Source organism: Mercenaria mercenaria, chromosome 13 (genome assembly GCF_021730395.1).
Source record: "Mercenaria mercenaria strain notata chromosome 13, MADL_Memer_1, whole genome shotgun sequence".
In the NCBI taxonomy this organism is placed as follows: Eukaryota; Metazoa; Mollusca; class Bivalvia; order Venerida; family Veneridae; genus Mercenaria; species Mercenaria mercenaria.
Genome location: NC_069373.1, coordinates 618,905 through 690,993, shown reverse-complemented (window position 1 = coordinate 690,993; position 72,089 = coordinate 618,905). Strand labels below are relative to the sequence as shown.

At 35.6% G+C, this 72,089-nt stretch overlaps 1 protein-coding gene across 4 annotated transcripts; it reads right to left on the bottom strand.

Annotated features, from left to right (window-relative positions):
• Positions 1–41,082: 41,082 nt before the first annotated feature.
• On the bottom strand, positions 41,083–65,161 carry LOC123565667 (uncharacterized). 4 transcript variants are annotated; one of them, XR_008366641.1, is made up of 4 exons: positions 64,859–65,161; positions 46,796–46,871; positions 46,149–46,260; positions 41,083–41,617 (listed from the first exon to the last, which is right to left on the bottom strand). XR_008366641.1 is itself a non-coding variant. In XM_053520791.1 (4 exons), exons 1-4 carry the CDS (start codon positions 61,405–61,407, stop codon positions 41,382–41,384), a joined length of 438 nt encoding a protein of 145 aa, XP_053376766.1. In that variant the 5' UTR covers positions 61,408–61,572; the 3' UTR covers positions 41,083–41,381. The 4 variants fall into 4 exon arrangements, 2 of the variants coding, with proteins under 2 accessions (XP_053376766.1, XP_053376765.1); XM_053520791.1 differs by lacking the exon at positions 64,859–65,161 and adding an exon at positions 61,394–61,572; XM_053520790.1 differs by lacking the exon at positions 64,859–65,161 and adding an exon at positions 61,131–61,292.
• Positions 65,162–72,089: the final 6,928 nt, after the last annotated feature.

Below are 72,089 nucleotides of genomic sequence, written 5' to 3'. Positions count from 1 at the left end.
CCTATTACTCATTTCCAGGGCGTATGTCATACAATGTTTACGACATCATTGTTCTTTTTACAGGTCATGTAAACGTAAGGAAATGTCATGCAAATGGACATCAAAATGTTGACACGGACCGGTAGTTGAGATTTCAACTTCAGGATATGACTTCATAAAACTGGTAGATAAATCGAATTGGAAGTATTTTGGAATGGCGAGTAAACAGTTGTGTCTCTTTGGAGAAAAGATGATAAAGTATTTACGTCTGCATTCAAACGATGCTATTTAAGGTAACTCAAAACTCAAAGAAGCTGACATTTGGCGGGTTGAAAAAGAAATTAACTTTTGCACGACGGGAAAAATGGTGTTTGCAAGCATATTTTATCGGAAGCAGCTGCAAAACCACGGTCAGGAAACTGTTTTTAAAATTATGTTGTGGTAGCCTATCTGACAGTTGTCGGTCCGCCTCGGCGGGACGATATTACGATAGAGTTTTATATGAAAATCTACGATAAAGTCCGAAAATCTCACTTGTGGAGAAAAGAGACTTGATTAATAAGTTCCCGCTAAGGAATAAATTCTGTGCGTCGAACCAGCAGCTATATGAATACACTCTCGCTAGAATAAAGTCTCTGCGTTAGACCAGCTGCAATGTTTTTACCGTCATCTGAAGATCGTATCTTTCAGGAGTATAGTCTTCGCTGGAACAGCTACTCTACCTAACTGTGACCTCCATTTCTCTGTCGGGGCTCAAACTCCGAGGCTCTTGATCCAGAGGCGAATGCCCTACGACTTAGCTATCATGACTTAACGAATCCAATTTCAGTGATGTAATTTTGTCTAATGGTAGAACGATGTTAAAAATCTTTACGACGTTGAATCGACAACGGCCGCATACCATCGAGTTAATGTACGAAACCACTAGCTCTGACGAATACACTGCATATCACTTAGAGCTGATACCAGAGGAAGGTAACCACAGAGACAGTTGACTGGGGTATTGACACACTAAATTGCTGCAAGTTCTTTTTTGATATATGAAATAGAGGGACTTCCAGTGGCTTCAGCGCACAATGAGCAAGTCAAACACCGGGGCCATTTGAAAAGTCTGTGACTTAGTTACTTTTTCTTGAGGAATGTTGTCAGTGCAGGGTTGGCAACTACCCACCCAGGGTAATTCTTACATTAAGGTTTACTTACTTTGAAACCATTGGTGAAGTGATAGGTAGCTGACAGAACAGTTTTATTAATAAAATTATCATTTATTTACCCAACAAAATATTTTTTATGTGAAAGTAGACACCCTTCAACATTTGTAGTTACAGATATATGAATTTATAAATGACATAGTATTATACTTTGTATATATAATCTAGACACTGCCAGTGATCACATATTGAATGATCTCTCTATGTCACAACTAGATTTTGCTTAGCATATGATAGTCTTACAGTCTAGTTATTCTTTATCACAAAGCATTCTGTAACTGAACACAAGTTTTGTAGCTTTCTATCCCAAGTCTGTTTCTGAGTTTTTGTCTGAATAATACCAAAATTTGAAAACACCCTTTCTGTTGACGCAGAAGATGCCAGCATATCTAGAATGCTTTTTTGCTACGGTACCCTACAGAGTGGTCTAAGGCTGATCTAATACCAACACACTGCAACAAGTCTATGAGCTTTCAGTCTCAATTTTGGTACTAACCACAGTGCCACAATCTTGACATTTTGCATTCTTTTTTTTAATCATTCTCAGTAACATTTCCACACAGGGTCCATAGGTTTCATGGTAATTGGATAGAAATTCATCAACATTGTGATCTAAATTGGAAAGTTGATTTTTTATAATTGCTCAATCATCATCATAATAATTGTCTATTCAATAGATTTTTATAGATATTATAGCGTATGGCATGCAGCTGTCAATGATATCACTATAGTATAGGGTTGTAAGTCAATTAACGAGTAAAGTGTTGAAATATGTATTGAAGTATGAACTGAAATATTACCGGTATATTGCCCAGTATATCCCACTGTTGCCCAGTAAAACCCGGGTTTTCCCAGTATTACTCACTGGGCTGGGCAATATTCGCGGATTTTTGCCAACCCTGTGATAGTGCAGTATACAAATCGAATGAATGACTTATTTTCTGTGACAAGTTCTGCTTTTTACGACGATAATGCTACCAACATGTCAGGGATCGATCTTACTCATTACTTCAACCAAAACAATGCATCAAAAGAAAAGAATGTATTTCTACAGAGCCAAACCTGCGAACTATTTGAATCCGTTATTTTCTACCATTTTTTCGCGCCATTTTCCTATTTGATATTGTCTGTATACCTATTGAGTTGCAATTCTGCACGTTGGAAACAAATCGTTTTACAATGAAGAATTTCATTTAACCCTGTTTTTTAACCGAAGAAATTCAGTTATGTAAAAGGTAAGATCGTATGCTTGATTTATTGTACGACCGATTTGCCCTTAATTTCTTTTTAAAGTGCCACTGATAAACGTTCGAAAATTTCCGATGGTATGATAATCAGTAGATTGATCCAACTGCTCAAGAAAAATGGTGTAATATCTTTGATATTGATAATGCTGAATGGAAACATATTTATAGCTGGGTTTACATGACGTGTAATGATACATATTTGCAATAGTTACAAACTAGAATTTCTCATAGAATATTAGGTACCAATGTTTTGTTATTCAAAATGAACAAGACTACCGGTATAACCGAATATTGTACATTTTGTAAGCGTGAAAAGGAAACTCTAGTTCATTTATTTTGGGAATATGGTCATGTAAAACACTTGATCACAGAAATTGAAAAACTTTCCAAGACATATGATGATAAGTTCTTTTACTAATTGTAAATCTTTTATCTTGGGTTATCCAGGAAAAATGTTTGGTAATCATAGCGTGTTTAATGTTGTGTTTAGAAATTAAAGAATTAAAAAATACATATTTTTCTGTAAAAGAAGGGATGTTATACCATCTTTACATTGACTTAAAGCAAGCTTTAAACTTGCTACCGCAATAATTAATAAGACATGTAGAGTAGATAAGCAAAAGGGATGGGCTCTTGTAGAACTTCTAAGCCATTAAAAGAAGTATACTGATGCTTTATTCGATATTTAATTTGAATTCCTGTTTAAGTACAAAATATTTAGTGTAGAGAAGAAACCTTTTATGTGAAAAAGTATACATCTTGTTGATAAGTTTGTCATCATCATGTTGTTCTCTCGTAGCAATTTTTTAAATGATATTTTAAGCTTTATTGGTATTCATATTGTAAATGTTTATATTATATGCAACATTCAGAATTAGATAGACTTAGAACTGAAATAAAAGCAGAGAGATAATGGACTGAAAATGTATAAAAATGGGTAGAATAACATTTTTTTGTTATAATCAGTAATGTAGGATCGAATAGTAATATTTATATGAAATTGTTATATTGTTATGAATGTAGCCTGGCTCCCTGGCTGCATGGTTGTTTTTAATTTTTTTATATAAATACTGCAAGCAAAATAAGAAAATCTTAAGCCTCTAAAATAGCACATTTTATCTGATGGCTGAACCATACAGCCTGATGAAAGTTGGCCAGTGTAACCCTAGATTACCCTGTAAACTGTTAAACTGAGAACCCAATCAATTGTAAGGCAATTAACTATCCTACTTAATGACAAGCTCTCCTTACCAATCTGTTAAGGGCCATTTGAGAAAACATCAAAGATGCTGTTATTTTCTGGAAAAGTATAATATTGAGCCCATTCATGATTCAAACGTTTAATAGTAAATGTAAGTGTGAAATATTGTATATGGATAGTAAGTTGTAATTAACATAAACTCGTTTTTTATGAATTTAAGGTTTATTACTTGTTAATTATGGAAACTCCACTTAAAGACATGGTAAAAAAGTACTAATATATTCTATGTGCAGAAACGAAAGGAAACAGAAAAGAAAGACAGTGCTCGTTTCATGGTCGAGAAAAAATAGATTTGTGGTACATAATTGAGCGAGTTTGAGTAATAATATTTCGGAAGATGCCCACAGCGAAATTTGCTGCAGAAATTGTGCTAATGACACGACTATGCATAACTCGCGCGTTGCGTATATTTTTAAAACATATGTAAATTTATATGGGGCATACATTGGAAAATTGAGAAAATATTTAAATAAACAAATAATTGAAATAAAAATGTCCAATGTCATTTAGTAAAAATAATTTTTGGTGGGAAGGGTCTGGCGTCGACGCTTTTTGTATAAGTATTTGACAAGATAATTATTAATATGATTATACTCTTTTATATGTAAGACCTATTAGGTTAAATCATTAAATTGTTTTAATTTACTGCTGTCATCTTATATTGTACTAGTTACTACAGAGTAAAATTAAAATGTTCTTTGATGTTTCTTTCTGACTATCCTGTGACAAAATGATATAAATAATTTCATTCAAGTCTTGTACTTGCTACTTCTTTGTTAAATGTGCTTCATCCATGAACATTGCTTTGAGGGCCCTTTTCTTTAACAGATTAATTAGCAAAGATCTGTGTTCACCAACCAATGACTTTGGACTAACAAAAATTATATCGACTTTGCATTGCTTTTATTTATATTTCACTTCATTGTTTCCTTTGCATATATCCTGTCAATACACTGCCTTTGCACCTCTTTTTTTAAATCACTGCTTGACTTTTAATAAGAGCCGCAAGAGGTGACACAACAATAATGGTACATTGCGTGCTGTCATTATGGAAATAAACAAATGCAAATGGGGCAATTTCAAAAATTAAGCTTTTTCCACTGCCAGAATAATACATCGTTTCCTTTTAAATACCCTTTTACAACACGTTCATGGTTTGGTTGTCTTATTTGTTCATATTTTCATCTTCACCCATTTCTCTATTAAAGGTGTAGTTTATTATGATCTAATTCTTGAAAATAGATCACAAACCCTCTTTTAAATATGTATCCTTTTTGTATGAAAGCACATTCCTGTTGCATGATAAGCTATTACAAGCTGAGGGCAGGCCATAAATCGGTAAATTTGCTACGGCTCATTAAATGATGGCTAGCACATGAAACCCTAAGATAACATGTCACAATGATAGCAGCTGATTATCACTAAAAGAAATTAATTGGAATTTGTCTCACAAAGGGGTAAGTTCACTAACCCTACTTTTTTGCCCTGTAATTTCTAATACATTAAATACTTAAAGAAATATCATTTACGTCTTCTTTCAAATATACCAACCTTAGAGCGTCTCAAAAACATCAATAGACCAGTTCTATCCACAGTATGTGAATATTTACATCGCTTCAATCCAACCCTAGTTTCGCCAAAAAACCTGAATTTTCGCTATTTTTCACTGTTCAGGTGAATAATTCAGTATCAGCGCATCCGTGTACCAAAAAAATATTTGTATCAGTGAAAGGTTAGTTAAATACCAACAAAATGGTGTATGTATAAGTTTGGTACACAAATGCGCTGATGCTGACATTTGATAAAATACGTTTCCAGGTGGAAGAATGTCTATACCCCACCCACCTGATTTATTATTAAGCTCATCCGTAAAACATGTTCGTTTACCGGTGAAACAATCGTCATCACACGCCTGTTAGTGTTTAAACGTAAACATCCTTTCTTTTTAAAAGTTGAACACATAAATATAATATTAAGAACTCGAATGAAAATGTTATAAGAGCCTGTCATGGACGTGGATCTTATACAGACACGATATAAATTCAAGCTTTTAAGCATGCATTTTCGTTTGTTTATAGAGCATTTTGTTTACAATTACATGAAAGTTTTAACACAGTAACGTTTCTGGTGACGCGAAAATATAACGCCAATACGTAATTTTCTATAAGCACGCGGTCATTACCGAATTAGCATCATTGAAGGCACGTGCAGTTTTCCCGCCAAAATACAAAGAAGAAACGTCTGCTTCCGGTTCTATCAAGAAGGCCCGATATTTACGCATATTCTTTTATCATTCACGTTTCCATCTTAACGTTCACATATGTAGGTGTGTTCAACCAAACATTCGGAAAATCTTCCGAACAATTAATGTACGAAAATGTATATAATATCAATCTAGCAGTTTCTACTGAAATATGGTTTCGGAAGAATCACGTCGAGTCATTAAAACATACACGTATTATGCTCCGACGCTGATAAGACTTGTCATTTCTTTGGACAAGATTTATGGAAATTTTGTCAACCGGTTTTAGAATAATGATTTCACACAGTACATGTTTTAGTAAACTTGTTTTAAAGGCACTGACCTCCAGATCGTACGACAACAAAAAAAAAAAGAAAAAAAATAGATAGAAAACTATTTCTTAAGGTTTTGAAACTTAGATACTGACAAATTATTTTATAGAAACACCTAAGAATTAGTAGATTTTGCGATTTTTTTTCATTCAAAATATCGGTATAGTGTAGGTAAACTGCCTTTATATTTATCTTACGACCGTTACGCACATATTTCTCAGTGGTGTATTGATCAGGACCGCAGGAAAACTGTTATTGCCGCCGCGGCCCGGGTTTGATTCCCAACTCGAGCATGTTTTTTTCTCTCTCTCTCTCTCTCTTGATTTGCATTTTAAGACTGATTAGAAACAAAATTCGTGTTCTAATGTTAAAAATATGAACAAACTTTAAGCGAAAATCGGGAGGTCAGTGCCTTTAAATGGCTAACGCTAAAGTAACAACTCGTGATCTTTTTGTCCACATACTGTTTAACGTATAATGGAAATAATTAAAAATGGTAATGTTTAGGAAAAGATATGACATATTTCGCAGGTCACATGTATTTTACTTCCACGTAAAATAAGTTTTAAAAAAAGTTTTTTTTTACGATGCTGGTTTTGTCATTAATATTTTAAACTGCAAGAATGCACTTTTTATGATAGGTCTGTCTTTCAATTGCATTAATCTGTGGACAAAATATGATTGGAAACTATTAGAAGATAAGTTCACCTTGCAAGTCAAATGTACATGTGGCTTTTGTCTTTTATCATGCTCAGCATAAATCATGCAAGTATTTTAAAGAAATTGATGTTCACTATTGTTATAGTTTAACTTTGCAGTGATACGCATGTGAATTAACTGAACAATTCGACAGAAAAATAGATAAACCGCGCATGAACAGTTTAAATAGTTCAATTACATATAAGGCCATATGTAACAGTAAAGAAAACATTTGCGTAATGCTGCAGTAAATATGAATGTGTGCGACATTAGTGACTTCCCATAATTATAAACGAGAATTACTGTTTGGAATATTATGATGTTGGTTTTCTTAGCGACTCGCACATTTTTTTTTGTAAATAAGGTTTCCAAATCGGCTAGTGCTTCACAAATATATTGAAATACCCGAGGCAAATATGTCCTTAATATGGATAATGACGATATGTTATTTACGTCGGCATCGGATAATGAAATCGGTACCATTGATTTATTAACATACGATTTTAAGTTGAATCTGTACGCCCCGTTTAAAATATTTGTGCGAGCATGAAAATATTCGATTGATCTTAATGCAATTCTTTTTTACTCAATTCACGCATGTTTTCGTTTTGGCCTGCCTCGGTTTCATTAAGCTTCATTCTATTTCTTTTCACGGCGTATGAGAAACATCTATAACTGGTGGCATAACAAACGTCACGTGCTTGTCAGAATACACGAGTGTGAATGAAAGGCAGGAAAAATGGAATTATCAATCGGTTTTCACGGGTTTTATTGAATTCTACACAAGTGCGAGATATCGTACATAATCGGTGACACGATTCTATTACGTCAGGAAATGTTGATGAACAAACTTTCGGCGATTAAGGTCGCTGACTGTAAATTCAACGGGAACGAGACAGAAAAATGAAATATTTAATGAACAGAAATAAAATGATAATATTTTTTACATCAGTGATGTAAAAATTGCGTTCCGTGTATTGCGATCAGTAAAGTAGCGACTTCCAGTTAAAAAAAAAGGAAAATATCCGTAAGTTATTAAGAGAGGTGATCAAACACCCACCCACCCATATTTTAAATATTTTTGCAATCAACCTACCACCTATAAAGACGATGTTTCTGAGGACCACCACCCATAATTATGATTTTCTGATTGACCCCACCACCCATAATTATAATTTTCCGATGGACCCCACCACCCGTCAGTAAAAAATCGATTGCCGACCCCTATACAGTTAATTCTGGAATCGCCCTAATTTCATTTAAAATGTAAATAAGTATAAAAATATCTTACAGTATGTAATAAAATGTACACCCCAATAACGAACACCATATAAAAAACGCACACAAATTGTTTTTCCGCCGGCAGTGACAGACGACTGCTATAGGTAAAGCCAATTAGAAATATATATTAGTTTTACACGTTGGTAGTCCATATTGCTCAGTGGTAGAGCGCTCGCTCCACGTACTGAAGGTCCTAGGATCGAGAAAAACGGGTAATTTAGCTCGAAGTGAAATATTCAATGATATTGACATTGTTGTTAACATGACAACATCAAATTATTTGACTGTCTGCTATTTTACAAATTATTCTGATAATTAGTTCATGACAAGTTATAGTCAGCTTAATTTTGTATAGAGCATCTACTGTTGTAATATTGAGAACTAAAACAATGTTTTATTTCAAATATGCATGGTTACCATAGCAACATAGCCTAAGATAGGATGGAAATCGAATCAACTTGCAATTCAACAGTGTTGTGTTGTTTGTGTTTATAACAGCAGTGTTTGTTGTTTAGTAACACATTATTAAATGCCAATTTTGCAGTAAAAACGGATTTTAAGATAGTTAGCATTGTTGCCATAGCAACCATTATGATGTCCTTCAGCTGGAAATGAGTCAGGTATTTGAACAGAATATATATTGCTCTATCACATGTGTGTAATTTATTCATTTCTAAGATTGGGCAAATTTTGACCCTTTGTGAGACACTGGTAGCCAACTTTCACCAGTCCCTATGTTCGGAGTCAGGGGCATTAAAAATGTCAATGTAGAAGCAACCTGCTGGAGTTACTTCCCTCTTAATGAATACACTTATATATATGTAAATAAGAACAAACATAGGGACGGGAGCCAGTCTATTATTAATGTATCTAAGTTAATTTATCTATTTTATCAACTCTGTTTTAAATCTTCTTTTTTTGTCAAAATGATTCATTCTGTTTAAATTTTATAGTAAGTAGTGGCACCAATGTTAGTATAGTATTGAAAAAGCCATAGAGCGTGTATCTTATATATGAATTGAATTTTTCTGAATAAAAGTATACCCCAGAAGAAAAAAAAGTATTGTCAGTTTTCAGTTAAAACATAAGTGTGTTTGTTGCTTTGTTTTGAGCTATACGCCGTTTTTCAACTTAAAGAGATATGTAATTAAGGAAAGTTAACCTAACCGGTGTTCTCCGCAAGTACGTGCCAACTTCTCCACATAAATCAGAGGTGGAGGACAATGTTTTCAGTACAATGCATTCTATCAGATCGTCAAGGAGAACACACACCTCGCCCGGCAATTCACGACCCCGCGATACCTAGATCGGCGATCTCCCTATTGAGCGGGCGGAACAAATAAATAGTTCTGAGGCCACTATCTCGAACGTACCTTAAGTCCTATGATGTTCGTAAAGGGTACGTAAGGTATTCGTAGCGGATATTTCATCTATCTCGAAAGCGTCGTAATTTACGACACTTCGTAAATGTACTCGTACGTTAAGGCTAAAAATTCAAACCCTTAGCGTTCTCGTAATGTATAAAAACTTACGCATTTCTACCTATCTGAAGGTGAATCTGTTTCTTTCTTATTGTACCACGCTGAATCTGTCGTGAAAATATTTACTGAAGTTGTCATTCCGTTCGTTTGTGTCAACGAACATGAATATATTTCATATAGATGAATAAATTTAGTGCTTTTAGTCTGTTTTTATAGATGAAACGCACATGCTTTTTTTTTAACAGAGAAGGAAATACATTAATGTTTGTCCGTTTGTTCATCCGGGCTATCGTTTTAACGGTTTGTCAGATTTGCATTGCATTTTAGTTGTTAGGACTAAGCTTTTGCTCAAACGGCCCCGTTGGAATCAACCTATAACAATCAGTTTTGGTAATTGGCACCGGCGGTCGTTTGATATGATAAGAATTTAAAATTTATTTATTTATTTTATTAATGTCTCATCACATGTACAGCATATATTAACTCACATAGTAAAACAACAGTGTACATATGCCGCTCTTTACAGAGCTATAAGAGACAGAATACATATATACATATTAACAATGTTCCAGATCTTTATATAAAACACTGACTTAAAACATCACTCTTTATAAAAAGGGGTGAATAGTTACATCAGACTAAAATAAACTAAAACCTAGTCACATTGTGTACCAGAATTTATAAATATTGTTTTAGAGTTCTTTAAAACGAGCAAGGTACGGACGGTATTTACAGATAAGAAAATTATATCTGTTTACAAAATAAAATACTTTTCCTACATTTTAAAATATAAAAGCAGGTTCCAGCAGTGTGTTTAGCTACTTCATTATTGGAGAAAAGCTATATAGACTTATTAGAATCATTCATCTGTTCAAATGTGGCAAAAATATCTTTCGCAGCATTGTATAACTTATCTCTTAACTGCTTATATAACGGACAATAAAGTATTACATGCTTTTCATCTTCCACACAGTTTTTACAATGAAAACAAGTTCTTGCATTAACATCTAGGTTCTCATATCTACCAGTCTCCAATTTCAGTGGAGCTACCCCACATCGAAACTTTGCCATGACACTTCTAAAATGAGAAGGAATAGTAGATTTCACATATTTTTCTGTACCAAAATCACTTTTAAATAATCTATATGTCCATAGTTTATTATTTCCATTACCCCTTTATGATTCTACTTTATTCAATGCATGCTTCCACCCTGAATCTCAACCTCTACCAGTTTGTTTTCTACTGCATTAACACAACTTTTAACATTTGGTGATGGCCAATCTTTGATGTGGGAAAGGTTCGATTGTTCTAACATTTTACACATACGAAATACACTATTTTTACAGTTACGGGAAGATTCATTCTCAGCCCATAAAAATAGTTTCTTATTGACACGATTATGAGTCATATTTTTAAAACGACAAAACTGACGAGTAACTGTACCCATTGTTTAACCTTTGCTGGTATCCAACCCATTTCCCCATTAATTGCAGTGTTTGGTGTATATTTGCCAACCCCAAGAAAATACCTCATTGCACGATTTTGTACAGCTTTAACACAAGAAAATTCTTTATCTCCCCAGATAGCTGCAGAGTAATTTAAGACTGGTCACACCATGGAGTCGTACAGTTTGGTGAAAGTGGAGAATTGGAAGCCACCAAAGGTTTAATTTTTAGATATTACCAGGCCTAAAGCACGGCCTGCAGATAAAGCTGCTGTCTTGGCCATTTCTGCATAATCCAAAAGCTCGCTGAGTAATACACCTAGATATGTATACTTAGAAACTACCTTTAAACTGTCTGTTCCCATTTTAAATACAAAATTTGTTACAGCTTTCTTATTTCGTCTAAAATGTACAATATTTGATTTGTCACAGTTAACCAACAAATATTATTATTATTACACCAAATATTCACCGTGTCCAACATATTTTGTAAGTCTTCTGGAGACTCGGCCAACAGAGCAACATCATCAGCATACAACAATATACTATTTTTTTCATTACCAATTACAATACCTATATGCAGGTCCTTAATGGCAGTTATCAGATCATTGATGTACAGATTAAACAAAATTGGTGACAGTGGGCATCCTTGTTTTAAACCAGTACTAACTTTGAACCAACGTGATTCAAACCCATTTACACTAACACAACATTCCACATTCCTATATAAAGATAATATTGCATTATAAAACCTGCCACCGATGCCAAATTCTATTAATTATTTTATCCAATAATGTTGTTCTGTTGAGTCATAAGCTTTACGAAAATCTACAAAGCATACAAATGTATTAAGTTTCTTTAGTTTTCTTGTTTCTATTATGCTAGTTAAGCTATGATCATGGTCAATAGTAGTCTACCCTTAATAAAACTATTTTACTCATCATGAAGAATATCATTTTCTTTACACCAATTACTTATTCTATTGCTAATTATGTACAATATAGTTTATACATAGACGAAACAAGTGTTAAACCTCTGTACTGAAGAGGATCCCGGGGATCAGCAGTCGATGATTTTGGTATGGGTGTTATTACCCCTGTAGAACAAACAAATGGCATAATGCCTGCATTAAAACAGTAGTTAAATAAGTTTGTCAGCGCTATTAAAGCAGCATCATTTTTAAAGCATCTACTAGTATGTTGTCAAAGCCTGGTGCTTTCCCAGATTTGGCATCCAATAAAACTTTATATGTTTCTGCAACAGAGATTTGATTGTCAAACTCTGGAATACCACTATTAATTTGGGTGCCATCAACTTGCTGACCCGCGGGATCCACATCAATACCAGTACCATCCACAGAACTAGCCATTTTGACACCTGTGTTCAAAAGCTTTTAAATTTCATCTACCCACCTATCCAAAACAACCATTTGGTCCCTATTAATAGAACCATCCTGCATTTTAATTTCAAAGGGTATAGACTTAACACGCTCATTTCCAATTCCTTCTTATTTTGCCTATTCCCCCCCCCCCCCCCCCCCCCAGAATTCAGTTGGATTTGATGTAACTAGATTTTCTACATCTTTCTGTGATTTTCTAACAAACCCTCTCTTAGTCTTTTGAACACATTTGTCAAAACTTCTTTTCTCTACAAATATATGTTTTAGATATTTCTTTTGTACGGATTTACATTTTAACCATGTCTTCTCTGCCTTGTTCATATCATGCCAAGGCAATGACAGTTCATCAGACCACCACGCTTTACGTTTTCGAAGCTTTTTGTTTGTTGTCCTATTTGACGAACACCTAAAACCTTTATTGTTTAACCTATTATACATTTCTGAATTGACCACATCAATAAATTTATCATATTGGGTATCTAGATTTTGCTGACATCTAACTTGACGCTCCAGGTGTAAAATGACATCATTAAGATTTTGCATAACAATATCCCCAGACATGAAATCAGAGGTACATTTTTTACGTCAAATACAGTTTTACTCCTACTCAAATTATTTCTTACATTCCTGTATCCTCTTTTTGACTTGTCAAAAGTTACCTCTAGATTTAATTTTCACCTTAAAAAGGAATGGTCTGGTTCACTGTTTGGCAAAACAAGTTTTGAAAAACAGTTGGACTCATACAACAATTCTGATGTCCTTTAAACTTCAAAATTTGAAAATATATGTAAATGCTCATATGGCACAAGACAATAATCCACTACAGATGAACCTTGTGGTCCAACAAAAGTAAAATCGTTTTTGATAGTGTTCCTACCATTTAAAATACAAAAATGTGTACTAATCAAAAAATCAGACAACATATTTCCATAATTATTATTTGAAAAATCAATGACTTCTCTATATGGAATGTTGTCAACACCAGGTATAAAATCAAAATTGTCCGAACAATGGCTGTTAAAATCTTCACGCACGTACATCAATGAAGAAAATGACTGAAATGCATGGATTTGACACATAAGATTATCAAAAAAAAAATCATTAGCGTCGACCTGTCTTGAGGAGTTTTGTGGAGGAAGATATGCAACGCACATATATATATTGACATGTTCATCAAATTTACATTTAAGTCTTAACCACAATATTCCCTCAAATTCTACATCAATTACATTATACGAATATAGATCTAACAATTCAAGTTTGATAAGAAACCCAACACCACCTGATCCAACTTTAGATCTTCTATGTCAGTTTTTTCTGTTATGTCCCACCCATGCATAATTATCTAAATTGAGAATTTGATCATTTACCAAATGTGTTTCACAAATGTCAATAATGTCACAATCAACATAATTTATACAATGCTCCCTTAGTTTGTGATTGTCTGAAGTATTATATGTGCTCCAGGTCCTTATGTTCCAAAACCCACATGTGATTTCCTATCTACAGTTCGAACCAGTATATTGCCTTCCACGATCACTCCCATCTCTATTTCTACGTATACTGTCTTGATGACCACTTTTATTGTAGCCACGATCTGAATAACGCTCATGTCTATATCTTGTGTCTGCCCTATCATCACTGCTAGACCCAGATCGATTTCTTGATTTGTTGTCACAACCATTTTCATTAATATTGTAGTTTTTACGATTGCTTTGGTATACAACCCTTGAGCCACGCAGCTCAAGTTTTTCCGTATCACCTTTCCTGACACTATCAATATAGTTTTTGAAATTGCTGCTCTGTATTCTTTCTTCCTTACTCTGGTCGGAATGAATAAACACTTTACAATATTGCTTATGCGATTTTAATTTAAATCAATTTTTGAAAATTTCTTTCTTGTCCTCAGTAGTAGCTAGATCTGCCACAATGACACGCGAAATGTTGTTATTATCATTACTGGCCTTTCCCTTCCTTTCCGCTTTTGTTACTTTTACCCCAACACGGACACTGTCCCTTAAGATATTATTAACCTTTGCAAGGGTGTTTTCATTATTAGATTATTTCACGTTTCTAAACACAATCCTTGTAGTACTAGTAGCACTTTGGCCTCCATGCCCATCCATATTCCTGAGCGTGACTTGAATGTCTTCAATTGTTTGTTTAGTCTCATTTACACTTTTACCGAGTTCCTTCTGAATATCACTAGTCTCACTGTCTACAAACTTTTTCATATTTACCATCTCTTTATTTATCCGTTTATCAATTGTGTTTGTAATTTTATGCTCAATGTTTTTTTTTTTCAATTCGGTCGATTCTTTCATTTACAGCCGTAAACATGGTTTGCATATCTGTGTTGATTTTTTGCATATTTACCGACATTCCTTTCATGTCACATGAGACATTATATATCATTCTTGCCAAGCCCGGGAGCTGAAGTTCTTTAAAATCAGGTATCTCTGGAACAGGAGCATGTGTATCTGCAACCACTAACCTTTCTTGTGCTAACGAACGTGCTTCAACATTACCTTTACCTTGTTTATCACTAGGCCTAGTGGGTTTTTTCTTTTTTACCAATGGACTACTATCCATAACAATTGTTTCATCTGGTAGTGACGAATGGCGTTTACGTTTCCCTGTGGTTGGCACAGATGAAAGTACATTTGGATTCATAACTGCTTTAATATCACATTTAAATGCCTGTTATACCCTAGTCACACATACGGTGCGGATAGTTACGTCTAGCCACGGATAGAAACAGAGTAATCCGTATCGATCCGTACCTGAGCCGTACCTTAAAGTAGTAATCTGTATCAGTCTGTACCAATCCATCTGTACTGACTTACAATAAAGCTGTACTGACTGACTTACAATAAATCTGTACTGACCTACATACCTTCTGTTGCCTTTACGTATGTTAGGGTTTCACCTGGCGGGGATTACTTTTATTTACACTGTCTTGTGACTTTGGAACATGGTGGGGGTAAGAGTGAGGTTAGGTGCACCATAAACCGGTTTAAACTTCCCAGTGGTGGTTTTACACTGACCGTTCCAAGGCGGTGCCCCACTGGGTTCCTGTATTTGTTTGTTTCGTCCTTTTGTGTTCATTTTTGTGTATGGTGTGCGAGAGTTCGTGTGTGTCTTTGGGGAGGCTGCGTTTTTTGAACGTGGCTTTCCCTGTTGGATATTCTTCCTTGCTTTTTACAATAAAGCTGCTTAAATGCAACAGTTTTTAAAATTTGGTATAGATCATTTTTCATGCATCGAGGCGTATGTGCACTTCTAGCTGATAACAATTAACTGCGGTAAACGCCGAGGATAGCGGATATGTAACGCCTCACTAATTGTTGTTGAATTATACAATAAGATCAGTAAAATGCTACTTAATATTTCTTTGTTTTGAATCATCACTGAAATGTCCATGATTAGGTGCCACATCTATACAAACAGAATCAGGAAAAAGAAGAAATACAATGTGCATAATTTTTATAGTTTTGGTAATATTCAACCAGTCTATCAGAATTCCTTTATTTAAAAGTTTAATGACTTTTAAATTATCAAACTTATGTTAAACAAAACTGTATTACTCGTGCAGTCAGTCCAATTGTTCACAACTAGTTATGTGTCTGTGGGAATTCAGGTCTTCAAATTTTTGTTGTGAAGTTTTGGGACTATCTTCATATCGAAAATGAGTTTTTTTATAACACTGGCAAAATTCTTTCATTGTTCCTAAGGAGAGGTTGTTCATTTAGACATACCAAGGGGCCATCATAGACTTATTGAATAACAGCTGTGTCTAAACTCTAATACTGAATGTCACTGTTTTGATTTTGAAATCAAAAAAAGTTTCCACTAGCCATCTCAGTAACATTGTAGTACATTGAATATACGGTTTTGAACGTCTTGCGTTCGCATTAAAACACCCACTCCGCTGTGGTATACACTGGGACTTTATGTGAAGTAGGATAATAAAATACTAATTACTTCGGACATTTAAAGGTACACTAGACCCAAATTTCATATTTCAAAACTAGAACAAATACTAAATATAAATTTAACGATTTTATGTGTATTAACAGTACTATGCATTAGATTGAAGACACACAGTATATAGTGTAAATGCACTTATTACATACTTGTTTCTATTCCCATTTATTAAAGTTACACTGGTACCGGAAACATCAATATTTTTCCATACACTGACGCCTGAATTTCATATTGGGTGCGTGACATAATTCAGTGTGTGCTGTTGCACTATTTTTTTTTTATCTAGTTCAGTATTGTAAATCCTAGTTAGGCTATTGAACTAATTCATAATATTTACATTATATTTATACGTGTACATGGGTGGTAAACGCGCAATCCCATTCCCACCGGGAATACGCTTAAAATGGGTTGCGCAACGTCCGGTGCTGGTGTTGCGCGTAAAAAAGACGAAATTGAGGTATGTGAAGTTATGATTTTGCTTAGTATGAGACAAGTATAAATTTTCTCGAAAAAAGCAAAATGCTATTCGACACAAATATGATAATACATCATATGTGTAAAATATCTGGTTTGTAATTTATGATTCGGCTCTATTATCACAAAAACTCAGGCGACACAAAGCGTGAAAAAGTATGAAATCAACAAAAATGAATGTGTCTGACCTCATATGCCTAATCTGAGGACATCTGATCTTTTTATGATAACTCAACTATTATAAAGTAACGAATATCAACATTATTTGCTTCAAATCTTGCTTACGGGGACATAATTGACAAAAAAATAATCGGAAATAGGGTTGCGTATAATGTATAAGCGCAACTCCATTCCCGGGGCGCAACCCCATTCCCGATTATTTTTTGCCAATCTTTCCCCAAAAAGCAACATTTCATTCAAGCGTATGTAATATTCATGACTGTTTTACACGTGTTTGATCATTAGAAGCATCACATTTCCAGAAAGAAGGCACAAGAGTATGTTGAGTTTTGCTCAAACCGGGGCTAGAGGGCGTGGACGGTAGCATGCATTTTAACTACCGTACATGAACAGGCTCAATCAAACCGAGCCTGCAACATTTTTATTTTTGTTGTGTTGAGCGACCTGTGGAGTTTCCACTTTTTCTATTTTAGAAAATTTGCATTTTTCATTATTCCATGCTTTTCTGACAGTTCGAGCCAGCAGAGTTTTCGTGATAACAGAGCTGATTCTTAAATTAATAAGTTGGTATTTCACAGTCATATGATCTTTATTCACTTTTGTGTCGAATAGCATTTTGCTTTTTTTTCGAAAGCTCTCGTAAATGTGTCATTATTTACAAAAACAAAAGCCCACCTACCTCGATTTTGTATATATTGATGCGCAACACCAGCACCGGAAGTGGCGCAACCCATTTTAGCGTATTCCCAGTGGGGATTGGATTGCGCGTTTACCACCCGTGGTTTAGATGCGTATGAAGTAAAAAGGTTATTATCTTTGCATCGGAAAATATGCACTCTTTCTTCAGCGAAAGAATATTGTGCTCCTAAAGTCGCGCAATATTCCCTCTGAAGAACTCGTGCATATTTCCCGATACAAAGCTAATAACCTGTAAAATTTTTAGCTGAAAGTGTCTATTCAGTTGTTTATCATTGAATTTCAAGTAACTCCCTATGGCCTTAACCTGAATTTTCATCTTCATTCTTTGTTTTGCCGATTGTTATTTTCCTAATTACAGAAAATTTTACGATAAACAAATCAAGTTTGATAATATAATCGGAAACATTCATGATTACAGCAAAAATTACTAAACAGCCGCCATAGTAAAAGCACGTGTTTTACTTGAGTAATTTAAATGTTTAATTCGATTTTTGTAAGCGTTTACATAAATCTTCTTAAACACATTATTTTTTTTTATTTCTTCAAGAACGATGCTAAATTGTTTTCCATTTTATTTATTTAAAGCTTTCAAACTTCAGTAATTTCTCAGACTCTCAATTACACTGAACAAAAATGGCTAGCCAATCACAATGTATCTTTATAAATTATATTCTTTGGCTTAGTTAGTGTTTCAGTTTTAAGAGAATCATAAAAACTGTATTTTAGACATGATATTTTCTTTAAAAATTCATTCTAATATGACTAGCAATGCATTGATCATCACAACGTTATTACGTTAACGTCATGTCAACATGATATTTATATATTAGCACCATGTATGCATCTAGAAATAGTGCTTTCAAATTTGATTCAGTATTTGACTTAATAGTATTTTTAAAACGAAATGTAACACTGCACAACTGTCTAGATTAATTTACGCATATACTAATCTGGTATATTTGCTTTACAGAATAATTTGCCATCATTTTCGCACAAATTGAACTCTTCCGCAAGATGTATTACCATTTCCAGTCCTGGTGTGTATAAACAAAGGAGCGTGATGACACGCCATGCATACACAAGGAAACAGTTCCATAATATTGATCTAAATTTTACGACAAAGACATATTAGAAAGGAAATTTTCTATAGCAAAATTATTTATACAATCTGGCAGTTATAATCATTCGAAATAATTTCACTCGAGCTGCGCCCTCGTGAAATTATTACACCTGATGTATAACCGCCCAACATGCATTAATAATGTTAAAACACTGCTTTGGCGTAAATTATTTCTTAATTACTGTATCACTAGAATTAAATATTTCTAGAAATATTTACAAATGTTGGACAGCTGGTATTGTTCAGTATAATGCTTTGATTCAGTAAATCGGTTCTCTTTCAATAGCAAAATGTTTTTTTCCAGTAAAAAAAAAACTGTTTACAATAAATACAATTTAAATCATCATGCATTGTCCTATTCTGTACTTAGATTAATGTTGAGTACAGAAAACAGTGTTTCAATTTATGTTTTGCCCAATGAAGCTTCAATACTTTAATTATTGAGAAATATACATTTAAGTTGGAAAGCTTGTTTCAAGATCAAGCCTCTCAAAACAGTATAATTAAATAACTTAACCTGACTAAATAATCTGTTATAAGAGTTAAAGTCTCAGTTACACTACACTGTATAGTGTTAACGGACATTTAACATATAACAAAATTTTCAATCCGTTTGTGTCCATTCGCATACGTTTCTTTTCCGTTCCTCATGCGGCACCTGCGCTCCTTGTTCTGCGAAATTCGTTCCATCAGGTGGAAGGTTTTGAGCATGTTCAAAATTTAGAACGTACACCACCGGACAAAGTTGTCCGTTAGATGTATGGTAGCAATGCCCTGATATGCGTTTTGTTACTCGTGCGTTCCCTATTCTGAACTTGACAAGTTCACATCCGTTCTTGTCAGGTTCGCATTCGTTCTTGTCCGGTGGACCTGATTCACGGCAGGACTTCTACCGGATGATGCAACGGATGTAACGTATGTTCAACGGACGATTACTGACAAGTTTGTCAGTTTCTCATGCGTTGCGCTTTTGTTTTACACGGTACAAGTCTGTTACTAGAACAGTGATATCCGTTAACTGAACGTTGTTCGTCCTGTATATGTGCGTAAATCTTGCACTCATTGTGCATTTTATTCGCCTCATACACCGATCGCGAGAGCATTGAGCAGCAGCGGGGGATGCCTATCGTCACCGGATAACTTTCTGTCGCAGTTTTTATATACATTTGGCGTCCGTTAATGCTATACGGTGTAGTGTGAATTACACATAAGGAGTTAATGTCAATCTTACACGTAACTCCATATTGCCATTTCTGTGCAGTGCAGGTCATGCATACTAATAACATACACTACGAATCAGACTGTCATTGTATAACATAGATTCTACTTTAATATTAGCTTTAGATTTTTCTTCAAGATATATTAATGATTTTGAGTTTTTATTTGGTTACAAATAAGAAACAGTTTCCAGAGATGTAGCTGTATTTTCAGTGTGGAATTGTCAATCATATTCTCTGTGACATGCTGGCATTAATCAACAGTCACTTTAGGTGACACTGAACCTTTTGAAGATCATTAAACTTTGATTCCAAAGATTTCATTACATGTTCTATGAAATTCCCCAGATATCACTATAATTATACACACAGTTAACCAACAATATGATAAGATACATGTATTCCTAATAATTTGCTGAAAGCCATGGTCATGCAGTCATTTCTGTTTCATCATTATAGCAGTTACTGTAATGACTGTGTTAAATGTCATTGAACACTACTGATGTAAAAGTTGTATTTTACTGTACTGTTTGTAATCTAAAAGCTCATAACAAAATATGAGAAAATTTATGAATACTTAAAAAGTACACAGATTTTCCCATACAGAAAATGTGGTTAAGATATTTCAAAAGTTTAAGTAAACTGTGAAATGGCAAAAAGATGAGCAATGAATCTAAATTCCAGGCCAAGATTAACTTATTCGTATATTCTTGTGATTCAGTCATATACTATGAAAATGCTACAGTACAACTGTGATTCACATTAAACAAGAACTGTACAACTGTACAAACAGTCATAACTTGCCGATCGGTCACACATTAAACCGGAATCCACCTAAAAACCGGAATACACTTTCAATAACTGTAATACACCTGTATCTTTTTAATTAGGGGTATTTTTGAGGGTTTTTTGATACGATTCAATCATATATATCATAAATGATTGACATATGAAGGTAAATTAAAATACTTTCACTCAAAACGATTTTATAAGAGATTGAAATTCGGCAACCGTGCTGGAAATTATCATAACCGAAATACACCCGTATGTTTTGAATAAATGGTACAATTGTAGGGTTTATTGCAGAACTCACTTGTATATAATATAAATAATTAATTTACGAAAGGAAAAAAATATGATGATTTGTCAGTTTCCACATATTAGTTGTGTGCTAAATTACACAATTATTATTAGTATTCATATATTACAATGTAGTAATGTACTTTTTGTTTTGTGTGGTAGCAGCACATAAAACACATGACATGCTGCTGGAATAAGAATAAGGTCATTGTATTTGGCAGGCTTCATGGGATCAGATTCTCCCTAAGCTGTTGAAACCGAGTATACTGCTTGGATCAGGGGGTGTTTCATTTGTACACCTGACCCAAGAGTCAAGATTTACAACACATTAGTCAGAGCTAGTGCAGTTATACATATAGAAATACTTTCTGAGTTCAAATAATTATATTTCACTAATGTATACTTTTCCCTGTCCTCATTTAGATCAAAAGTCTTGAGACAAATGTTTGAAATAAAAATAAAATCAGACAATTTCATCTGAAGAACTTTAAATGCATTCTGTCACTTAGCACTTTTTCACAGTAAACAATACTTGGTTTACAGCCACATGTTTATTGTGAAAAGTAACAAGTGAAAAAAAGAAGAATAGAAATCAACTGTTTGTCAAAAAAAAAAATCCTTTATACCAGATACTGATAATGATATCATACTTAAAAGAAACCAGCTAAATGGCACAATTATTGAAAAATATTTGTCACTTGGTACATATACTGAGTGCAAAGGCACTTAGCATTGTGTCGCATTCAAATGGTATATCATTTTCACTTAGCACTTTTTGACCATTTTGTTATAAATTCATTTAATGACTTGCTATAATCTTGATATTTTTACAGGACATGGGCAAGGTCATAAACAGTTGATATATGAAAAAAAGTGATTGTTTTTCAAAAAATGTCACTTAGAAATGTGTCGCATTCACCCCTCGATGTAGTAAAACATTCTTGTTTTACCTGTGTTCATATACACCGCATTGGAAGTAATTTCAGATTAAGAACAGTTAATTGTTACTTGACTTCAACCCTAATTTCATCTTGTGTATATTCGACTGGAACAGAAATGGTTGAAAACTGTCATACTCAGAGATCAGCTCAGCCATACGTTTCCTTTTAAGATGTAACTGTATCAAAATTCTTTTATTTTTGTTTTATTTTCTAGTCTTCATGTATGAAATTGTCAAATCATTTTGCTAATGTGGCTAATTTGTTTCTGTGACAAATTCTTTTAATACTAGTAGTGGAGCGGACAGCTCTTTTATCGTAGAGTAATGCCCCTTTTATTCGTTGAAATACGTATACAGCAAACTTGAAAAAGTCCGCTCGTTATTGTTGTTATTACAGTTTAATGTCCCTTTCTTCTCTTCCACGAGGACATTATGGTGTTGAGGTAAGAGCTTTTTATGGTAGAGATTAGACTAGCTCCTAGACTATGATATCTCTTTTTATATTTTTATGATTGAATGTAGTGAACTGAGCCAGTCTATATCCTATGTCCAATATCAGTTTCAGAATTTTAATGATTAGAATAATCCTTTAAATAATATAAACATGTTATTGTTAATAAATACGTTTGCAAGATGACCCATCAAGATTTCAAAAGTAGCAGAATGGTTTATTCTAGATGAGAATGATTCTTCAGTTATCTCCATTAAAAATCAGTTAGGTAAACAGATTTATGATCAGCAGTGTAACACTTGACCACTAGCACGATGTACCAAATTATCCACGGGTAATCTAATAGTCATAGGTGCCAATCATCTCTCTGACAGCATTTCGGATTGTACTAGACTGATAATTTCAACATCAGTCCTGTGTGAAAATCTCTAAAATAGACTGGCATCTGTCTCTATGAAATTGAATTCGTCAAAAAAGGGAAAAATATAGAAATATAGTTATTATCAGTCTAGTGGGTAGTCTAGGTAGAGATAGACCCCATATGCTACTTCGGGCAATTTTCAGGCTCGAGTGGGTACCTGGCCTGAATGTGGGCTCGAGTTGACAGAGGTGAGAGGCAAGTCACAGATTAACCATTCGACCACAGACGCCCCTGTTGTCCGCATTTTAAATCGAGTAACTTTCATCGTATCATTTTGATGTTCGAAGTTGGTCACTGGTATTTGCCTAAATATGTTCAAATATAATATATATAGAAATAAAAAAGTTCCGACAGCAACGCTTTCTCTAATCGAGAAACACCCTGTGGGAGTTAAGCCTATTTTATTGAAGTACTATTCTTTTGATGAATTTCACATAGAAAATGATTGGTTGCTATGCAGCCAGACTTGGCATCACTTTAATTGAAGAGAAAAATTCCACATGGTTACCATACAAACATTTCTTAATATTGTAATTCATTTACCTTTCAAATAAGAAAGACTTCTCATAAAATTTATCATAAATGAAAGTGTTTGTACTAAATTAAAATAAACTTTAAATGTACATGAATTGCAGAAACATGTTTTTCTATGAAACTTATATAGATGAAACTGTTTGTGCATGGAAACACCCTGATGTACTCGTTTATTCTTTGCCACAATATGAAATAACTGTTGTCAGTCGTACGCCCTTTAAAAGAATATTCAAGATTGTCTGCAAATTCTAGGGCTAACACGAATACCATATTTTTCAGACCTTCTTTCAGGATTCGCGGACTTGAATCCAGCTCCGTTTTATACCTGCCGCAGTAAGTCGCGTAAATGAAAATAGTTTATACTCTGTTTAACCAAATATGTTTTATACAGGTGCATGTTCACCAGATTCAATGATACTTTTGGAAATGGAAAAGTATTTTCTTGAACTAAAGACTTAGTAAATGCATGTTCTGGCTTCTCATTTATTGTATAAGTAGAGCATTGGAAACTATTTTTGTATTAATTGAAAACAACATACTTAAACGTGAATCCCTATGCTAAAACACCACCGACATAGGACTCGTACCTCCAACTGAGGACAACGTGCTTTGAAGAAAATACTGCCTCTGAAAATGGATTCATGCCTTCAACTGTATTGACAAAAAAAAATAGTGCAAGAACAAACACTGAATTACGTCACGCACCCGATATGAAATTCAGGCGTCAGTGTTTGGAAAAATATTGACGTTTCCGGTACCAGTGTAACTTAACGGGAAATAGAAACGTGTATGTAATAAACTATTTCATTAACCTGTCAAAGTGCGTATTGATTACACATGGTCGGTGCACAGAATATTTTAATCTCAGTTGATTTTCGGTGTACGGAAAGTAACCTGCAATTAAAATGGTTTATATTTAAGCTCTTGTATAGCTCAGTAGCTCAGTGGTCGATCACTGTCAATAGCTTGAAACCTCAAGGTCTTAAGATCGAAACGTGTAGTGTCTGTATTTTTTTTCGCTAACACTTGGTACATGTACATTTTATCCAATATTTCCTAAATTGTATTTTTACAACTGTTTTTATCACTTTTTAAATTTCTTTTCTTTTACATTATTTTTATTCACGGTTCATTTCAGTATATTACAAATTTCATAAATATCAGTTAAAACAAGCTATATTCATGATTCAGTTTCGATCGCTAAAATTTCAGTACGAAACACATTTTATGGTGAAGCCCGTGAATAATGATTTTCACGTGTACCTTTGTAATTTAAAAATACAAATCAATAAACAACTAAAATGAAAATTTAAAAAATGTTCTCACATACGGACTCAAACCAGCGATTTCCTGCATACTAGCTATGTGTTGTAACCACTGAGCCACCGATACGAACGACGGGTACAGGTTTCACTAACAATACTAACAATGTACTTAGACACTTGACCAATATATATTTCCGTAAAACATACGGATGGCACCGAAGTTGAGCCAAATTTTGTAATATCATATGCACAGAGCGTATAATGCATGCAAATTTGACAGGTTAAAAAGTAGCACAATACTTATATTATAAACCCGCCTTGTCTAACTACATTTAGTCGGAAAATTACGAAAGAATAACGGCAACCTGCTTATCCAAAATTGGGAAATACCATGTGACAGAGTGCATGAACGTATGTCCCCTTTGAAGGTCTACAGTGTCCTCCACTGAAGGTTCACACTGTCCTCAAATGCTTACAATTTAAATCAAGATGTGATATGGAAGCCTTGAATTGCTAAACGTGAAAGTGACAGCGAGGCCGAGGCAACGATGGCAGGAAGATGTTTGTTGTATACATTTTAATAAATCACAATATTTTTGTAATAATAAAACACTACACACGTATGTTTATATAACTAGAGCATTGTCACTGTAGTGACGAATACCCCCACCCTCATGCCGTTTTGACGCAAAATTTGTAGTAGTTCGGTAAAAGCAGCGCTGATAAGACAGAATGTTTCACTATATACTATATTAGTGGATGAAAAAACAAAGGGCCATAATTCTAGCAGAAATCGTCAAAGGACAAATTCCTTCCTCCATGAACATCTACGTTTTGGAGTCGTTCATCTGTGAAAGTTTGAAGGAAATCCTTCAGAAACTGTAGGAGGAGTTACGTTCATAAGAATGTTTTACTATATATTACTTAGTACATGAAAAACAATGCGCCATAATTCTGGCAGAATTCGTAGTGTAAATTCCTTCTTTTTCAGTATATATTACATTAGTGGTTAAAAAACAAACGGTCATAATACTGGCGGAAATCGTCACAGGGCAAATTCCTTCCTTCACACACATCTCGATGTCGAGATTGTTCATCTGTGGAAGTTTGAAGATAATCCTGCAAAAACTGTAGAAGTTGCTTTCACAATAATTTCTCACTATATATTACATAGTAGATGAAAAAACAAAGGGCCATAATTCTGGCAAAAATAGTCGCAGTGTAAATTCCTTCCTTCCTGCACATCTTCATGTTGAGGTTGTTCATCTGTTAAAGTTTGGAAGAAATCCAGCAATCACTGTAGCAGTTGCATTCACAAGATTGTGTCTACAGATGGACAGACAGACAAGTCTAATCCACCCTTTACAACTCGTTCGGGGGTTATAATAAAAGCTGTCCATTCACTATTGATGACCAAGAACCTTCGGTGCTGTAGTTCAAATCATCTTTACAAAGTACAGTTTCTTGTGTATTTTGTTCAAATGCACAATGTAAAGCGTTTTAAAGTATCAAAGAGGGTACACACAGATGTACAAATCGGACATTGAATAAAATTAACGAGAGCCGTCTGTTGACTATTCGAAGCATTGATAGAAGTATAGGGTCAAAATATTACCAGAGATTTTCAGACAAAAGAAAAGGGATAGATAAGACAAAAAATGTACCTGCATTTTTGGATTTAGTTAAGTCTTGCACTATATGGCAATATGTGACCATGGCATGATGGTAAGCAAGTATTCAAAGTTTCAAAGCCATAAATCAGATAGTAAATAGACAAAATATCGAATGGTATGCTAAACGTAACTAATTTCTAGGTCAAACAAGAGTTGTCCGTAAGAGAGCACGCTCTACTTTTCTCAATGCTTAACTCTGAATTAGAGCTTTGCCAGTAAAAAAAAAAATCCAAGTTAAAAAGGGGCATAACTCTGTCAAAATTCAAATCAGTTATGGGAAGTGTGTCTCCTGGTGTAGACTTTGATAGTAAATAACTATTGTGAGTTTCAAGTCAAACATTTTAAATAGTAACAGAGATATTTGTCTTTATCAAAAATATAAACAAAAAATTCTAAGTTAAAAAGGGATATAATTCTGTCAAAATTCAAAACCAGAGTTATGGGGATTGTTTCTCCTGGTGTAGAGTTTGACGGTAAACAAATATTTTAAGTTTCAAGTCAAAAGCTTTGACAGTAACAAAGATATTTGACTTTATCAAAAACTTTAACCAAAAATTCTAAGTTAAAAAGGGGCATAATTCTGTCAAAATTCAAACAGAGTTATGGGAATTGTGTCTCCTGGTGTAGATTTTGATAGTAAATAACTATTTTCATTTTCAAGTCAAAAGCTTTAATAGTATCAAAGATATTTTACTTTATCAAAAATTTTAACAAAAAATTCTAGGTTAAAAATGGGCATAATTCTGTCAAAATTCAAATCAAGAGTCATGGGGATTGTTTCTCCTGGTGCAGACTTTGATGGTAAATAATTATTTTAAGTTTCAAGTCAATAGCTTTGATAGTAACAGAGATATTTGACTATCAAAAACTTTAACAAAAAATTCTAAGTTAAAAAGGGGCATAATTATGTCAAAATTCTAATCAGAGTTATGGGGATTGTTTCTCCTGGTGTAGACTTTGATAGTAAATAACTATTTTAATTTTCAAGTCAATAGCTTTGATAGTAACAGAGATATTTGACTTTATCAAAAACTTTAACCAACGGCGACGCTGATGCAGACGCCGGGGCGGGTACAATAGCTCTACTTTTTCTCCGAACTGTCGAGCTAAAACAAGCCATATCTGAGCTAAAGTCTTTGTTCTAGGTAAGTAGACTATCAGGGTAAACAAGTGGTCAAGTTTCAAAGCCATATGACAAACAGGTTAGATAGAATACTGAATGGTACCAAAAACTTAATCAATTTCCAAGTCCAAAAAGGCCATAATTCAGCCAAAATAAATGACAGAGTTATGTACTCTTGCCTACAGATGGGACTCATGATAATAAACAAGTGTTAAAAGTTTCAAAGCCACATGTCAAACAGCTTTGACAAAACGTTGACTTGTATGAAAACTGAACCAATTTCCACGTCCAGAAAGGGCAATAATTCAGCCAAATTCCTTCACAGAGTTATGTACTCTTGCCTACAGACTGAAATCATGTTAATAAACAAGTGTTCAAAGTTTCAAAGTCAGATGTCAAATAGTTTTGACAAAACATGAACTTGTACGAAAACTGAACCAATTTCCATGTCCAAAAAGGGCCATAATTCAGCCAAAATCCATGACAGAGTTATGTAATCTTGCCTACAGATAGAAATCATGATGATAAACAATTGTATAAACTTTCAAAGCCATATGTCAAATATTTTGACAAAATATGAACTTGTACAAAAATTGTACCAATTACCAAGTCCAAAAAGGGCCATAATTCAGCCAAAATAGTTGACAGAGTTATGTATTCCTTCCTACAGATAGAAACTATTATAATAAACAAATGATAAAAGTTCCAAAGCTATATGTCAAACGCTACACAAAATGTGAACTGGTACAAAAAACTTAACTAAAGATTTCAAAGTTAAAATGGGCCATAACTCAGCCAAAATCCTTCACTGAGTTATGTACTCTTGCCTAAAACTAGACATGATGATGGTACACAAGTGTTGAAAGTTTTAAAGCTTCATCTCAAAAGACTTTGTCAAAATGTGGACTATTACAAAAAACTTAACCAAGGTGTGACGGCATGATGCCGAAGAAGACATCAACGCCGTGGTGAGTAGGATAGTTCTACTTATTCTTCAAATTTTTGTTAAGCTAAAAATAAACACAATATGAACTTAATCGTTTTATTTTTTAGAATCAAAAAAATTCACAATCTTTGACAAGAACACATATTCAGTACAATACAATACATCATAGATGGAGCTGTCCCTCCCAAATTTGAGCAAGCGGTGATGTTCGAATCAAAATGAGGCTGCGATTTTATAATTCTGTTTACCATTTGACATCATAACAATCCAGTATCGAAATCACAACATGTAAAGTCTCATACATCATGGCTTAAAAGATGTTTATGATGAATATTGCAACTGGTGGAGGTATTTGTCAAGACTCCATAGAATATTGTAAAAGCAGATAGCTTGAAACAATAAGACTCAGTAATACGGATGCAAAATCATATTGAGAGGGCATCTCATATTAGTGTATGAAAAGTCGTCAATTGTCAATTCACATTTTTAATGGGTCAGTGGAACACGGACGTAACTCAATTTTTGAAAACTTTACATGAGAAGCAAAAAATATTTTTGTATTCAAATGATGTAATGAAAAACAATACAATCTATATTATTTTTATCAAATAACAGTAATAACTATAATACTATGGGACAAAATGTCAAAAATACGTTCACTGAGGAGTTATTTGCAAGTTTTCCAGTTACGACCATGTTGCGCTGAAACATGTGGAAATTTGGTAAAAAAAAAAGTGCAACAAGGTCGTAACTAAAACATTACTAATAATTTATTTGAGATAATTCATAACAGAGATGCTTATTCAAAAGACTATTAATTCAATATTTTAAAGCACATCCATTTATCTTTTTTGTACTTTCACTGACTTGTTTTACTCGCAAAAAATGTCAAAACATCATATAATATATGAAGAAATAAAATTGTACTCCTACTACAAAAACACATTTTCAATTAAATAAAAGTATTTTACAGTAAAAAGACAATAAGAGCTTGACTTGGTCCAAGATATTTGCAAATTTTACTAAATATAGGCATTTAGAGTCTGTAAGGTCCAAGTTATTCAGTATTTTACAGTCAACTGACAATAAGAGCTTGACTTGAATATTTTACTGAATAAAGGCACTGACAGCCTCTATGGTGAAAGTTATTTCAGTATTTTACAGTAAAATAGAAAATAAGAGCTTGACTTGTCCAAGATACTTGAATATTTTACAGTATGTAGACACAGCATGCCTTTAAAGTACAAGATATTTTGCATATTTTACAGAATATAGGCATTATGAGGCTTTAAGGTCTAAGGTATTTGAGTATTTCTACGTTATTAGATTTTCATCAAGAAATATGCACCGGTTCTGCAATATAAATAGTACACGCCCCAGGAGCACAATACTATTCTGCAAAAGAACATGTGCATGCTTCTCAATACAAGTCTAAAAGTATTTTTATAACATAAAAATCTACACCTTAACAATTATCAATGGAATAAATTTGCTCTTTAGCTAGAGTAAAACTGAAAATGTCATGATTAAAGAACATGATTAACACAACAACACAGTCACATGAAACTAACAATAGCTAGAAATGTGTCCATGGGATACAGATGCCCCCACTATATGACAAAGGACACAGATGAGCCATAACTCCTACAATACTGAAATAATCCGGACGCGAAACCCCAGGTGCACAACTGCACATGCTGACCAATATTCCTGTAAACTTTGGTGACTCTAGGTCTAACACTTTTGGAGCTACATGCGACACAATATTAAAATGACCAATTGTTAACTAAGTCAGGGGCCATAACTCCTACACGACTGAATGAATTCGGACGCGAAACCCCAGGTGCACAACTACACATGCTGTAAAGTTTTGTGACTCTACGTCAAATACTTTTGGAGCTAGGCGCGACACAACACTAAAATCACTAATATTTACAGTCAGGGGCCATAACTCCTACATGACTGAATGAATCCCCCAAAAAGTGGGAGCATAAAAATGATGCCACATACCTGATGTGAAATTTGAATGTCAGTAAGGTCTGTTCCTGGAAAATTTTGAAATATATGTACCTGTTAGATGTGTCAGGGGAGTCTCCCTCTGGACAATTTTGAAATATAGGTATAAAATGGAAGCTTGTGGTGCCTTTCTGGGTCATAACTTTGAGGTACATGATAGGATACCTCCCTTCTGTTAAGAGGGTCTGCGGGGTATCCAGCTGATCTTTTTTTTAAATATTGGTATGAAATGGTGGCATCTGGTGCAGTCAGATTTAAATGTAAAGGTAGAGAAAGGAATACAAAGGTAGAGAAGGGGGGCTCTGCCCTGGAAATTTCTGAAATTTAGGTATGAAATGGTTGCATCTTGTGCATTTTTGGGTCTAAATGTTGAAGTACAGGAGGGGATAATCACAGTTAATAATTATGATCTTACAGTATATGTTATTTGAATGTTTGTAAATGCATATCCAAAATTTAAGTACATGTCAAACAAGAGGGTCATGATGACCCTGAATTGCTCACCTAAGTAATACAAGCCACATGTTTAAAATGGCAAACTGATGCTAAATTAGTAGAAAGAAGGTCAGTAGGTCCCATTCATGGTCACTGAAAGTCAGTTTTATGATCAAAAAGCCCTATGTTAAAAAACAAGGAAGTAAGTCAGTAGGTCAAGGTCACAGTCAGGTGACCCCCAAATCACTTGGGGTCATTAGATAATTATAAGTAAACAGTCTAGGAAATATGATCTGATTATTTTTAAGTATTTATTCCTATTTTTAAATCATATAACAAGTGAGCCCCAAGGAGAGGCCTCTTTCACCCCAGACGAATAATTTGTAAAATCGTGTTAGACATTCACTAGGCAATGCTACATACCAAATATCAAAGGCCTAGGTCTTGAATTTTCAGACAGGAAGATTTTTTTCCCTATATACCATAGGTTTATGTTAAATTTGGGACTCCCAAGACAGGGCCTCTTTTCACCCCAGGGGCATAATTTGAAAAAGTTTGGTGCAGGACCTCAAGGCAATGTAACATACTAAATATCAAAAGCATAGGCCTTGCAGTTTAAGGGAAGAAGATTTTTAAAGTGTTTTCCTTTATAAGTCTCTGTAAAACGTGAGACCCCCCCCCCCCCCCACACCCCCGTAAGGCAGGGCCTCTTTTCACCCCAGGGTTATAATCTGAACAATTTTGGTAGAGGACCTCAAGGCAATGCTACATACCAAATATCAAAGGCCTAGGTCTTGTGCTTTAAGAAAAGAAGATTTTTTAGGGTTTTTCCTATTTAAGTCTATGTAAAACTTGGGACCCCTGAGGCGGAGCCTCTTTTCACCCCAGGGGCATAATTTGAACAATCTTTATAGAGGACCATTGGATGATGCCATATGCCAAATATCAAGGCTCTACTTCCTGCGCTTTTGGACAAGAAGATTTAAAAGTTTTTCCTTTCGGTTGCCATCTCAACCACAGTTCTGCATGGAATTCAATTCTTTGAACAATTTTGAAAGGGGACCACCAACAGAACATTCCTATTAAGTTTGATGTAATTCTGTCCAGTGGTTTTCAAGAAGACTTTTTTAGAAAATGTTGACGGACGACGGTCGACACACAGTGACCTGTCACAAAAGCTCACCATGAGCTTTTTGTTAAGTGAACTAAAAATAACACATAGAATGTTTCTACTACAAAATTTAAGTTTACAGGTCAGTATATAGCATCAGTAAATTCACCTCTGTTATGGACTTTAGCTCTGCACTCCTAGCCAAATGGCATTCAACAGCACAATATCAAAACAAGCAAATTCGATGAATTGGTATCCCCCGCCAAAGGGTTTGTGAGGAATAGCAAAAAAAATATATATCCAGCAAAATGTTAAGGATGTTACAAAGAAGCAAATATTTCAATGATCAAAATCAATTTAACAGAAAATGAATGCTTTTTATTGTTGGGTGTGGGGGCATCACATGTTGATTATAGATATTGGTGGAAAATTAAAAATGGAAAAAAAAATGGTGGTGGTGATTGGTATGGTGGGCATGACTCAGCGGGGTGGAGGAGTGAAGTGGGGGAACAGTACAACTTTGCATGCTAATAAATATTCATGGAAGGTTAGAAAAAAAAAATAAAAAGGAATGAATTTTCTTTTTTTTCCCCTTTTTTTTGGGGGGGGGGGGGGGGGGGGGGGGGGAAGGGGCTGAGCAAGGCAAGGTGGTGACCAGGGGTTGGTACACAACTTCACATATTTATAATAAATGAAGTTTAATGAAATTCTACCAATTGGTAGGTTTGTGCAAATCTGTAGATTTTTAAACAATTAAAGGCAATAACGCTAAGGAAAATTGACCAATAAAAAAAATGACAGGCATCATCGAAGTATGTTGGTTTATATTTATTTCAAGTTTCATGAAAATCTACCAGCTTGTTACTGAGCAATGGCTGCAGACGTGGATTTTTCATTAAATCAAGGGCAAAAACTCTAAAGGAAATTGAACAATCAAAAAACAAATTGATGTGCATCATTGCAGTATGTTGGTGCATGTTTATTTCAAGTTTTATGGAATTCTACCTGATGGTTACTGAGAAATGTCTGCGGACAGACATTTTGGGCATTTTTCAATAATTCAAGGGCAATAACTCTAAGGTAAATTGACTTATCAAAAAAAATCTTGATGGGCATCACTGCAGTATGTTGGTTCATGTTTATTTCAAGTTTCATGAAATTCTATCAGCTAGTTACTGAGAAACGGATAGACTTTTTTGGGCATTTTTCATTAAATCAAGGGCAATAACTCTAAAGGAAATTGACCAACCCAAAACAAAAACTTGATGGGCATCATCGCAGTATGTAGGTTCATGTTTATTTCAAGTTTCATGAAATTCTACCACCTAGTTACTGAGAAATGGCTGCTGACGGACCCACAGACGGACGTACTCCCTCAAATAAACTTGTGGGTTTTCATGCATGTAGGGTGAACGGTACAACCAACACTTATGGGAACAACATTTTGGCCATGCATCAGGGTTTTAAATGACCATCAAGCTCTGGGCAATTTCTGGCTGATCTATTTATGGGGCTTTGCTGCATGCACCTCTTACAGCAAAAAAAAAAATCATGACAGGAAGAATTCAACACATCAAGGATGAGAACAGCCCATTTCGTAAAGGGTCACAAGAGGCCTATATAGCTAGCATTTGCAAGGGGCTAGAATAAGCTCAAAATCAATAAATCACTGTCACAGAGCAGCTGTGATTTACAGATCTATGCTTCATGGCATATTTTGAAATGATAGGTCAAGTGGCTTCTGGAATTATTCACCAACATTGTTTACTGTTTAACCAAAGATGACCTCATTCTGACACATTTTTAATGAATAACTCAAGTAGTCAATACCAGTTTTTAAAACAACAATAGTTTTTTAATTATTAAAAAAATACAATCTAATGAAACCTACTTTTAAACATCTTTTATTTTCATTTATTTCATTGACCACCTTATGGGAAATTAATCATTCCCGTCATGCCATCTGCAGTAAAAATATAACAGATACCAACATTAATTTCAAATTTTATAAATAAGTTCACTTTAGAACCACGGTCTTTAAAGTAAAGTGCAATAGATTTCCCACTAGTCCAGGTGTGTCAAATAAGGTTACAAAGGTTCAATCCCCAGCCAGACAAAATCAGTTAAAACCAATAATATTGGGTCTAGACAACAGTTGTACAGGTTTCTGTCAAACTGTGATACTGCCATTGTGTCAGTAATGAGTGAGGAGCATACTAACATTCAAAACATAACATTGAAGTTTGTCTTGAACTACCCTGTGCATTGACATTTCATTAGCTATCATGGCAGCGGTTTGATTGTGTATGTTTCAGTCAATTGTGGAATCTTACTTCTGCGAATGATATTGAAGTTTTTGTGTTTTTATTTAGCTTTGCACAGCATACACTTGAAATAGTGATACTGGTCTGTAAAAAATTTCAAGGGTTTTGTCATGCACGTACCGCATGCAAAAATAGTGGTTTGTTATTGTCCGGATAGATTTATCCGAAAATAACTCTGAAACTAAATTACCTGTCTACAGTCTAATAGAATGATATCTTTTAAAGTCTAACTTACTCCAGTTTTGTGTTTCATTTATATCTGAAAATGTTTTTCAATGTACTAAGCCTACTGTTGGTGCAGTTATATATGCGATACTTTAACAATAAGCCAAACAACAAAAAGTAAAAAAAATTAAATACACAATGAAATAAACTACAATCACTTTAATTATGTCCACTTATGTCAGATATATATTTAACATAACTTTTGTCTTCTTTTAAGAGGAAGTTGCCTTGCCCTAACGAATCCTTTGACCATTGTCCATGACCTTGAAAGGACAGAATTTTTCTTGATAAGCTCTTCACATTCTAACTTTTTTGGAAGAATATTAAGATCAAAGCATTTTTTCAGTCCCCTACACACAACACTCTGTTCCTCCTTACTCCAGATTTTTCTTGATAAGCTCTTCACATTCTAACTTTTTTGGAAGAATATTAAGATCAAAGCATTTTTTCAGTCCCCTACATGCAACACTCTGTTCCTCCTTAGTCCGTGGAGTTTTGATCAAACCTTTTTTTCGTTTGTCTGAAAAGACAAATACATGAAATAAATCAAAAGGGAAAGACATTTCAGAGACTGGCCAAAATTTTTGAATTACGCTAACAGAAGTTGTATTACCTGATGAGTATTAAACCATAAGTATGTTTAAAATAAATTTGACAGGCTAATACAACAAGAGGGCCAAGATGTAATAATTTGAACATTAGGCTTTTGTCGGAAATGTCTGACTGTCCGACAAGGTTTTGCATTGCATTGTCTGGCATTACTTTTACCATAATAAATGTTAAAAACAGGCTAACTCTTTATGATATCTAAGATTTTTTGATTTTTTAATTGTTGTTCATTTTGTTAACAATGGTACTTGCAACTCTATTTCCATGACAAACAATCAATGGAATCTCAACACAACGCTCATCTGATTTTTTTGTATAATAGAAAAATTGTTCTACCCATGATTTTCTAAGTCCAAAAAGGGCCATAATTCTTGCAAAAAGCAGGATGGAGTTATGTTTCTTGATGTACACAGTCAGCTTATGATGGTGAACAACAGTTGCAATAGCTTTGATAGTTTAGGAGAAAAGTTTATCTAAACATAAAACTTAACCAATAAATCTGATATTTTTTTAAGTCCAAAAGGGGCCATAACTCTTGCAAAAAGCAGGACAGAGTTATGTTTCTTGCTCTACAGGGTCAGCTTATGATGATGAACAAGTGTTGCAAGTTTTGAAGCAATAGCTTTGATAGTTTATGAGAAACGCTGACCTAAACATAAAATTTAACCAAGAAATCTGATTTCTAAGTCCAAAAGGGGCAATAATTCTTGTAAAAAGCAGGACAGAGTTATGTTTCTTAATGTACAGGGTCAGCTTATGATGGTGAACAACTGTTGCAAGTTTCAAAGCAATAGCTTTGACAGTTTAGGAGAATAGTTGACCTAAACATAAAACTTAACCAAGAAATCTGATATTTTCTAAGTCCAAATGGGGCCATAATTCTTGCAAAAAGCAGGATAGAGTTATGTGTCTTGCTGTATAGGGCCAGCTGTTGATGGTGAATAAGTGTTGCAAGTTTCAAAGCAATACCTTTGATTATTTAGGAAAAAAAGCTGACCTAAACATAAAACTTAACCAGACAATGCCGATGTCGATCAAGTGATGACAATAACTCATCATTTTTTTCCCAAAAAATCAGATGAGCTAGAAAGTATAAAACAAAGATCATTTCTGTCAAATTATTATGAAATCTGTATCGCAGGTACCTGACAAGAGGATCTTCCATTTTTCTTTTCAGTTGCTATGCCAACCAGAGTTATGTATTTACAACAAAAAATTTACTGTAAAATATGACACTGAACACTTGTTTGTTTGTTGTGATGATACGCCTGTTTTCAGCAGAAGTATAATGTTATATACCGGTAGATGGTCGGTTAACATATCCAGTTTTCCTGGGTTTCTTAACCAGTAATAACCTCTTTCTCTCTCTCTCTGCAAGTAATTGACAACTTCCCCACAATAATCAGAGGTGGGAGACGAATGACCATTAGACACAATGTTCAAGATAAAATCGTCCCAGAGAGTGGCCGGGCTGAGGATCAAACTAACGACCCCTTTTGTGCCAAATTATTTATAAAGCCAGTGACTTCTGGCATGAGGGTTTTTTCTTCAACCCGCCGAAAGGGCTTGTGGTGAGGAATGGCAAAAAAATATATCCAGCAAAAAGTTAAGGATGTGACTAAGAAGCAAATAACTTCATTAGTCAAGATCATTTTAACAGAAAATGAATGTTTTTTTATTTTGCAGGGGGGGGGGGGGGGGGGGAGGGGGTGGCAGGGGGGGGGGGGGGGGGGCAGCAGCTGGAGTGACCAGGTGAGGTTACAAAATCTCACATGTTGATTATAAATATTGATGGAAAATTAAAAATAATGAAAAAAACAAGAGCTGCCTCCATAGGATGACACATGCCCCCGATGACACTTTGAATGTATAGTTATGGCCGATGTTAGAGTTTAGGACCTTTGACCTACGGACCTGGGCCTTGCGCGCGACACGTCGTCTTACTGTGTCACACATTCATGCATAGTTATTTTAAAATCCATGCATGAATGACAAAGATATGGACCGGACCCATCAATGCACTATCATGAAAAATGACATTTAACGTCTAAGTGTGACTTTGACCTTTGAGCTACGGACCTGGGTCTTGCGTGTGACACGTCGTCTTACTGTGGTACACATTCATGCCAAGTTATTTGAAAATCCATCCATCGATGACAAAGATATGGACCGGACACGCCCATCAATGCACTATCCTTTAACGTCTAAGTGTGACCTTGACCTTTGAGCTACGAACCTGGGTCTTGCGCATGATACGTCGTCTTACTGTGGTACACATTCATGCCAAGTTAATTGAAAATCCATCCATCGATTACAAAGATATGGACCGGACACGCCCATCAATGCACTATCCTTTAATGTCTAAGTGTGACCTTGACCTTTGAGCTACGGACCTGGGTCTTGCGCGCGACACATCTTCTTACTGTGGTACACATTCATGCCAAGTTATTTGAAAATCCATCCATCGATGACAAAGATATGGACCAGACACGAAAATTGCGGACAGACCGACAGACCGACAGACAGACGGTTCAAAAACTATATGCCTCCCTTCGGGGGCATAAAAATGGGTGGGAGATTGGAATGCATGATCGGGGTGGTGGGTAAGCAGTGGTTGGGAAAGGAGGGCGCGATGCGCGATTTCACACATTCAGTCAAAAAATAACCCATTGAAATTCAAATAAAATGCGCGAAAATCCCAGCAGAAAAAGAACAATAGAAATCGCAACGAGAGGGCCATAATGGCCCTGTATCGCTCACCTGTTATCATTGCACTTAAGGGCAAGAAAGTCAAACAACAAAGGGAAGAAATTTAACCAAAAAGAAAAAAAAACATTCTTACAAGATATAGATATGTCAAAATACACCTAAAATTGGAGGTACCCTCCATGTTGTACTGCAGAAAAGTGGTCTCGTTTTTTCCCTACGGCCAGTAATAAAAAAGTTACTAAATAAGCTATTTATAGTAACATAAAAGGGAAGTAATTAAAAAAAAATGTAAGTGAACAAAAGAAGGATCTGCCAAATAAAAACGAGAGCACTGCAATGCAACGCAAATGCAGAGTAATATACACACAAAACAAAGTCATATGACCTTTGACCCTTAAGTGTGACCTTGACTTTGAAGTGAGCCATCCGAAACATGCGCTCTGCACGTCGTTTTGATGAGGTGAACATTTGTGTCAGGTTTCTTTGAAATCCTTCAAGTGGTTCAAGAGTTACAGAGCGGAAGGGAAACTGCTAACCAACAGACAGACAGACAGACGGATGGACACCATGTCAATAACATAATACGTCCCTTTGGGCGTATAAAAAGGAATCAAGATCTTATGGTGATACAGGTTGTGTGCAAGTTTGGTTAAAATCAAATCATAAATGAAGCTGCTATTGTGCAGACAAGGTCAAAAAACTAATTTTGGCCCTTTCAGGGGCCATAACTCTTGAACCCATTAAGGGATCTGGCCAGTTCAAGAAAGGAACCAAGATCTTACGGTGACACAAGTTTTGTGCAACTTTGATTAAATTCAAATCATAAATGATGATGCTGTTGTGCAGACAAGGTCAAAATAGCTAATTCTGACCCTATCAGGGGCCATAACTCTGGAACCCATAAAAGAATCTGGCCAGTTCAAGAAAGGAACCAAGATCTTGTGGTGATACAGGTTGTGTGCAAGTTTGGTTAAAATCAAATCATAAATGAAGCTGCTGTTGTGCAGAAAAGGTCAAAACAGCTAATTCTGGCCCTTTCAGGGGCCATCACTCTAGAACCCATAAGGAATCTGGCCAGTTCAAGAAAGGAACCAAGATCTTATGGTGATACAAGTTGTGTGCAAGTTTGGTTAAAATCAAATTATAAATGAAGCTGCTATTGTGCAGACAAGGTCACAATAGCTAATTTTTGCCCTTTCAGGGGCCATAACTCTGGAACTCATAACGGGATCTGGCCAGTTCAAGAAAGGAACCAAGATCTTATGGTGATACAAGTTGTGTGCAAGTTTGGTTAAAATAAAATCAAAAATGAAACCACTATCGTGCAGACAAGAAATTGTTGACGGACGCACGGACGCACAGACGACGGATGAAGGGTGATCACAAAAGCTCACCTTGTCACTATGTGACAGGTGAGCTAAAAATCGGTAAAAATATACCACACGACGACTTTACAATAGACAAGGGGACTGTAATGGACTATTAATAGTATCGAATCGAGACCGAGTCATTGATGCGTCGTAGCGGTACTTTCCAGGGATACCTATGTTATTTAAATCACGTTCCGAGGTGTTTACAGTTATGATTGAATGCAGCGATCCAAAATGTTCGTTAGAAAAAATGCTACGTCACTGGTTGGCCTTTCTGTGTTCTGTAGTTGCTTAGGAATTATAAAAATAAGAAATGTGTTGACGATTTCCACCAGTAAAAATGTGAATTTTATTTTCGGCTTGGTATCGTAAGAAATGTATATTAATTAGTATTGCCACGATAAGTTTTTCTTTGATTTGCATTTGAAATGAAAAGAGCAAAGCATGATGAAAAAGACCATTGTTGTATGACTTACTGGTGTCAAAGAAATGGCCGACGTCATCGCTGTTTTTTAAGTTTGACATTTTATTTGTCACAACAGTAGCAACAGAAAGAATAAGATTTTGAATATAAATAAATCAGATTTGCACAATGCATTTCGTTTTCATTTCTGTATTTCTTTATAAAAAAATATGGTATGTTGAACTGTAACAATATTTTATATGTGAAAGTGAAAGTAGAGAATTTTTTAGAATGTGTACGTGTTTTAGATATGCATCAGATTTTGTTAATATTATATAACTACAATTGTCATAACTGTATGCTGTGCTGTCATATGTGGATTTTACAGGCCACCATGCTATCTCTTTTCATAGCCAAATATATTTTAGTAATTCATATTTTTTTCTTATTTCTTAGTCGATACTTTTCATTGAAATTAAAAAGCCCCATGGAGTTTGAAAATCCCCCATTGATGTCAGGGCCAAGGGGGGATTTTTCACATTGCAAAAATTTCTTTCCCAACCACTGGGTAAGACTGAGGTGGGAGAACGGTACAACTTTGCATGCTGACAAATATTCATGGATGGTTTGAAAATATTTAAAATGATTTTTTTTGTGGGGGTGGGGGTGGGGGTGACCAAGGCAAGGTGGTGACCATGTGTGGGCACAAAACTTCATGTTTAAAATAAATTTTCCTGGAAAAGAATGAAAGAAGTTTAATGAAATTCTACCAACTGGTTGGTTTGTTATGTACAAATCTGTACAATTTTAACCAATTAAAGGGCAATAACTCTAAGGATGACAGGCATCATCAAAGTATGTTGGTTCATATTTATTTGAAGTTTCATGAAATTCTACCTGATAGTTACTGAGATATGGCTGCGGACGGACATTTTTCATTAAATCAAGGGCAATAGCTCTAAGGGAAATTGACCAATCAAAGAAAAACTTGACGGGCATCATCGCAGTATGTTGGTTCATGTTTATTTCAAGTTTCATGAAATTCTACCAGCTAGTTACTGAGGAATGGCTGCGGACGGACGCATGGACGGACAACGCCATTTCAATACCCACCTCCCGATTTCATTGGCGGGGGATAAAAAAATTGAAAAAACTAGTACATGTTACTACCTTATTCAGCCATGACCTCGTTTGTCATCCTTTCTGTAGAATTCACCCAACTGTATGGTCTGTCAAATGAGTTAAATTCTGACCCTTCTCCATTGTCACTGACCAACTCTCAGACTTCATTTGGTGGCGTTTCTTCACTTTATCATTTTCATCTGAAACATCCATGCTCTCTCCAGTATGTTCAACATCTTCAGTATCTGTATAATAATTACTTAGTCCCATTGTATTTACAGTTTCTACAGGGTCAGTTTCATCACATGTTGTCCCTTCTTTGTCACTGACCGACTCTTGGACTTCATTTGGTGCTGTTGGCTCACCACTATTATTTTCTTTGGAAAAAACCCATGCTCTCTCCAGTATGTTCAACATCTTCAGTATCTGTATAATAATTACTTAGTCCCATTGTATTTACAGCATTTACAAAGTCAATTTCATCACATGTTGCCAATTCTTTGTCACTGACCAACTCTTGGACTTCATTTGGTGGTGTTTTTTCAACTTTATCATTTTCATCTGAAACATGCATAACCTCTCCAGTATGTTCAACATTTTCAGTATCTGTATTAGAAAAGGAAAATAAATAATAAGATATCTTCATGAATGCTTAGGTAGCTTCTTTTTCAGCCTTCATTAAAAAACAGTGAAGTTCAATCTGTTAAAGCTGGCTACATTTTAACAGAATTAAATCTTGAAAACAGGACCCACAAATTTTAACTAACTGTGGTAGTATGTTTACATGTTGCTACGGTAATGAGGAAAGGCAAAATTGAGCACTGCCGATTTCTCTAATTTAAGTTCTGGTGTCTTGTGAGTTTTATTATGATGTCAAATATTAAATAACAAAACATGTATACATGTTACTGTTGCAATATAAACACAAACAAATAAAAGTTATTGTCATTCAATGCATTACACAGACAAATCGACAATAATATAATTAAATGCATTATGTTTTCAAAAAAAGAGCTCCCCCCAAACAGGGCAATATACGTCTGAAGGGTAACATCAGAGGATGACAGCAAAATTTAAAGTACTTGACTGTTGAAGCCAAAGGACAGGAACAACAAAGGGAAGAAACTCGAAAAAAAGTTCGAAAAAAATATTCCAAGTCCACAAAGAAATCCTTACCAGGTACAGGTATGTCAAAATAAACCTAATAGTTGGAGGTACTATCTATATTGTACCACAGAAAAGTGATCTGGGTTCTTCCCTGCAGCCAATAATAAAAATTTCAAAATAAGCTATTTATAACATAATTGGGAAGTAATTAAAAAAAATCATTGTAAGTGAACAAAAAATGGATCTACCAAATAAAAACAAGAGGGTCATGATGACCCTGGATCGCTAACCTCAGTAACATGAGCTACATGTTTCAAATGTCGAACTGATGATAAAATATAAGGAAAGTCAGTAGGTCACATTCATGGTCAATGAAATTCAGTTTTACGATTTGTGTGCAAAACTGTATAGGTCGCTGTATCTTAAACAAGAGGGTCATGATGACCCTGAATCCCTCACCTGAGTAGTATGAGCCACATGTTTCAAATGACAAACTGATGCTAAAATATTTGAAAGTAGGTCAGTAGGTCACATTCATGGTCAATGACAGACAATTTTAAGATTGGCGTGCAAAACTGTACATGTCATCCAAATTTCAAGGCAGTATCTTAAATAAGAAAGTAGGTCAGTAGGTCAAGGTCACAGTCAATAGATCCCTAATAGCTTGAGTCATCTGGTAATTATAATTAAACAGTCTAGGAAATATGACCTGATAACTTTTGAAGTATTTTTTCTTATGAAACACATAATTATAACAAGTGAACCCCAGGGCGGGGCCTCTTTTCACCCCAGGGGCATAATTTGAAAAAACTTGTTAGAAAACCAGGCAATGTTACACACCAAATATCAAATGCCTACACCTTGAACTTTCAGACAAGAAGATCTTTAATTTTTTTCCTATATAAGCCTATGTTACACTTGGTACCCCCAAAGCAGGGCCTCTTTTCACCCTGGGAACATAATTTGAACAATTTTCGTAGAGAAACACTAGCAAAGGCAACATAATTAATATTAAAGGCCTAGGTCATGTGGTTTTAGACAAGAAGATTTTTAAAGTTTTTTTCCTATGTAAGTCTATGTAAAACATCAGACCCCCCGGGGCAGGCCTCTTTTCACACCAGGGGCATAATTTGAACAATTCTGGTAAAGGATCACAAGGCAATGCTACATACAAAATATCAAAAGCCTAGGTCATGTGGTTTTAGTCAAGGAGATTTTTAAAATTTTTAACTATAAAAGTCTATGTAAAATTTGTGACCCCCGGGGCGGGACCTCTTTTCACCCCAGGGGCATAATTTGAATAATTTTGGTAGAGGACCTCAAGGCAATGCTACATACAAAATATCAAAGGCCTAGGTCATGTGGTTTTAGACAAGAAGATTTTTAAAGTTTTTTACTATATAAGTCTATGTAAAATTTGGGACCCCTAGGGCGGGGCCTCTTTTCACCCCAGGGGCATAATTTGAACAATCTTGATAGAGGACCATAAGATGATGCCACATGCTAAATATCAAGGCTCTACGCCTTCGGGTTTTGACAAGAAGATTTTTAAAGTTTTTCCTTTCGGTTGCCATGGCAAGAAGAGTTCTGCATGGCATTAAATTCTTTGAACAATTTTGAAAGGGGACCACCCAAGGATCATCACTGAACAATTCTGGTAAATGACTACTAGACAATGCATCATTACAAATATCAAAAAAATATCAAAAGCCTAGGTGGTACGGTTTCAGACAAAAAGATTTTTATATAAGTCTATATAAAACTTGGGACCCCCAGGGCAGGGCCTCTTTTCATCCAAGGGGTACAATTTAAACAATTTTGGTTGAGGACCATAAGACAATGATACAAACCAGATATCAAAGGTCTAAGTGTTGTGGTTTCAGACAAGAAGATTTTTAAACTTTTTTTTCCTATACAAATCTATGTAAAACTTGGGACCCCGGGGCGGGGCCAGATTAGACCCTAGGGGAATAATTTGAAAAGATTTGGTAGAGGACCACTAGATGATGCTAGACACCAGATATCAAAGCCCTAGGCCCTATGGTTTTGGACAAGAAGATTTTTTAAATTTTTCATTTCGGTTGCCATGGCAACCAGACTTCTGCATGGAATTCGATTCTTTGAACAATTCTGAAAGGAGGCTACCCAAGGATCATTCCTGTGAAGTTTGGTGTAATTCTGCCCAGTGGTTTTCAACAAGAAGATTTTTTTAGAAAATGTTGACGGACACACGACACACGACGGACATTGAGCAGTCACAAAAGCTCACCATGAGCCTTTGGCTCACGTGAGCTAACAAGAGCTGTCAGTGGACAGCGCGCTCGACTATTCTCAGTGCTTGAAAGTATAATATAAGCAATGAGTAAAACTTTAACATTACAATAAGCATATTCTAAGTCGAAAAGGGGCCATAATTCAGTCAAAATGCTTGATAGAGTTGCCTCCTCCTTTTTACAGACTGGGGTCATGATGGTAAACAAGTATGCAAAATATGAAAGCAATATCTCAATGGACTTTGAAAATATTTGGGGTGGTACGCAAACTTTAACATTTATTCTAAGTCGAAAAGGGGCCATAATTCAGTCAAAATGCTTGATAGAGTTGCCTCCTCCTTTTTACAGACAGGGGTCATGATGGTAAACAATTATGCAAAATATGAAAGCAATATCTCAATAGACTTTGAAAATATTTGGGGTGGTACGCAAACTTTAACATTTATTCTAAGTCTAAAAGGGGCCATAATTCAGTCAAAATGCTTGATAGAGTTGCCTCCTCCTTTTTACAGACTGGAGTCATGATGGTAAACAAGTATGCAAAATATGAAAGCAATATCTCAATGGACTTTGAAAATATTTGGGGTGGTACGCAAACTTTAACATTTATTCTAAGTCGAAAAGGGGCCATAATTCAGTCAAAATGCTTGATAGAGTTGCCTCCTCCTTTTTATAGACAGTGGTAATGATGTAAACAAGTATGCAAAATATGAAAGCAATATCTCAATGGACTTTGAAAATATTTGGGGTGGTACGCAAACTTTAACATTTCTTCTAAGTCGAAAAGGGGCCATAATTCAGTCAAAATGCTTGATAGAGTTGCCTCCTCCTCTTTACAGACGGGGGTCATGATGGTAAACAAGTATGCAAAATATGAAAGCAATATCTCAATGGACTTTGAAAATATTTGGGGTGGTACGCAAACTTTAACATTTGTGTGACGCTCACGCCGACGCCGGGGCGAGTAGGATAGCTCCCCTATTCTTCAAATAGTCGAGCTAAAAATAAATAAGAGCACTGCAATGCAGGGCACTATACACAAATCAAATCATATATGACCTTTGACCCCTTTGTGTGACACTGACCTTGAAGTGAGTCATCCAAAACATGCCCTTTGCACGTCGTCTCGGTGTGGTGAACATCGGTGCAAAGTTTCTTTGAAATCCTTCAAGCAGTTCAAGAGTTACAAAGCAGACATGGAACAAATTCATATGACCTTTGACCCTTGTGACCTTGACCTTGAGGTGAGACACCTAAAACATGCACTCTTCACATCATCTTGGTGTGGTGAAACATTCCTGTGGTGTCAAGAGGTTCAAGAGTTACAGAGCGGACATGAAATTGCTAATGTCTGGCTGAAATGAAGGAGGGGGCCATTTCTTTTGTTTTATGGGGGGCCCTGGCTCTTTAATCTATTTAGCTGATTGAACTTATTGTTCTCTTTACTGTTATATGACCCTCTCTTTCATTTGAGTTGCCCGGACAGACGGACGGACACAGGGGACATAAAACGTCCCTTAGGGGGTATAAAAATATATCTGTAGTTCAATGCATTGGTTTGGCACTGAAACTGCTACGTAATGTATTGCATTTGTAAGCAATTTTCCCTGTTGCTGTTTGATATAAGATGTACGGCCTTTATTACGTTAAATACACATCGACTTTGACACATTTCACTGGTACATTAAATACTGATGCATACACTGGAAACTAAATTATAAAAGCATTGTCACTTTTAATAGGAATATTTTATGTACCTTTCTTGTGTGGGTATTTCCATTTGAATTTTCTTTGCCCTATTGTAAACACGTCATTGTGTTGAAGGTAATGAACACTGGCATTCATAGTTTGCCCTTGAATTAAAAGTACCTGCAATATACAAAACACAGGTAATGTTAAAATTCTAATAAGACGACGAAAAATGAAATTTATACCCATTCAAGCTGCCTTAAACGACGGTCCGGATACACAACTTCAGCAAATGACATAGCATGTTTAGTATGCATGTTAAGCATAAATCATTTAAATTAATGAAATAATTCAATTGGTAAACAGAACCAAAATTAACATTTTGTTTTGTGTACATTTCAGTATAATTGCAATTCAACAGTAGTAAACATTTAGAATTCAGTGGTATGTGTTTGTTTTGTGTTTAACACCGTTGCAACAATGTTACAGTCATATATAACAGCTATTGGTCATCCTTACCACACTTTTCCTGGGAATGCTTAGCCTGTTTAAGCTTTTGTACCAGTACTCAGTGCACACATACCTTGTGAAGAAACTGACAACCCTACTTTAATCAGAGGTAGGGGGCAATTTAAAAAAAAAATAATTGAACAAATCTAAAAACTTGGGGGTTAGTAACAATAATATAATAATAATAATAATACATTTCCACTACCTCACCAAATCTGTTCACTTTAAACAAAATCTCATGGGCTGCAGACCCTCTGACTATGATGTCATCTGATCTTGCACTATAATGAATAACAAATATAATTTTAAATTAATAATATAAATATCTGCATGACAGAAAAGGGCTCTGCAACGATTAAACACTCACCTGAAAAAAGAATGTTCACACAATTTAGTTATAATGATGAGGACTGGTAACAACAAAATGCAAAAGAAGATTTCTTTGTTCTTAACAAATATCATGCATTTATATGTTATCATACAGTTATTGCATGGGTGATTTGGGAACTGTCAAAACTACGGTATTGTCCCAAGGTATCAGGGAAGACTTTTGAACTGTTGCCCAAGGCTGATGGCAGTAGTTCAATATGTCTTCCCTGATACAGAGGGATAATACTTTAATTAGTTTTGACTGTTCCAAAAGCACCCATGAAGTAACTGTTTTATTACCTAATGTTCTACATAACTTTTTAGTACTGACAAATACTTATGTTTGATGTTTGGTATTATGTTTGATTTGACCTTTTAATAGTTTTGGAACAATCTGTAAGGTCAAGCAATTTTTTTGTGAAACATGACTATCTCCTGTGGAGTGCAAATTGACATGTTGATATCAATCACATTCACAACTGGCACTGAAAAGTTTAAAGGCCTTTGGAGACTGAAAGCCATTATGCACACTCAGTTTCACAGAGCTAAGAAAGATCCCAGCTCTTAATGGGACGAAAAGAAGATTACTGTGTCATGCAGTGTCCCTAACTGTTATCAAAACAGAATTCCAGTCTCTATTCCAGCATAGAATACAGAGGCTTTGTAGATTTATTATACCAGTTTTATGACATTCACTTGTTTGTGTGTTTGTGTTGGGGTTTAACGCCGTTTTTCAATAGTATTTCAGTCATGTAACGGCGGACAGTTAACCTAACCAGTGTTCCTGAATTCTGTACCAGTACAAACCTGTTCTCCGCAAGTAACTGCCAACTTCCCCACATGAATCAGAGGTGGAGGACTAATGATTTTAGACACAGTGTCGTTTATCAAATAGTCACGGAGAACATACGCCCCGTCCGAGGATCGAACTCACGATCCCGAGATCCGTAGACCAACGCTCTACCTACTGAGCTAAGCGGGCGGGCTGACATTCACTTGTAGAACTTCTCCTTGCATGGACATGTAAGCATTTTCCGACTGTCAAAATTTTTCAAGTATTCATCAGTATTTCATATGCAATTACATAAAATCCAGAGTGTAATAGTTTAGTTAAATCAGAAAGCATTGTATTTCTTCAAATACTCTTGAATGATTTGCAATTGCAGCAATCAATTATAATTTCCATTTATTTTAAATCCTATGTTTACCAGTCTAAAAAGTGAGAGCAAAAAAAACCCCCTGAAAATATGCACAACTAAGCTTGATACTAAACATGATTATTGTGAAGTTTCATTCAATTCCTGTCAGAGGTTTTGGAGAAGAAATGCAACAAGAGCTGTCACAAGAGACAGCGCGCTCGACTATTTCGATGCTGGATAGTGAAACTGGGCACATCTGAGGAAACTAGAGCTGTCACTGGAGTGTTTAATGACTCCAGTTGTGGATGAACATATTGCACAATAGCCTGAGTCTATGTCAAAAATATCAACTTAAGTAATAAGAGAGGTAAAGATAAAATGTATCAAAACACTATATAAGTATATCCTAAGCAAAATGGGGCATAATTCATTAAATATTGGTGCCAGAGTTATGCAGCTTGTGTCATATAGTGTGGGTGATGATGTTGAACAACTATTTTAAGTTTGAATCAAATCCATTCAGTAATAACAGAGACAGAGTGAAAGTGCATCAAAACTTTAACCTAAAATTCTAAGTAAAAAGGGGGAATAATTAATGAAAAATTGGTGCCAGAGTTATGCACCTTGCATCATATGGTGTGGGTGATGATGTTGAACAACTATTTTAAGTTTGAATCAAATCCATTCAGTAATAACAGAGACAGAGTGAAAGTGTATCAAAACTTTAACCTAAAATTCTAAGTAAAAAGGGGAAATAATTCATGAAAAATTGGTCCCAGATTTATGCACCTTGTGTCATATGATAAGGGTAATGATGTTGAACAACTGTTTATTAAGTTTGAATCAGATCCATTCAGTAATTACAGAGATAGAGTGAAAGTGCATAAAACTTTAACCTGAAATTCTAAGTAAAAAGGGGAATAATTCATGAAAATTGTGCCAGAGTTATGCATCTTGTGTCATATGATGTAGGTGATGATGCTGAACAACTATTTTAAGTTTGAATCAAATCCATTCAGTAATAACAGAGGTAGAGTGAAAGTGCACCAAAACTTTAACCTGAAATTCTAAGTAAAAAGGGGGAATAATTCATGAAAAAATGGTGCCAGAGTTATGCACCTTGTGTCATATGATGTGGGTGATGATGTTGAACAACTATTTTAAGTTTGAATCAAATCCATTTAGTAATAACAGAGATAGAGTGAAAGTGCATCAAAACTTTAACCTGAAAATCTAAGTGAAAAGGGGGGATAATTCATGAAATATTGGTGCCAGAGTTATGGCCCTTATGTCAGATGATGTGGATGATGTTGAGAAATAAGTATTTCAAGTTTGAATCAAATCCATCAAGTAATTACAGAGATAAGTTGAAAAAAGAGAAAGTGCACCAAAACTTTAACCAAGGTGGGGACGCGGAAAGACGCCGACGCCGGGGCGAGTAGAAAAGCTCTCCTTATACTTCGTATAGTCGAGCTAACAAAATTCTTTAAAATTTCAATGCCAATAACACTTTTGAATCAGCCAATCAACCATTGAAAACCTGTTTTTAGCAGGGAACAAACAAATATTACCATGCATGTGTTCATATTTTTAGATAAATCCATTCTATATGAGTTTTCTTCGGCAAATGTGGAGATCTTGTATGTCCGCCATTTTGAAGGATAGGACGAACATCTTTCGAAATAAGTACACTGATTGGCAGAGATAAACAGCAATACTTGAAAATCCTGTATTCAAGAATAAATACGTGAATGGGCCATCATCAGATCTTTCTGTTTTGCTTTAGAAATACTGGATCTTCTAGTACAAAGTCATGAAACTCACTGAAAGATTCAAATAAATCCATCAAGCATCAATCTCTATAAAAACTTACCTCCAATATCTGGCCTTTCAATGGAACTTATTTCAGAAACAAGAGTGCACAAGAAATCCATTGATTGTTTGCAATTCTGGCATTACTGGGCCTGGATTCCTTAACAGTAGCACTACCTGAAAGAAAAATGAAAATACAAACGTTGCGAGGTACACGCCACATGCTGATTTTTTGATAATTTATTAAATACTTGTCCTCCTGGTTGTAAATAAATGTGCAGTCAATCAATATCATGGAAAGCATTCAGAGTAACTTATTTCAGAAGAACAAAAGGCACATTTTTAAGAATTCACATCCGACACCTGGGTCTTAAGCTATGGAAGCTGGGAAAGGGCATGGTCCACTATATTCTTTCAATTTATATGAAATTATACCACAGTTAGTTATTTCTTTATACATGGTGTTTATATTTATACTGAAGACTGAATTATCAAGGTTTGATTCCTAAAAGATCCTAGTTTTTTTTTACATGCATTTTTGCAGATGTTTTTTTTGACATAAAATGTGCACTGATAGTGCATCTTTCAAACAAATCAGCAAATCTTGAACTGAGCCATACGAAAATGCCGCTCTGCACATCGTTTTGATGAGGTGAACATTTGTGTAGGTTTCTTTGAAATCCTTCAAGGGGTTCAAGAGTTACAGAGCGGAAGGGAAATTGCTAACCAACAGACAGACGGACACCGAGGCAATAACATAATACGTCCCTAAAAATAGGGTGTATAAAAAGGTATCGAGATTTTATGGTGATACAAGTTGTGTGCAAGTTTGGTTAAAATCCAATCATAAATGAAGCTGCTATTGCACAGAGAATGTCAAAATAGCTAATTTTGGCCCTTTCAGGGGCCATAACTCTGAAACCAATTATGGGATCTGGCCAGTTCAAGAAAGGAACTGAGATCTTATGGTGACACAAGTTCTGTTTAAGTTTGATTAAATTCAAATCATAAATGAAGCTGCTGTTTTGCAGACAAGGTCAAAATAGCTAATTCTGGCCCTTTCAGGGGCCATTACTTTTGGACCCATACTAAAATCTGGCCAGTTCAAAAAAGAAACCAAGACCTTGTGTTGGTACAAGCTGTGTGCAAGTTTGGTTAAAATCAAATCATAAATAAAGCTGCTATTGCGCAGACAAGGTTAAAATAGCTAATTTTGGCCCTTTCAGGGGCTATAACTCTGGAAACCATGATGGGATCTGGCCAGTTCAATAAAGGAACCAAGATCTTATGTTGATACAAGTTGTGTGCAAGTTTTATAAAAATCAAATCATAAATAAAGCTGCTATTGTGCAGACAAGGTCAAAATAGCTAATTCTGACCCTATCAGGGGCCATAACTCTGGAACCCATAAAGGAATCTAGTCAATTCAAGAAAGTAACCAAGATCTTATAGTGATACAAGATTTGTGCAAGTTTGGTTAAAATCAAATCATAAATGAACCTGCTATTGTGCAGAGAAGGTCAAAATAGCTAATTTTGGCCCTTTCAGGGGCCATAACTCTTAAACCCATTAAGGGATCTGGCCAGTTCAATAAAGGAACTGAGATCTTATGGTGACACAAGTTTTGTACAAGTCTGATTAAATTCAAATCATAAATGAAGCTGCTGTTGTGCAGACAAGGTCAAAATAGCTAATTCTGGCCCTTTCAGGGGCCATCACTTTTGAACCCATAATAGAATCTGACCAGTTCAAGAAAGGAACCAAGACCTTGTGTTGGTACAAGCTGGTGATACAAGTTGTGTGCAAGTTTGGTTAAAATCAAATCATAAATGAAGCTGCTATTGAGCAGACAAGGTCAAAATAGCTAATTCTGGCTTTCAGAGGCCATCACTCTGGAACCCATAATAGAATCTGGCCAGTTCAAGAAAGGAACCAAGATCTTGTGTTGATACAAGTTGTGTGCAAGTTTGGTAAAAATCAAATCATAAATAAAGCTGCTATTGTACAGACAATGTCAAAATAGCTAATTTTGGCCATTTCAGGGGCCATAACTCTGGAACCCATAAAGGGATCTGGCCTGTTCAAAAAAGGAACCAAGATCTTATGGTGACACAAGTATTGTGCAAGTTTGATAAAAATCAAATCATAAATAAAGCTGCTATTGTGCAGACAATGTCACAATAGCTAATTTTGGCCCTTTCAGGGGCCATAACTCTGGAACCCATAATGGGATCTGGCCAGTTCAAGAAAGGAACAGAGATCTTATGGTGACACAAGTTGAGTGCAAGTTTGGTTAAAATAAAATCATAAATGAAACCACTATCGTGCAGACAAGAAATTGTTGACGGACGACGGACGAAGGGTGATCACAAAAGCTCACCTTGTCACCATGTGAGCTAAAAAAACAAAAACATACTAATGGCAATTTAATTATAATTTTAATCATGTAGCTTTCACCAGCAATTACCTTCAATAACAAAATCATTACAAAACAGTATATATTATATATACTGATTACCAGACCTCTAGATTCTGCATCTAGAGGTCCGGTTACCAGACCCCTACTGGTTTCAGTCATAAATTCGGCCAGGTTGTACATATTCGGCCACCCATTTTAAAGCTTTTTATGGAGCCAGATGCTTGAGAAGGAAAATGTGGAAGCTAAACCTGTCCATTATTTTTAGCACGGTTTTACTGTTTACCATATATACTGTATTATTATTATTATTATTATACCAGATTTATATAGCGCCCTTTTCATGGTCAATTTCACGTTCAAAGGCGCTTTACATAGTTCAAATGCAGCCACACAGGGCGCATAATTCATCCTCTACTAGTACAGACACAGAGCGATCTGACCACCCCAGAGGGACAGGGTAAGACAAAGCCCCCATGACAGAGAGATCAGAAATCAGATACAGGCTTGTCCGGCTAACTTAGCCTAGCTCGAATAGACAGCCTGGTTCTTTAACGTGTCCAGTGTATAGCACTGATACACGCAAGGATTGCCTGGGTTCCTGACCAGTACACCTGTAGTTGGGTGGGAAACACTGAAAAGTGTTTCTGAAAACTGCCGAGTAGCTGCCGGGGATCGAACCCCGACCTCAGGATTGGAAGGCCAGTGTGCAAACCACTGAGCTATCCGTCCACCCAATAAACTGTAAACGGCCGTTATTAGTAACAACCGATGTTGATTGTATTAAAGCATATACGATAGAAACTTTGTACAAATCTGTTGTAAAACAAAAGAAATATTTATGAAAAACTGGAAAAAGTGTTTGAAATTATGACTTGAACCAGTAGCCACTTCTGCAAAAAAAAAAAAAAAAAAAAAAAAAAAAACTGAAAAAAAAGTTGTTGCATGTCAAAATCTAGGACACAAGTTTAAAACTGCATTAACCTTGAGCCGTTTGGTGGCATGTGATTCTGCCTTTGCGACCAGTGCAGACCAAGATCAGCCTGCTCATCTGTGCAAGTCTGATCATCAGGTCTAGTATATTGTCCGATTGGTGCTTCATGCACCGATCGGTGACTATCATGCACCAATTTGTGTATTCAGCAATTCACCAATCGATGTATCAACACGTAGGATGCCACTTTAAAACAAAATATTTCGAGAACCGGAAATAACCGCATTCTGATACCTTCACATGTTGTTGATGACATCGGCCATCTTCAGTCGCCATTACATTTTTTCCGACAGACTGCTGCGTTTCTTGCGTTTTACACATTAAATGCACTGTCACATAATTATAATTCATTGACAGGTAAGCGAACACCAGTTAAATACCCCAACAAAAGTGATTTTACCCAAATTTCCTTGCCTTTATACAATCGCAGCCATGTTGGATTCGGTTCTATGCTTATAAAATTTTCCCAGCATCCCAAAATTTGATTGACATGTGTATTATCTTGAATATGTATGGTGTAGCAACATAAAAAATTAAGAAATAAGTTTACACAGTGTCAGTTTTGAAACCCCGTAACTTTCAAAGTTATTTTAACAGTTGTATTATCAATAAGAAGTGATATCAAAATTAGTAACATGATGGTTTTATGAATAATATAAATCATTATGTTATATAAATCAAGAGTGGATCAAGGAGTTTGGTTAATAATTATCTATAGCTTAGATTCCTTTTATATCGATCTTCAATTTAGTTATCTATATATCTATCCTCCCTCTGTGAAGATTAGCATGGGCTTTAGTGACATGTGTCCTTTTCTGACTTTCTTTCCGTGGTATTCAGTCTATTAAAATATGCATTATCACAATATCACGTGTGCATTTATTAATTTATTTTGTAGGTTATGCAGCACTTGCTTAGATAACTTTTTAACAAATAATTTGCGGTATTTTATATTTTGGTTTATGTCATTTTTGGACACCATCCTTTAGCATAATTTTCAGATAGATGCTGATTTTTCGAGCGTTCTGGCGCAGAATCAAAGGGAAGTCACTCAAAATGCCCGAGTATCAATATGGCGGAACACATGCTTCAGTAGTATTGAGAAATTATAAACAAAAGTGTTTTTAACCCTAGAAATTGTTGTGTTCGAAAATAAATAATATGTAAGTAGTACATGTAAATGTGTTTTATCATTACGTTACGTTAAACACTTCAAAAAGAATGAAATAATTTGAAAACTTTACCTCGGAGTGTTGTTCTTTTGTTTTTCCCATGATGCGGAAATATCAAATACACATGGAATAACGGTCAGTTTATTAATTTTCTGAGCCGATACACCGATTGGTGTATTGTTGAATACACCAATTGGTGCATGATGCACCAATCGGGCAATATACTAGACCTGATCATGGTCTGCACTGTTCGCTATTCAGTCAGTAAATACTCAGTAAACACGCCTTCGAATAATAAATGGTACTGCCCAAATTGGACGATGGACCAGTCCATCAGAGCTCCAGATAAGGGTCGTATTTTCGTAATTACGAATTTGTTAGAGGTAGGATACGAATTTATTTTAAAATGTGGCCGTATCAATACGAATTTATTTTAAAATGTGGTCGCTTCAGTACGACATGTAAACAGTATTACAAATTTCAAAGGAAGATTGAGCCGAATTGCATGTCTGCGCTAAGTTGCGCTAATCAACGCTATCCCGACTGTTGACAATCTGCACGGTGTCAAATGAGTGTGGAATACACGAAACACACGCTAATAGCATAATGAGGCTCCGCCTACTTCAGGTACTTGCGAGATTTTCCCGAGAAGTGTGAAGCGAATAAAATTATCTGATACACTACAGTAGATTGTGTTCAGCCAATTAGCACCGCGGTTACATATTTGACACTTTGTTTAATTGTCAGCATGTCCGAGAGCAAACAAACAATGTTTTATAACTGTGCGATTACCGGTAGTTGGACTATTGTACGCATTTTTTGTCATATATGGTAAAAGAACGACATGTAATGTATTATTATGTTAAATCTAACTGACTTCCATCGATGATTTGATTTGAATATACATGTATGTAATTTTAGTTTAAACAGTTTTACCTTCAGTTTTTATTCGAGCGAGATACCAAATTCACCGATGATATGACTTATATAAATGCTTATTTTTATCAGTTATCTGGAACTACCATTACTAATTTCACAAAATATCAGGTAGTACCGTTACTAATTAGAAAAAAATATCAGGTAGTACCGTTACGAATTTTACAGAAAATCTGGTAGTACCGTTACTAATTGCACAAAACCTTATCTGGAGCTCTGAGTCCATTATAGAAATTTAGCAGGGTAAAGGTTAAAACTTTATCAGTAATATTTATGTTCAAAAACACAATTGATTTGTCATTCATATACATATTTGGGTCTAGTCCAAATAATTGTACTCGAGAGTTGAATATCGTAAATATTTTTTTTTGCCTTGTCAATATCCGCCTCTACATGCTCTAGGTAGACAACGTAAAATATCAAAATGTAAAATCGGTCAACCCGAGGTATCATTATTTACTGGCACGCGAGTAGTCCCCGGACAGCAGTAGTCCCCGGACACCTGCCCGCAACGCTCTATTTTCACGATTCATCTACATATTTTTGTGCCAAATCATACAGACGCTTGTTTTGGAGAAGTTTATTAAGTTCATTTTTTCACAGGTAATCATATGAGTATAATTATCATGGAAATCCTACCCAAAGGTTACTTGTTTACATTTTCACTGGCGGGGCTTCCGTTTTTAATGCGCATGCGCAAGAGAGGCCCCTCTGGGGGGTTTTAAAATTAAGGCTACATGTCTTTACTTCACGACTAGCAGATGATACATACACTTTCAACAAGAAAAGTTATTTTCTTTGTGACAACAATACTAATCTGCCAAAATATTGAAGAGGTGTTATAGCACTACATTGTCCAGATATCTGTAACTTAAGCATAAATATTCTGTTTTCTGTTGTCGCAATTTCCGTGTGGCCGGGACAAATAAATATGATGCAAACTTGTGATCTTTTTACAGTTAAATAAAATATCATTTGTCTTTTTCATAATTCCGGCTCATATGGGCAGTTCCACAGGTGGCAGTAACGTACCTACGATACAGTATGGGTCCGTGAGCCATATGCACTTAAATTTACTACAATTATAATGTTTTCTTAGGAAAAAAAATGACAAAAAGCCATTTTGAAAAAAAAAATTGCTGTGACAATGAGCCATTAGAAAGGTGATCAAGAACAGTTTGACATGTGCATTGCTTCCAGGTCCGTATTTTTTTTTCAAAACAATATTTCCTTATCAATGGTTGGCCGCCTTTTCGGCGAAAGATTAATCTTTCAGAAAAACCTTACTTCAAAACCCAGTTCCAAACCGTTTACGCATCACGAGCGAGCAACGGCATACGACGATAGTGATATCTCCACCCGAATAAATCCCACACATTTTTCGCATCGAAGTCTCCCCCCTAAAACACATCAAGCACACAGTGCGAGTTTAAAATAACGTTATAACCGTTCATAACAGACTAAACACAAAGTAACAAGACCGAAAACTAGGTTCAATCCTACTTTGTTACTTACAAATTCGCTATTTAACATTTTCGCTTTCGGAAATTACCTTCGCCTGCCATGATTACCGTTGACAAGACGGTGGTTGTAAAGAACGTTTTCATTGGTGGAGACAGTTTACGTATTTAAAACGTAGCGATAAAATCCAAAGAGTACCCGAATATAAACAAGCAGCGATGGCTCACGAGGATTATTTACCAAATTCAAATAAATAGCAACTGGTAAGTAATTAAGTAGAATTGAACCTTATTTTTAGTCTTGTTAGTTTACATTTAGCCTATTCTGACTGCTTGTAGTGCTATTTTTAACTGACATGGTGTACTTGATTTGTTTTAGGGGGGAGACTTCGGTGCGAAAAATGTGTGGGATTTATTCGGGTGGAGAAATCACTATCGTTTCGTACTCCGTTGCTCGCTCGTGATGCGTAAACGGTTTGGAACTGGGTTTTGAAGTAAGGTTTTTCTGAAAGATTAATCTTTTGCCGAAAAGGCGGCTAATCATTGATAAGGAAATATTGTTTTGAAAAAAATACGGACCTGGAAGCAATGCACATGTCAAACTGCTCTTGATCACCTTTCTCATGGCTCATTGTTACAGGGGCAAAATTTTTTTCAAAATGGCTTTTTGTCATTTTTTCCTCAGAAAATATTATAATTGTAGTAGCTCATGGACCCATACTGTATCCTAGGTACGTTACTGTCACCTGTGGGCAGTTCCCGATAAATATATTCATGAAAAATTGGTGTCCGGGCATTACTATCTAGCATGTTAAAATTTGACGTTCTACAGACCCCTTTTCGGGCCTCGCTAATCCCCCGCGAACGTGACGTCATTTCACAGGAAAACCCCTAAACTGGTAATACCGGAGCTAAGGTTCGTATGTATATCCCTGTTTCTCGTGTTCTCAGGGTTTCTCATATTCTCGTTTTTTTTTTGCCTTCAAGTTGTCAAATAATTTAATGTTTGTTATTTTCTAGACAGGAATGGTACAAAACTGACACACTGAAAATTTCAAGTGATTTGAATGCATATTGGCGAAACTATCAGCATTTTACTCAGTTTTCAAAAAAAATCCTTATTTTTTTCTGGTGGTGTTAGCAAATTTGCCATAAATTATTGATTATGCAATTAATTGTAGTATTTCTTGATGTGTTTACAACAGAATATATCTTTTTATAACACAATGGTAATTTTAATGTTTTAAATTCTACAACTTATTTGTGATGAAAAGTCAAATCTAAATCTACGGGAATACGAGAAACTCTTGGTCCATTTCTGCGGGTGAGGGTGGTATCAAATACAGGAACAAAATAATTAAATGGGATAATTTCAGTAATATTTTATGACTCCATCTGAAAGACAAGCAGGGCGTCAAGTGCTTCTGGGAGTCAAAAATATAGGTAGGATCCTGAAATATAGGTATTTGGGGGCCAGAAATATAGGATTATATAGGTTGCTTATAATGAAGAAAACAAGTCAGACAAGTGTTTTATCCTCCTCCACCACCTACCAGCACTCTCTTTTATGAAACATAAAATACAAAGGAACAGAAAAAGTGGCTACTTTTATGATTTTAAACAAATAACATTTTAACATATATCTTACTTTCATAATAAACTATTAATTCACCAACAGACAAAACTTTACCAATACTGGTACTCAAATCAGTTTAACAGGGAATTAGGCAAACCAAGCCATATTGCTAACAACATATATCAGTACATTGTTAATACAAGTATAAAATATTGTGGTGGGCCTGCATTTGTACAAACCAAATAAGGCTATTGCAAGGTCTTCTGCTTCTTGACCATACTCTTCAATGCCCTTGCTAAATGCATTATGCATGGTATGAAGATTACATGTATCAACATTCAATAGTCCTTCCCACTGAGGTGAAGTTTTTTTAATTTGTTTAGACACTTCCCTAAAAATTGTTTTGTTGACATTTGGTCCATCACTGCCAAGTGCAATTAAATATTTAATTGGTACAGAATCCCCAAGAAGAGTCTCTACCATTGCTGATGCAACAGTGTTTCCATCTGCATGAGCAAAGAACAAGGATTTGTGATACCTACACCAGACTTCATCATACGTTGGAGACCAATACCTTATTAAAAGGTCCATTTGCTTCTTCAGTTGAGCCTGAGTAGTTTCATCATATTGAAGAGAAAAATAGTTACTTGACTGTCTCACATCATACAGCAACAGTTTGGCGAAGGAAGGTCCTAACCCATCAGACAAGAGGTATGACAATTTTGTTCGACTCATACTAAATCCATCTGCTATGTGACAATGAAACATAGCTTTGAATGTTTCTCCAATTCCATCATTGGCTCTAAAGCTTATATTAGAATAGGCACATGTTGCTGCCCACAATACTTCAGCAGAAATAACATCATCTTTAGCATATGAATAGCTTAAAATTTGCTTTTGCTTTGAGGTGGAAGCTGGTGATTCACTAATGCTACCATGGACTGTTCCTTCTGAAGTTGAACATGGGTTTTCATCAGCTGTTGGAGGTTTAAATTTCAGTTTAGCTTGTGTTGATGAGAAAGCAACTTTACTTAATTTCTTGTGTTGAGTGCCTTTTGCATGTTGAAGAATTTGTCTCAGTCCAGCATTATCACACTTTATGTCAGTTTTGCACAATGTAAAGTGACCATAAGAGTCACTCTTCCCCTTGACACACCATAATTTCAGTTCATGTCCATTGCCATCTACTTCTGATAGCCACCTATCTCGAAACTGACTCTTATTAGCAGGCATTATGTGGCTTAATTATGAAACATTAAGGCTTGTTTATTCTGAAAACAAAATAAAAACATGTGCATTTCCTATTCACATTTTTATACATGAAAGCTTTAAGAAATGGAAAATATTCCAATTGAAAAAAGAACATTACTTAAAGCTTTCCTAAAGCTGGGCTGGACAGGGTCGCTACACCTGAAAGGAATACAAATTTCAATGCCTAAAAGGTAACAGCATATTTATAAACTCAATTATCATAGAATCACTTCTTTTTTAATGGTTTGAATGACCTTTGTATTCCTTGCTTACCACAAAATTTCCAGATTATAGGTATTTATAGGTATTTTGGCAAAATATAGGATTTTATAGGTTATTATAGGTAGAGGGCTAAAATATAGGAAAATATAAGTAAATATAGGTAACTTGACGCCCTGGACAAGTGAATTTTCTACAAAATAACACCCAAATGCTGTTTATGAAATGGTAAATCTCTTACTGGGAAAAAAACACCCTTAGGCCCCCGAGAATATAGTCTAAATAATGAGACCTCGGGTAGACCGATTTTACATTTTGATATTTTACGTTGTCTACCTAGAGGTCTCAACCAGAAACAATCAAAACTGTGGTGGAAACTGTGGTCGATTGAAATTACGATTTATCAGTAGTCACGATTTTTCTTTAGCCTACCTGTTGTTTTAAATCATAAATAGTAAATAAAAAACATAAGAACAGGACATATTTATCAAGAATTTCTGTTGTAAAAAATTTAAACCTCTAACGTTTCAATCGTCTTCATGTAATGGCGGTCGGAGGCGTGACCAATGAAAACGCTTCGTGTAGTAATGTGTTTACCGGTGATCGGCCATTTTCCAATATGTAGTACACTCGTGTTAAACCTTGGCATTTTTTTAACTGCCATAGTTTGAATTTTTCTCAAGAAATCTCGGTAATATATACATAATTGAAAAGAAAAAATTACAGGCTTTCTATGTATGTATTACTTTTTTTTTATCTGTTGCATTATTATAACATAATTCCCGCCCAACGGATTCCATTGGGTGTTACTTACGCAAAGAAGAGGACAGTGATATCACATTCTTTACCTTTTCTGGTTTGTACTCGGAGGCAGATATCGACAAGTCAAAAAAAATATAACGATATTCAACTCTCGAGTACAATTGTTTGGACTACCGAGAATATGAGAAAACAGGATAAATCGTTTTTATTCTTGATATTGGTTAAGCTTTTGAGGACGAAATATATATGCAATTTCTGTCCGTGGACTACTCGCGTGCCAGTAGACTAATTTGGGTCCGAAAACACAGTTCTGTTCCTCAGTCAGTGGAAATCAAAACTAACAATTCCTCAGTCAGTGTATATCAAAACTAACAAAAAGTGGTGTTGCTCCAGTAGATGTAATTTGTATGGTCGAATACTATTTGGTAGTTTACCTGTACCTGCAGACTCCTAACATTCTGAATATGTATCTGGGCTTGCACAAAGCATAAGCCAGAATGCAGTAACAACAACAGATAATAATACCTGTACACATCTTTTGTATGTAAACAGATAAATCAAATATGGCGGCAATTGACAAGTTCAAGGACGGGGAAATTATGATTACAAAAAAAAAAAACACCAAAAAGGTGCTGTATACTCCTGAAAGCGGGGAAAAAATAATAAAATTGGCGCCATAAAATTATTTAGCAATTACCTGCAAGCTTCCATTTACTTGGATAGTCTTTGAAAACTGTTTGTTTAATAACAAACAAAAAAAAAAAATGGCTGCTCCCTTGATCAGCTGTTGACAATGTCAAGGTCGTAACAAAATCTGTTTTATTTTCATAGAACTTGTATGTATACAAATCCTGCGTATTTTCTATTTTTAGAACTGATAAGACAGTGGGTGGGCAGAAGCCGACCGTCCATTTTTTTTTGTAAACAGTGATGTTTTTCTAAAGTACAGTAACGTCTGAACTTTCTTAAAACACAAATATCATAATATCAATGAAGGATATAAAAGAAGGAATTTATCAGGGTCACTCCAAATGACAAATAAGGGGGTTTATGCCTTTAGAGCATCAGTCAGTTGAATTTTATCATCACTGACCATGTTTAAAGCATAAAAAGTGCAGTTTTGCAACTTTTTGTTAAAAAGTTGAAAAAATATTCTCAAAGGCCATAAAAACATTTAGGGTCGGGCAAAAATTTAGGGTAGGTCGGGATACCGGAAACAGAGAATATTTTTTTTTATGCCTTATGAACGCTTTTAGATCAACAGGGTTTCTCTAAAAGTTTTGAAAATCACTACGCTGCTATTATTTAAAATTATATGTCATTTAAAATTGATAAAAGATATTTGAATATGAAAATTTAAGTAGCTCTATCTCCTTTTCAAATTATTTAGAATCAAATATTCTGATCCCATAAACAAAGGATATATAAAACCAGAAAAGCAGTATCTTGTTCCAAATTTTAGTATTCAGTGATGTTTGACCTGAACTGACACATAAAACATTGGATGGAATGTGTTGCGTAATAATAAATGTTTGATGATACTGAGGCCTAAAAAAAAATTCTTTGTTTCCAGTAACATGCTCAAAAAAATTAGGGTAGGTAGATTGGAATTTTTTTTTTTTTTTTTTTTTTTGATTTTTTTTTCTTATAAAGAGAGACAGTGAGTTTTCAGAAATTATTTTTGTGTCAAAAAATGAATACAAACAAGGGGTTTATGCCTTTAGAGCATCAGTAAGTTGATTTCTAATATCACTAAGCATGTATGTTTAAAGCATAAAAGGTGCAGTTTGCAACTAAAATTTTGTCCAAAAGTTGAAAAACTATTCTCCAAGGCCATAAAAACATTTAGGGTCAGGCCAAAAATTTAGGGTAGGTCGGGATACCGGAAACGAACAATTATTTTTTACGCCTGATGGAAAAAAGAGATGAGCGATGATAAACAGAGTAGATGACCTTTTTTTTTGCAGTAGCATAATTATAGTTGACAATACAATACTATACAAATTTTATTTACAGGTGGTGCATATAAACAGGAAAACATTAACTATGTGTTACAAGCTATTTACCGACATGACAAGATTTGTTTATTTTACCGTTAAAAAAGAAACTTGCCTTCGTAAGAAAGCGACACATCTTATTGTTGAGTCAATTAAGTTTTAGACCTATGACTAAAATTTATCTGTCAATTTTTTTACACAGAATTATATGTTCATATTCTACAGAAAGAAGTTATTAAAATGTGATTGATTGCTGTTGTTTTCGATACAAATCAATCACCCAGGTAATTGCCTTTATCTCTGTGTTTTACTTACCTGCTCAAGAAGTTGTCAAAGCGCTAATTAACGAGGATAATTTCTGTTTGTTTCCTCTACACATTTGATGTAAACAGTAGAGTATTACATATACAAGCATAATCTTTTTAGAACTGATTCTTTTGCGTATATCTATTGATTAAAAACAGTCATGGGTAGAGCCTATTTTGGAAATAAGGATATCACATGTCTGTTAATTAGCACTTTTGCATATTGGCTGTTTAATGTCTCCATTAATTTACCTGTTTACTTAAACTTTTTATAGTAGTGGGACAGATTTGTATATTGTCTAATTGATGTGACCGGGCTAGTAACTTTAAATGTTTATGGTTCTCGGGCAGACTGGTGCTTCAGTAAGGCTGGTTGTCGGCAGGTAAAACTGGTTGTCGGAGGACATCGGAAAAAGGATTTGTCAGACCCTATTCACCGTCAACAGGCCAATAACAGGCTGGGGAATATTCCAAAACAAGCTATAATAGCCCAAACAGGCTATTTTTAAAGCAAAAGAATCAATGAAAATCGTCTACTATTTTAACGCACCAGAGAAGTGCATTTTCCGAGTACCGTACAATGTTATGATGGCTTGGTACTCCATTCAATGCACATGACAGCATTCAGCCTCCAGGTTGCTGCGCTGGATAAGTGAAGGTTGGGGAAATACATTTTCATTTCATGTCTAGCAAGTTTTTTATCATGCATATTGATTTTTTTTTTACCAGTACTGCTAACTTTTTTTGACTTCTGCATGCCGGATGAGACATCACCTTCAAATATTTGAAAAATGTATAAATTTGGACGAAAACAATCTTAAATGGTTTCCGAAATTATAATTAAATTAAATTAATAGGCCATAAGCCACACATCAGAATATATTATACATCGGCCTTCTCTGGAATCATCTGTAATAGTGACTTGCCAAATGAGAGAAGGATAGGGAAATTTTAGGAGAGAATCAGCAATGACTTTCGAGTGCATAAATTATGGAAATGAAACATCAAAAGAATTTTCCAAAATACGATTATACAATTTCTATTTACCTCCCATTGGAGAGCATGGAAACAGCATTGTTGGATTCTTAAAGTAAAAAAGTGAAATTTAGACTAACCTTGATTGTTTAAGATTATAATTATATGTTTTCTGTGATTTCTTTCAAATTTCTCCCAACCCTCACTCATCTGGCCCAGCAACCCGGAGGCTGAATGTTGCAATTGTTGTGTGGGATAGAGTACAAAGCCATATAACATTGTATGGTACTCGGAAAATGTGCTTATATGATGCGTTAAAATAGTCAACGATTTTCATTGATTCTTTTGTTTTACGAAAAGCTTGTTCAGGTTATTATAGCTCGATTATCTATTATATAGCTCATTTTGGAATATTGCCCGGCCAATGTTTAAACTAGTTTGCATTTATTATGTTGTATGGATGATTCAAGTATGGGTAACCCTAGTACAATTAACCCGGTTAGCTTAGATGACCTAGAGTGATGGACTAGTCAGCTGTAGATTCTCATGAAGATTTTATCATACATCCAACAGTGTCCAATACAAAGAAAAACTTTTAATAATCAAATTATAGAATATAGAAAGAAACAAACATTCTGTACCTCACAAGACTTAGCACCATTAAAGCATATGTTCAGCCAAACTGAAAATGAATTGCTACGAACAAGGTCAAATCACGAAAACATGTGACTTTAAAACAAAATGTGATTGTCAATTTAATTTTTAAATTAAACTAACTACAACTTATCAAAATATCATAAGAAATGGTTTGTAAAACAGAAACAAATGTTGTAAATGTCAATATCGCTTAGCATCCGTGATTCTAGTATATTAAAAAAAACTCACTCGGCCGTGACGTGTAAACACCACCAACTCGAGACCGGAAGTGTGAAATTAAAATTGGCGAAAATATTAAAACAAAATCGAATGTCACCCACTGGTCACACACTCGACCCTTGGGACCTCCAACCAAGGACTGTCAATTTTTATCAATTTTTTTCGCGTTTTATAAGAAATTATGACATTTGGAAAGGCTTTATAATTTTGCCAATTGAGGCCGTCTTCAGTTGGCAGCTTTGACCTCATTCGTTGGTGTTATTACGGAAAAATGTCTTTAGTTGGTGGTCTTTACACACGCACACACACACACACACATACACATACAAACAAAATCCCAATACATGAGGACAAAACAGGCCAGAAGACAGATATCAAAACAGTTCAGTCCTGGTTGGATTTAAAAACTGCTTATCATAGAGTCCTCCCCTCTTACGTCAGACACAATCAAAGAGGGAAGCGTAGTGTCCAACTGTAAACGGGTTGAACACTAAACACTAAGTCGCGTCTCAATATGTCATAGAAATGTTTGCTTTTATTAGGTATTTGGAAAATTGAACGAAATAATGACGAATGCAATTTAAACTCTACTTAGATGCTTTAATCTAGCAATGATGATAGAAAATATATGACATCGGCTCGCATACAGTGTTACAAAGTCACAACACAACTGTCATTTTAAATGGTTGAAAACTTTGTATGTGCATCTCTTATTTACGTCTTAACCATCTCTTAGATACTTGCATGACTGGTTCAATGACGAAACAAGAAAGTTGAACAATAATTTAATGAATACAACAAATGTTTTGGCCTTTCGGAAGCTGAACTGTTATACTACATTATAGCCTTACGGAGGCCGAATTAGAAGACTTTTGTTATGGGTCCATACAATTATATAATTATTCAGTTTTAACAAAAATAAAAAAGTAGAGGTAATGCTCTACGATAAAAAACAAAATATTCTCAATGGTGATTATTATCGCAATTTACATTTCGATTTATTTTCCTTTTTTTAAGTTTGAATAAGCCTGTAGACAACTAGCTGGCGTACTTTCACTGGTCTACGGATCGCGGGGTCGCGAGTTCGATCCTCGGGCGGGGCGTATGTTCTCCGTGACTATTTGATAAACGACATTGTGTCTGAAATCATTAGTCCTCCACCTCTGATAATTCATGTGGGGAAGTTGGCAGTTACTTGCGGAGAACAGGTTTGTACTGGTACAGAATCCAGGAACACTGGTTAGGTTAACTGCCCGCCGTTACATGACTGAAATTATGTTGAAAAACGGCGTTAAACCCAAAACAAACAAACAAACAAACAAACTTTCACTGGTAGTTTTAGTATAACTGTGCATTCACTTCAAGATATAGAGAATATACTCTGTCCACTAAGTCATTGCTTAGGGAAATTATGTCGCATATCTCATTTCTTTTCCCTCATGATTTTTATGTAAGGTGTTTAATGTTGGATCACATCGTGCTGTGTCAAATTGCGAATTAAAACATGATTTTTATTTCGACTTTCTAAATGTTGAATTCTCGAATAATCTTAAACACTTTATGCAGCTGCTACAGCTGAAGGACAGCAGAAGTATCTTGGGGGAAAATCGTGAAATGGAAAAGCGGATGAACATCAACTATTACACACTTAGCATAGAATATGACTTTATAGCATAACTCCTTTCATTTAGACTTGTTGGTATGTTCAACTAACTTATTAATAATGGCACAGTTGTTCAAAACGTTCGTTAAATACTTAACGATGATGTTATCGTTAAATAGCTTATGGCTCGTTAATTATCTTGTTACTGTTAAACTGTTCGGTTGTTCAGAACTTTTAACCATACACATTTTGTTAAATTAGCGAAGCTACGTTAAATATTTCATTAATGTGTTTCGTTAAAAAAATCTGTTGTTGGTGAAATGTTAGTACAATAATTATGTTAAACTATGCAGTTTAACAATAAATTTAACGCAAATTTTAATTTGCCTAAGGACGTACTTTAAAATGTTTGTTAAGACTTAACGAAGAAATTCAAGATGGCTACCATGTCAAGATATTTTCCAGTTATTTTCAAAACTTGAGTATTTCACAACATTTCTTTGAAGAACAGGACTGGAAATTGGTTTGTGATGATTTCATGTCATTTTATTTTAGTTTTGAAAGACTGACAGGGTCAAGCATGTTATGCACAATATAGTCCATAAAATTAACTGAAACATGATAGGATTACAGGGAGACTTATTACTGTAGTAGGGCCTATAAATAAATCTAAAACTTCATCGTTCTACTTCCTGTCCTCGTTGAACATGGTTAAAATGCCAAATAATTTATTGGAAAAGCCAGTGTTGACTTGTTGTTTTGTATTTTTAACTAGAACAACAATCAACTAAAAGTGCTGTCGTCAGTAAAATCTACAAAAGCAAGTGACATTGCTAGTTACAAGAAAGGGGGACTGCATACAAATAATATGCATGCAGCCAGAAAAACAGGACTACGGACAATATATGAAAGGCTACACAACAGGTAACACAATTTTTGGTATTGAAGCATTTTTCAATGCTATAAGATGAAGTTTAAAATGGGGTGTATTATGGGATATGATGTCGTTGTTTAAGAAATAATATATCTCATCGAGTGATTTGTCGTTGAATAAACCATTGTTTGGAAATCAGATGCGAAGGAATTATATCACGAGGGCGCAGCAGTAGTAAGGGCTGGTGATCTGGTACCGGTACCGGATCACCAAGCGGACTGTTGCTAGGTACCAGATCACCATCCAGCCCATCCGTTGCTAGGGATCGTCATCCAGGGTACCAGGTCACCATCCAGAGGTACCGGATCACCATTTAGGGTACCAGATCACCACCCATGGTACCAGATCACCATTTAGGGTACTATAATTATTTACCAGTAGACAATAAGAGAAAATGTACTTTCTTTCGGAAAAGAAATGGAGTGGCCCTGAAAAGGGCCGTTTGTGTTTTTTTCAGTTGTGTTTACCTCTTGGCCTTCTTGCGGTTGTTGATAGATTTCATGTGTGCACCTCTTCCTGTTGATCCAACTCGTTTGTTTGGCACTGGCTCATCCTGATCATCCGATAGAGACCCTTTGTTCGAATGTGTGCTGACATCCTGCTCTTCACCCTTAATGTTCTCCTGCTAGGTCGATGTTGGAGAAGTGAAGAGGATATTAACTGTAAGTTGATCTGCCTCGAATTTCACATCACATTCCGTCCGATGGCGTCTTCGACTCTCCTTGATAGTAGAGTTGAGTTTGACCAGATTAATGTTGACAGTCTTGATCTCCTCCAGTATAGATGTTTCAACTTACTCAGGTACGCCATATGTGCCTGCTGGTGCTGTGACTGTTGCTGAGCTTATTGCTGTGGCTGCTGTTGATACTGTTGATACTGTTGTGTAAAATTCGCCTGTGGTGAGGTATAATATGAATCTACCCCATTCTGCATGGTATTCTGAGTTACCGATGTATACACGGGTTGATGATTCGGTGTATAAGTATTCATCTGTGGTACTGTTTGTGTATACGATTCAATGATATTTGTTGCCTCCATGACTTCTTCAATTATAGATTTGGTAGAAGGTAAGATATCCTCCATCCTTCAAAAACTGACCTGGACGTAGGATGCACCGCCTTTATATACCCTGCATAGAGCCATGATGCAGATGTAACATGTGTTTTCATTGGCTAATTAAGACTTAACATGAGCTAAGATCCACGTATTTTTTACATTTTCTCCTACAGTCTTTTTTCGTAGTCAACATTTTCATCATTACATATTAGCATTGTATAGCCTAGGTCTAGACCTTTCTAACAAGGGTCTATTCATTAAAATCGGACGAGTAATCAATGAGCAGTCGAGAAAAAACGTAGCGTCAAGAAACACAAATAAGCCATTTTAACGTTACATTTAGTCGTACAGAAAATTGACGTCATTTATAGTGCTCTCTATTAGGTTCGCGCGTCTTATATTTATATAGCGCTGTGCTCCATAGACTTCATTGCACTTTCTGGCAGTAAACGATACAATGGAGCTCGAAGGTAGACTGTCTTACATTGGGAGGAGCTACGACAGGTTGGGGATGGACATCTCGTTACTCCGGCAAGCCATCCAGGAGGCTGAGGCTGAGCTTCTGCAGAGACTACGAAGCACTGCAACCCAGACCGAGGATGAGGAGGTGGAGGAGTATACAGAGATGAGGGTGCAGGAGCCAGCCATGCCAGCAGCGGGTCCAGGCGACAACCCGACCAACCCCATTGTTATTAATGGAGCAGGGAAGGTTGAGGAGGTGAACCAGAGCCAATCTGCAGGCGTTGAAGGGTCGGACTGGGAGGGAGACGATCAGCCGACCTTCACGTTCCAAGGCGGTCCTTCCAAAAGGAAGAACCTTCAGTATTGCCCGACCTGTCGTGGGGTGCATTAGGTTTTGGAGATTCTCCAAACCTAAACCAAACACCCCTTTTCAGGGCTACACATATCTTTTCAGAAAGATACCTTCATTATATTGTCAAAACAAATTGAAAAAAAAAACAAAGTGGTATAAGGTCCCAAGGGTAGTATAGTAAGCCCTCTTCTGATTGGTTGAAATTAAATATGTAAACTTGATTCTGAACAGTCCGTTGTTTTTCTATCCAGTTCGTGCCTTTACTTTATATACAAAGTTGCTAAAAGGTATAGGATATACTATTCACTATGGGCCTACGAAAACTTCTTCGTTTGATACGCCGGTTGATCAAGAAGGATCGGACCCCTGACTGGGTGTACGAAGAGATCGAGAAGAGGCAGAGGCAGGCTGGTCTGAAAGCCTTCTTTGCAAGACGTGGGATGGAGTGGCCACGTCCGCGGTACAGAGTTAAACTTAAAAACCTGTACCCGGACTTGACTGAGTTTAAGACTTAACCAGTCAAGCTTAATAATTTATACCCGGACTTGTCTGAGTTTTATTAAGCTTTGACTTTAACAAAGGTCCTTTTAAGGACCAACCAACTATGTTAGAGTAGAAAATACCTTGTATATTGTCAATTGAAAGAAACAACAAACAACTTATCTTTTTTTTCTAAACTAATTTATTAAAGATACAACTTTTTAAGAAAAAACACACAACTTTGTTTAAAATAATCAATGTCTTTGTTTGTTTTATAACTTTGGCTGCTTCTGCTTGGGTTCTCCCTGGCTCTTCTTACTACTAGCTTTTCTTACTAGTATGAAACGCTTCTTAGTCTACTGTTCCTCGGTTGTTTGTGGTGGGGTCTCTACCGTATTTCCCTGAGGCACCGTTGGTATGATCAGATCAAATGTTCCATATGCTCTAGGTGATTTCGTAATGCCTTGTACACCTGCAGTTGGCTTCTGTGGAACAAAACCTTGTCGCGGATCGACAGGGGGTACAGAGTCAAAACCAAAGTTGAATGTGTTTTCCTTCGCCTCTGCAATATCTGACCATTTGTACATGCGTGGTGGTACTGGTGGTAGGCTGTCAGAAAATCCTCCGACAGGTGGAAATAATGGTCTACGGTAGGCTGAAGTCGGCTGTGTGTCCTTGCTATCGCCTGCTTGTCGAGTGGGACATTTGTTAGCAAAATGGCCTAATTCGTTACAGTTGTAACATCTCAGATTCTTCGTGTAGCTTTGCTCGTTGGGACATTGACTAGCAAAATGTCCTTCCTCCTTGTAATTGTAACAAACGTCCTTTCCATTGTTGTAGATCAACCAGTTCATAGCTCTGATATGCTTCTTTAATTTCTCCAACAACACATCCTTTGGCTGTTGATAGTAGATGGTATCAGCCCCATCTTCTTTCTGTACTGGTACATAAGTTTTGCTTTCCATCTTGTCTCTTCAGATTTCAGAGATCAACTGATGTCGATGTGCTGGCAGTCCCCGCATTTATAGGATTTTTCAAGGTCATCAAGACAGCTTGATTTCTGTCAGTATTAAAGGACAGTCATCAAGGGATTTGTGTCATTTCTGCCTAGGCAAAACATGGCAGCACCACGTAAATTAGTACCTTACTCAGATACTTCGAGTAGCAGCAAAGATGATGAAGAAGAACTAAAGAAGCATCGTTTATCATTAACTAAAAAGAAACAAATCTTAGCTAGTAGAAAAGAACGGCGTGAGGGGTTAGAACGAAAACGTAAACAAGCAAGACAAGACCAACACGATGAGAAACGATACGACCTGGCAAGCAACTACTTTAACATCACACCCAGAATGGAGCGAAAATCAAGAAAATTCAAGACGCAAAGTAAAGTGTACGATGTCACATTCAAACCCTATGACCAGCCGTATGACTTTACCTACGACCTATTCAATGCTATGGTAGACAAGATGAAAGAGGAGTGTCAGACCAAGCCAAGAGACAAAGTTCGAGTCTCAATTGATCATCCCGGTTTGAAACTTGGAATACACGTCAGCAGCGACAGGGGAAACTTCAAGAAATTGAAAATGTCATGCAAAGCAATGAAGATTTCAAGATTCATGATGGTCAACTGCATGCTGAAATCACTCATATTTCCATGCCCGAAGGATCCGGCAAAGCCAGACGAAATATGCATCATGGATCAAATGTCAGTATAGAGAACATGACAAAACTCAAACAAAGTGTCATACAAATTGACAATTCTAATGACAGCATGTGCTTGGCACGATCCATTGTTGTAGGTATATGCCAAGCACAAAAAAATCAAATACCGAGGAATGGAAAAAACGATGGAACATGATACGACAATCCAAGAAATCTTTACAACAGAAGGAAGCTCAGACGTTATTGGATAGTGCTGGAATCGGATACGATCAGCCGTGCGGAATAGAGGAGTACCAGAAAATCCAAACCAAACTCTACCCAGACTATATTATCAAGGTTCACACTCAACATGGTAAAAGTGAACATTTGTTTACCCCACCCACCATGAGGAAAGGGAGTAAAGTGATACACGTATACCAGCACGGAGGACATTATGACACCATCACTTTGATCAAGGGATTCTATTGATATGGGTGGTTTTCAAAATAATGAAGCTTTTTCTTCTCTCTCTCCTTACTTTAATTCAGTTCAGTTTTAGAATGTGTTTTCGGGCACGTTATATCCAAATCAATGTAGTCAATAAATGTTTGCAATTTCAGCTTAATGACTTAAGCAGTTTTAAAGTTATATTAAATTATATAGCTAATTTTGCCCCCTGTGCACCCAAAAAAGTGTGACATTTTACATGAAG

Bases quoted from the DNA above. Each gene is read 5' to 3' on its own strand.
- LOC123565667 (XM_053520790.1), bottom strand. From the start codon at position 61,231: ATGTGTACAGGTATTATTATCTGTTGTTGTTACTGCATTCTGGCTTAT. The intron at 46,872-61,130 runs GTAAACTACCAA...TATTCATTATAG, and splicing joins TTAGGAGTCTGCAGGTACAG to TGCAAGATCAGATGACATCA. The intron at 41,618-46,148 runs GTACATAAAATA...TTTCTAATACAG, and splicing joins GAAATACCCACACAAGAAAG to ATACTGAAAATGTTGAACAT.